Source organism: Phyllobates terribilis, unplaced genomic scaffold (genome assembly GCF_046119375.1).
Source record: "Phyllobates terribilis strain yellow unplaced genomic scaffold, ASM4611937v1 Scaffold_471__1_contigs__length_1415940, whole genome shotgun sequence".
Lineage (NCBI taxonomy): Eukaryota > Metazoa > Chordata > Amphibia > Anura > Dendrobatidae > Phyllobates > Phyllobates terribilis.
The window spans coordinates 239062-311150 of record NW_027363231.1 but is presented as its reverse complement, the minus strand read 5'-3'; the positions used below and the strand labels follow the sequence as shown (position 1 = coordinate 311150).

The following is a 72089-nucleotide window of genomic DNA, read 5'->3' as shown; positions in this document are numbered from 1 at the left end:
GAGTGTATTTCTCCATATCTTCTCTTGATTCAGAAAGGTCCCGGAGGTTGGGACAGCATTGGTTATATTTTTCCTGTATAAGGGGACTATGCAGCACAGGACCACCAGGCCCAATACTAGTAGACCTCCCATTACTAGACAAACTTGTTGGAGGAATCCCTTGAGCCCTCCCAACCAACCTGAGAAAAAGGAGGTATCTACCCCTGTGTGGTAGCTGTCCACCCTGGGACAGACAGTAAGCATATGGAAAGGATATAGAAGAAGGTAGTCATCTTTTATAGACTCGTTCTGTCTCTCTTGCAGTGGGAGGCGTGAATCCAGGTGCTCTTGCCCTCAAGCTTCAGAGCCGTCGGGGTGGTGAGAAGCACAGTGTACGGTCCCTCGAACCGCGGCTGGAGGCAGTCTTTCCGGACAAACTTCTTCACATACACTAGATCGCCTGGGATGAAATCATGTACTGCATCACCTATAGATTCTGGGAGAGAGGCAGATACTGGAGAGCGGGTGTTAGTCAATTCTCTAGACAAGGCAATCACAAATTTTACCACTCTATCATGTGTTTCAGACAACTCTTGGGGCCTAATCTCTCCTATCTTGTGTGGGGTCCCAAACAAAATTTTATAGGGAGTCAGCCCATGTTTGGCCTGAGGAGTGTGTGTGATATGATACAATACTATGGGGAGTAGGTCGGGCCAGGGGAGGGGATGATCTTAGGTCATTTTCAAGAGCTGGATCTTGAGTGTGGAATTCATCCTTTCCACTTTGCCTGAACTGGCAGGATGGTATGGAGTGTGGAGGCCCAAATCTGTTCCCAACATGTTCCAGAGTTCTTCGTAGATATTTGCTGTGAAAGCTGGTCCTTGATCCGATTCTATGACTTGGGGAACTCCAAATCTGCAGGCAATTTCGGTGATCAGTTTCTTGGCTGTGACTTTAGCAGTCATGTTGACAACCGGGTAGGCCTCGGGCCAGGCTGAGAACATATCCACGGCTACCAAAACGTACTCCTATTTTCCTGCTTTAGGCATTTGGATATGGTCGACTTGTATTCTCTGCCAAGGGTAGTCTGGTTTAGCCAGGTGTTGGAGAGGGACCCGTGCCGTACACGTTGGGTTGCAGGTAGCGCAGACAGAGCAGGATTTTGAGTATGCAGTCACAGTGGAAGAGATTCCGGGTGCAAAGTACAGTTTCTTGATACATGCCAAGGCTTGATTCTTTCCTCTGTGTGTAGGCCCGTGAGCCCATGCTGCCACAGCTGAGTACATGCGTCTAGGCAAGCAAGGCTTCCCATCCACTTGGTAAAGAGTCGAGTTGACCTTTGAATCTTTGCGACCTGCCAGCACAGCTCCTGCCGCTTTCCATTGCTTGACTTCTTCAGTGGGGGTCTTCCTTTGTTCCTCACACAATTTTTCTTCAGGCATCCTGACCCCCCTGGATTCCACTCGTGTCTCCGCTGGACTTGTATGATCTTCCGCCGGCTGTTCTTTGGCTCTTGCTCTAGTGAGCGCCACAGCTATGGTTTGCAGGGTCTCCCCCATCTCTTCTTCCTTTTCCTGCCACTTTGATGACACATTCTCCACTGCTGCAGTCTTGGCTGCTTGGTCAGCTAGGTGGTTGCCCCTGGCTTCCCTGGAATCTAGTCTTCCATGGGCCTTGACCTTGATAACAGCAACCTGAATGGGTAGCTCCAGGGCCTTCATTAGGGCCTTAATCCATGAGACATGTTTCACTGGTGTACCTGCAGCTGTGATGAATCCTCTAGACTTCCACAAGAGTCCAGAATCATTGCAAATTCCATGTCCATACCTGGAATCGGTATATATATATTCGCCTTTGTTCCTGCTGCCAGGTGGCAGACCTCTGTGAGAGCCACAAGTTCAGCTTCTTGTGCAGACATGTATGGTGGTAGAGCTTCAGCCTTGAGGACTGTTAGGTCTGTTGTGACAGCATATCCCGTGTGGAACTTCCCTTGAGGGTCTGCGAAACGGGATCCATCAGTCCATAGGTGCAAGGCAGGGTCTGCGAGCGGATGTGCCACCATATTCTCTGGAGCAGAAGTCTCTTCCTGCAAAATTTTTATACAATCATGAGGTTCCACCAATGGACCTTCACCCTCTTCACCTTCCCCCCTAGAAGGTGGAAGCAAAGTGGCAGGATTGATAGTCAGACATCTGGTAAATGTTATATTGGAGGGCAACAATAGGGAACACTGCAGCCGCAGGTGTCTTTGGTTGGTTAGATGTTTCGGAGATGTTTGTTGCAGAACAGCTGAGAGATCATGACCGGCCTGTATAACTAGATCATGTCCAAGGACGATATCAGCTGATTTGTCAAGGAGGATGTGAGCAGCGTGGACCGCCTTAAGGCACGTGGGGGCAGTTCGGGCGACAGGGTCCAGGCGGGCTGAGTAGTAGCCCAAAGGCCAATACTTATGATCATAGCGTTGTGCTAGAACTCCAGAGGCATGACCTTCCGATTCCGAGACAAAAAGGTGAAATGGCTGAGTATAGTCTGGTAAGCCCAAGGCCGGGGCAGAGAAAACAGCCTGTTTAAGGCTGTCAAAATATAGTCTGTGTTGAAGAGAAACACGTGGATCTTCAGCATGAAGCCAAACTGAGCCTTCATCCTTGAGACAGTCTGACATCTCTGGCAAATTTGCTTCAGTGCCACAGAGTAAAAGATCATCCACATACTGTAGAAGGGTGACCTGAGGGTTCTCTTGAACCCATGGCTCCAGAATAGACTTCATAGAATGAGTGAATTGGTTAGGAGAGTTCTGGGCTCTGCGGAGTCCTGGTCCATGTAAGCTGTGCTCCTTGAAAGGTGAAGGCAGAAAGAAACCACGAATCTTCATGTAAGGGTATACTGAAGAAGGCGTTGGCCAGATCTAACTCCGTAAACAAGGTGGCCGTTGGAGGCAGCTGAGACAAGAGGGTGTTTGGGTTGGGTACCACTGGAGTTTCTAAAATGGTAGCTGCATTGACGGCTCTGAGATCCTGAACCAACCGGTATCTTGGAGGCTTTCCCGGAGCGGTTTTCTTTTTTACAGGAAAGAGGGGTGTATTGCATGGAGATACACATCTGACAAGGACTCCTGATTCCAGGAGGGAAACAATTTGGGTACCCAAGCTTTGTTCTTGTGCAGCCTTGAGGGGGTATTGTGGCAACCGTGGGTACCTGTGTCCAGGCTTGAGGTGTACTCGGACCGGGGGAACCTGCAGGAGGCCGACGTCCTCCGGCCCACTGGACCACAGAGAGTGAGGGAACTGTGAGGTATCAAGAAAAGTGTGAGGTTGTATGGTCATCATCATGAGAGGGAAGGCTTTAAGAACACAGCGGTCTTCAGTCCCTTGTTCGGAATGAGGGTCCCGCAAAAGAAGCTCCATACCATGGTTTCCGAAGGTAATTGTTGCCTTCATCCGCTCTAAGAGATTGGCTCCCAACAGGTTGACAGGGCAAGTTTCAGAGACCAAGAATCTTGTGAGTACTCCGGTGAACGGTCCTGCAGACACAGGGACTGTGAGTGGAGAGGAAATATGTTGGCCTTCCACCCCAACACAGGTGAGGGTATCCGGCGATAGGGATACAGAAGGAGGGAGCTGTGCAGAGGAAATGACAGATGTGGCCGCCCCAGTGTCCACCAGGAACTCCAGTGGTTGATGGTCCACCTGTAAAGTGACAGTCCCACAGGCGGCCGTGAGATGCGTAGCCGGGAAAGTGGACACTGGTTGACCGAGCTGTCATTGGCGTGGATGAGATGGTTCACGGGAAGGTCCCTGGTTGTGTGGACCGTCACGGAACGACCGGTCATGGTACTGTCTGCGGGTTGGACAGTCTCTGAGGATGTGGTCAAGGCTACCACACTCCCAACACAACATTCGTCCTCCAGAATCACGAGATTGTCTTCTGTTTCTAGATGGTCCCTTGTCATCTCTTCTGTCTTGTTTTCTATATGTGGGAGGAGTATCATCACCTGTGCCTTTAACCATTACCCACTTGATTCCATGTTGGTTGCCAGGAGGTGGGTAGCTTTCTTGAGCTTGATATACCATGGCAGGAGCGGTTTTCTTCTTTGGCTTAGTATCCTTTTCCATTTTTAGCATTGATTTTTGGAAAGCTTTAACGATGTCCACCGAGTCGTTGAAAGAAGAAGAACGAATCTCGGGCCGTACTCTCAGGACTTCATCTCTGAGAGCGTCTTGTAGGCCATCTACTAGGGCCTGAACCAACAGGGCGGCCTGCGTCTTGACGTGAGGACTGTATCCGAGATCCTCAAAATGCATGCTGAGTCTTGCAGCATATCTTTCCACAGATTCATCAGGGTCTTGTTGAACATCTTGTACAGACCCAGCTTGATCTGACAAGCGATCCTGAGCCCAGGTTTTTAACTGTTTCATGTATTCTAGGCCGGATTCATACGTACTAAGAGATCCTGCTTTTGTGGAATCCATGGCCTTTTGAAAGCTCTCCGTTTTCGGCTAAGTGAGCCTGGCATTCTGCAGCCAGAGTAGAACCAGCAGCAAGGGCAATTTTACGAGCCAATCCTCCAACATGGCTCATACGGGTGTTTGCAGGGTTGATTATGGCCCCCACCCGATGTGTAAGGATGTCACCATAGCCTATTGACAGAGTGACGGGGCGTCCTGATGGGTCTACTAGGTTTCGGGAGCGGCAGGGGTCCCAGACTTCTGAGGGGCTGGGGGGGTGGTGCTCTTTCAGCAGTTGCTTGGAGCAAGGGTCGGAGTATGGGCAATGAATGTGGGGTGGAGGATGCCATAGGAGACGTATGGGGTAAAGGAGGGGGGGCTGGAGTATCTTGAGCCCATGCCTCATTTGGCTCCGTATCGTCTTGAGTAACAGTATGTTGGCGGAGGGAGAGCAGTCTGGCCTGAAATTCTGGGGAGTTGAGGAGGATATCCCCAGGGTTGTGGGTGACTCCCATAGGAAACAGGGGAAGCGTCTCAGCATCGTGGACTGGAGCAGAGGGTGTCACATTAACTTCAGATGGGTGCTCTGGGACTGCGGGCTTTTCCACCTGTGCTGGTGGCTGGTAATATGCACCGGACGGATCTAGTAGTGGATATAGGCCGGATTGGGGCTTTCCGGGCCTCCCACAACAAGTAAGAGGTGTAGCAAGATGGCCGTGGGAGGGAGGAGTTAGAGTGGAAGTGGGATTGTTCTTGGGGGCAGGGAAAGGTGTAGTAAGATGGCCGTTGGAGGAAGGAGGGGGGAGTGGGGGTGGGATTGTTCTTGGGGGCAGGGAAAGGTGTAGTGACAGGCATCAACGGGGTTACGGCCAATTTAGGGTCACATAACAAATCACATTCTGCAGCTTTCATGTATCCGAACAAAGGCTCGGCATTCTCTGTTCCCCCCTGCACCATCTACTCTAAGATGTGTCTGAGCCTGGTGCAGAAGTCCTCACCCAGCTTTCCCAATTTCTGTGTAACACATTCTTTCTACACTGAAAACTAAAGCCTGCCTGTACTGGATAAGCTTATCATGTTATACAAATTCCTAACATTCTTCTTGCCTTCTTGCCTTCCCGTAACTCCACTAATTGGCTTAACTCCCACAGCAGCATTCCGCAACTTACGAGATCTTTCAAATTTGAATATACGCAACATTTTCTTATAGAATGCAATGATCTGTCGCGACTCAGATCACTGGTGCAGCCGACAGGTCGCCACCCGTCAGTGTAGAGTACTCCTCAATACACTGATAAGACAGAGAGACCCCTCATCTATCCCTTTTTCCTAACCTTGAATGGCGACTTTACAGTACGACTCACCACGGCACCCTGACTGACAGCAGAACCCCTCCTTATGAGGTTTCTCTGTATAAGACGAAGAGTACACCTCAATTCGTCACAGATCCTGACAGCAGAACCCCTCCTTATGAGGTTTCTCTGTATAAGACGAAGAGTACACCTCAATTCGTCACAGATCCTGACAGCAGAACACCTCCTTATGAGGTTTCTCTGTATAAGACGAAGAGTACACCTCAATTCGTCACAGATCCTGACAGCAGAACACCTCCTTATGAGGTTTCTCTGTATAAGACGAAGAGTACACCTCAATCCGTCATGGACCCTGACAGCAGAACACCTCCTTATGAGGTTTCTCTGTATAAGACGAAGAGTACACCTCAATTCGTCACAGATTCTGACAGCAGAACACCTCCTTATGAGGTTTCTCTGTATAAGACGAAGAGTACACCTCAATTCGTCACAGATTCTTTCTCCCTTACACTACAATTCAGGAATGCTTTGAAACCTCGATTATCAGTCACGGGAGGCAGCTATCTAAGAAAAGTACAGTGACCGGGGGAGGAGGAGGTGGTGTTCACACGAGCACGCGCAGGCATGCGACGTCACTCGTTTTAACACTTGCTGGTTCAGGACGTGGTGCGGGACGCCTGAGGTCTCACCACTCGACCGGTCACCCACCCAGATCCAACCTGACAGCCCCACAGAAACCGCTGCGGCTGACACACAGGCAAGTGAAACACATATATTATATATATCTCAACTTACCATGTTCGATGGAGGTTGATCAGGCCTCAAATTCAGCCACCGCGGTCACCACCAGGGAAGTCAGCAATATGGGTCCGGGAGGGCGGCGTACCGCTAGCCACGCCGCACGTTGAGCGCCATTTGTGGGGGTCATGATGACATTCCACTCGTCCTCCAGTCACTCCAAATTAAGGCTATGAGCATGGGTCAACCATTCAAAGAATGAGTCAGACAACAAGCTGGTTCAAACTCAGAGCACGCTCAAAAGACTACTACAGACAACGCTCTCAGCAATGTTCTGTGTTTATTCCTACATACACAAACCTAAATACACTACATAATGGGGAGGGAAAAGGGGTTGTCCGGGGCGGGGTAAGCCATGAAAGTCCAGTGTCTGGCCACTCCTGATTGGTCCACATCTCCTTATCTCATTCTCTGGGCAGATATTGCAGCCGTCAGCTTATAATCTTGTTTCGTTTCTCTGAAATAAGTCTTGGCAACACTGGAACTGTCTTAGTTTAAGTTTCGATTTAAGTAATACGTAGCAAGGAAAGCTTATTGTTATAAGACACAAAATGGTGGTTAGTACATTAGCAAAAAAGCGTATAAAAGTTACAAAAGTATAAAAGTTACAAAAATATATATTCTCTTTTACCCCGACACAGCAATTACATCTTCAATGCTCTTACTGAGGGAAGGACGTTGTTGGCCAAAATCTCGCAATAATGACCCCATCCATCCTCCCTTCAATACAGTGCAGTTATCCTGTCCTCTTTGCAGAAAAGCACCCTCAAAGTAGGATGTTTCCCCCACCATGCTTCACGGTTGGGCCGGTGTTCCTGGGATTCTACTCATCCTTCTTCTTCCCCAAACACGGCGAATGGAGTTGATACTAAAAAGTTCTATTTTGGTCTCATCTGACCACATGACCTTCTCCAATGCCTCCTCTGGATCATCCACAAGGTCATTAGCGAACTTCAAACGGGCTTGGACATGTGCCTGTGTGAGCAGGGGGACCTTTCATGCCCTGCAGGATTTTAATCTATGATGGCGTAGTGTGTTACTAACGGTAATGTTGGAGACTTTGGTCCAAGCTCTCTTCAGTTCATTGACCAGGTCCTCCCGTGTAGTTCTGGGCTGATTCCTAACCTTTTTCAGTATCATCCTTACCCATGAGGTGAGATCTTGCATGGAGCCCCAGACTGAGGAAGATTGACAGCCATCTTATGTTTCTGACATTTTCTAATAATTGAGCCAACAATTGTTGCCTTCTCAACAAGCTGCTTGCTTATTGTCCTGTAGCCCATCCCAGCCTTTTGTAGGTCTACAATTTTGTCCCTGGTGTCCTTAGACAGCTCTTTGGTCTTTGCCATGGTGGAGAGATTGGAGTGTAATTGATTGAGTGTGTGGATAGGTGTCTTTTATACAGGTAATGAGTTCAAACACATGCAATTAATACAGGTAATGAGTGCAGAGTAGGAGGGCTTCTTAAATAAAAACTAACCGGTCTGTGAGAGCCAGAATTCTTGTTGGTTGGTAGGTAATCAAATACTTATTTCATGCAATAAAATCCAATTTATTTATGTAAAAATCATACAATGTGATTTTCTGGATTTTTTTTAGATTCTTTGTCTCACAGGTGAAGTGTACCTGCGATAAAAATTACAGGCCTCTCCATTTTTTGTAGGTGGGAAAACTTGCAAAATTGACAGTGTATCAAATACTCATTTCCCCCACTGTATATCTAGTAACATACAAAATAGAGGATCAAAACCACCATTAGGATATGTGCATATGATGTCTTTTCGAGGCGGGCGACATTATCAAGTTTGTCAGAAGGAAGATGCTCAAGGGCACGCTGACTTTTTTTCCCTGAACTGTATTTAGAGTCTTTTGGTCACTTCCTGATTGCTTATGAGATGTTTTTGGCCACTAACATTTTTTTTACTGAGATTTTCTGGCTATTTCTTTTTAACTTCATTCAATAACTGAAAATGCCTGAAGAATGGTGAGCCCACTTCTGTTAACCGCTTGAAGTCTTTGGAAAATTGAAGCTGTATAAAGCACTTAAATACCTGAATATACAGTTAGGTCCATATATATTTGGACAGAGACAACATTTTTCTAATTTTGGTTCTAGACATTACCACAATGAATTTTAATCAAAGCAATTCAGATACAGTTGAAGTTCAGACTTTCAGCTTTCATTTGAGGGTATCCACATTAAAATTGGATGAAAAGTTTAGGCGTTTCAGCTCCTTAACATGTGCCACCCTGTTTTTAAAGGGACCAAAAGTAATTGGACAATTGACTCCAAGGCTATTTCATGGACAGGTGTGGGCAATCCCTTCGTTATGTCATTCTCAATTAAGCAGATAAAAGGCCTGGAGTTGATTTGAGGTGTGGTGCTTGCATTTGGAAGGTTTTGCTGTGACGTAAACATGTGGTCAAAGGAGCTCTCCATGCAGGTGAAACAAGCCATCCTTAAGCTGCAAAAACAGAAAAAACCCATCCGAGAAATTGCTACAATATTAGGAGTGGCAAAATCTACAGTTTGGTACATCCTGAGAAAGAAAGAAAGCACTGGTGAACTCATCAATGCAAAAAGACCTGGGCGCCCACGGAAGACAACAGTGGTGGATGATCGCAGAATAATCTCCATGGTGAAGAGAAACCCCTTCACAATAGCCAACCAAGTGAACAACACTCTCCAGGAGGTAGGCGTATCAATATCCAAATCTACCATAAAGAGAAGACTGCGTGAAAGTAAATACAGAGGGTTCACTGCACGGTGCAAGCCACTCATAAGCATCAAGAATAAAAAGGAGTAACAGGGGAAAATATGGGGAAATAGCAGATATTAGTCTGTAACTGACAGTTTACAGTTTAACTAGATGTAGCAGAGTCAAACCAGTAACAAACGACAGTTTTTTCATTTAGCTGACTTGTATCCTCTACAAGGCAGTTGCCAGCTGGTGCTGGTGACGCTGTCTTCAGGCGTCCCCGCCCAAACAATGCTCCGTCTTCTAGCGGCAGCGGGCGGTCTCCGGTTTTACCCGCTGAGCCCATAGTCCATAACACGGCACCTCACGTGCTCAGCTCCACGGACCCTGCGTCTCTTCTCCCTACAGTTAGATTGACTCCTCCGGTCCACTGCACTCGGATCCCTTGCTCCAAGTCCTGTAGTCAGGAGCCTGGACCCTCTCACACTGCTCTGCTCCACAGGACTCAGCTCTGCTTTCCCACGCAAACGTCCTCGTCTCTCCCTCTCTCTCGTCACACCAGGAGTCCCTCTGTCACCAGACCTCCCAGCTCTCTTTCTCGACACACCCCCAGCTTCCCTGTCACATGACTCCTCTGCTTGCAGTCTGTCTTCCCCCTGCAACACGAGGTACGGCCCCGGCAGTTCCGGATCCCTTGCTCTGAAAGTACTTACACCCCAGTCTTCCCCCTTACACATACACTATATAAAAAGACACATATGCATGTTTTTCTCAATATCTGACATGAAATCAGAATAAACCTTTCCCATTTTAGGTCCATTAGGATTACCATAATTTTTAATATTTGCCAAATGACAGAATAATGAGAGAGAGAGAATGTTTTAAGGCATTTTTACTACTTGCTGCAAAATCAAAAGTTTACATACATTTCATTAAAATTTGGTACCATTACCCTTAAACTGAATGACTTGGGTCAAACATTTGGGATATCTTTCCACAAGCTCCTCACAATAGTTGGTCGGAATTTGGGCCCATTCCTCCTGACTAGTGATGGGCGAGCACTAAAATGCTCGGGTGCTCGTTGCTCGGGTCGAGCACATTGGAATACTCGGGTGCTCGACCACAGCAACGAGCCCAATGTAAGTCTATGGGAAACTCGAGCATTTTTCAGGCGCCTCCCCCCGGCAGTCTGCAGAGGGCCTAAAAATTGCCCAAATCGATGGGAACAGTGCTCAAATGACATGGGAACAGCATGCGGAAGACCCCTGGAAGCATTTCTGACTCCCAGGTCACTGCTGTCACCAACGTTATCAGAGGTATTACACCACTTTTACAGACTCACAATAAAACATACAAAAACGAAACCAAAATGGATTTTCCTGGGAAATATGTTAAGGAACATGCTTTCCATTGTAATGACTTGTATTGTATATAAAGAAAAATGAATAGCCAAAAACAAAAATACTCCTCCACACCTTGGGCTATGTTCACACTTAGCGTTTTTGATGCGTTTTTGCACTTTTGCATTGCTTTCAACCGTGGCAAATGCATTCACCAGGAAATGTCATTTTAACATTTTACAACCTTATCTGGCCATGTGGTGTGTGAGACATGATCAGACACATCGTGTTTCATTTATGAAGTAGGGACTCTGAAAGTCACAAAGCCTATTTTATAGGGCCATCAGGCGGCCTTTACTATTCTTAAAGGGCCAGCAGTCGGCCCTCATTATTCTTAGAGAGCCATCAGCCGGCTATGTTTTATTGTTCCCATTACTAAAGAGTGGGTCTCTTATACTGTTATTGCGTATGCAGTGAGTGGCAGGGCTGCCCAAAATTTGGACGCACCCCAATACCCCCTTGAAGAGACTTAGAGGAGGACCTCCTGAAAACAATGTTCCCATTATTAGGAAGTAGGTCTCCCATTGTGTTTGCCTATGCAGTGAAAGCAAGGGTTGCCAAAAATTTGGAGGCACTCCAATGCCCCTTGGAAGAGACGTGGAGGTCAGAGGGCCTCCTGAAAACAATGTTCCCATTATTAGGAAGTAGGTCTCCCATTATGTTTGCCTATGTAGTGAATGCAAGGGTTACCAAAAATTTGGAGGCACTCCAATGCCCCTTGGAAGAGACGTAGAGGTGGGCCTCTTGAAAAAAAATGTTCCTATTATTAGAAAGTGGGCCTCCCATTGTGTTTGCCTATGCAGTGAATGCAAGGGCTGCTAAAAACTAGGAGGCACTCCAATACCCCTTGGAAGACACATGGAGGAGGGCCTCATAAAAAATGTCCTCATTAGAAAGGAGCGGGCCTCCTATACTTGTAATGCCCATGCCCTAAGTGTATGGGCTGACAAACATTTACCCCTAGGGGGTATACATGAACATACTGTATAAAAACTACATGCATCATAAACACCCTTTAAAAAAATTACCTGGTGATATGGTGGTGGAGGATGAGGATGAGGAGAAGGAGGAGGACAAGAGCAAATAGACAAAATCAGGAAGCGTATACCCATGTGTGGGTGTGAAGAGGTGCATGGGAATACACCTCCCAAAAAAAGACACTGGATTTGAGTTTATGTTACGCTGCTATCATTGAGAAGTCTTGCCCAATCCAACCCTTGTTCATTTTTATAAGAGTCAGCCTGTCAGCATTTTCAGTTGACAGGCGGATGCACTTATCAGTTATAATTCCACCAGCGGCACTAAAAACCCGCTCTGATAAAACGCTGGCAGCAGGGCAGGCCAGGACCTCCAAGGCATAGAGAGCCAGTTCATTCCACGTATCCAGCTTGGATACCCAATAATTATAAGGCACAGAGGAATCACGGAGGAAGTTGGTACGGTCGGCAAGGTACTCCCTCAGCATCTTCCCAAACTTTGCACTCCTTGTGAGAGTACCCCGCGCCTCAGGGCCTGTGCGATGGGAGGGGCTGAGAAAATTCTCCCAGAACTTTGACAGTGTTCCCCTGCCTCTGCTGGATTGAAGTTGTGTTTCTCTTGCCTGTACTCCTTGGTTGTCCAACGAACTGTGACCTCTGCCACCAGCGTTTTCAGATGGGAATTTTTTTAATAGTTCCGCAGCAAGGGCCTTCTGGTACTGCCCCATTTTTGTAGACCAGTCAGCCTCAGAAATAAGAGATATAAAGTTCTCCTTGTAGCGTGGGTCTAGAAGTGTCACCAACAAGTAATGACTGTCGCCCAAAATTTTGAAAACGCGAGGGTCATGGGAAAGGCAGCGTAACATAAACTTAGCCATACGTGCCAGACTGCTAACAGGCAAGAGGATGACTGACCATGCTCTCCTCTTCCTCCTCCTCTCTGTCCTCTGGCCATCCACACTGAACAGATGGGATGACAGTTATGCAGGTAGTACCGTCTATAGCTCATGAAACTAGCTCCTGTTGTTCCTCCTCCTCTTCCTCATTGTCACCCAATCCACATTGGGATGAGTTGAGGCTTGGCTGTGTGTAATCACCCTGTATGGTTCCTTGCTTCATCTCATCGTGCTCCACCTGCAATGCATCCTCTTTGATTGTGAGAAAAGAGCGTTTCAGAAGACAGAGAAGCGGGATGGTGATGCTAATTGTTATGCACACGCCCGGGCTGACTGGCGTGTGCGTGATTTAGTGATTCCACTGTGCCATGAACCGGAGAGTGCCTGGAGGGGCGTAACTAAGTATCAACCCGATCCGACCAAGGTCGCACGACGGCTACGATGCCATGCGCCAGAGAGGAACCGAGAAGAGGGACCAGGCGTGACTCCAGGTCAGACCCCTGACACGGCTGTTTACGCCCACACCGGGGAATACAGGAACAGGCAGGTTAGGCTGGCATACAGACAGGTGGGTATTGGCAGGCACTGCTGGAGTGCAGACAGGAGGATACTGGCAGGCACGGCTGGTATGCAGACAGGAGGGTACTGACAAGTACAGCTGGCGTACAGACGGGGAGGTACTAGCAGGTTGGAGCACAGGCTGGATAGGGTCCAGTACAGACTGGGATTCAGGAACAGAACTGAAGATGCGGTAGACAAGCAGAGCAGAGAGGAACCGCCGGAGAGGTGGGCAAGGCGGAGCAGAGAGGTACCGCCGAAGCAGTGAGCAAGGCGGAGCAGACAGGAGCCGCCTGAGTGGTGAGCAAGGCAGAGCAGGCAGGAACCGCCGGAGCGGTGAGCAAGACAGAGCAAGGAGAAACTGCCAGAGTGGTGAGCAAGACAGAGCAGGGAGAAACCGCCGGAGCGGTGAGCAAGACAGAGCGGGCAGAAACCGCTGGAGCGGGGAGCAAGACAGAGCGGGCAGAAACCGCCAGAGCGGTGAGCAAGGCAGAGCAGGCAGGAACCGCCGGAGCGGTGAGCAAGGCAGAGCAGGCAGGAACCGCTGGAGCAGTGAGCAAGGCAGAGCAGGCAGGAACCGCCGGAGCGGTAAACAAGACGGAGCAGGCAGGAACCGCCGGAGCGGTGAGCAAGGCAGAGCAGGCAGGAACCGCCGGAGCGGTGAGCAAGGCAGAGTGGGCAGAAACCGCCGGAGCGGTGAGCAAGACAGAGCGGGCAGAAACCGCTGGAGCGGGGAGCAAGACAGAGCGGGCAGAAACCGCCAGAGCGGTGAGCAAGGCAGAGCAGGCAGGAACCGCCGGAGCGGTGAGCAAGGCAGAGCAGGCAGGAACCGCTGGAGCAGTGAGCAAGGCAGAGCAGGCAGGAACCGCCGGAGCGGTAAACAAGACGGAGCAGGCAGGAATCACCGGAGCGGTGAGCAAGGCAGAGCAGGCAGGAACCGCCGGAGCGGTGAGCAAGGCAGAGTGGGCAGAAACCGCCGGAGCGGTGAGCAAGGCAGAGCGGGCAGGAACCACCGGAGCGGTGAACAAGGCACAGCAGAGATAAACCGCTGGAGCGGTGAGCAAAGGCAGAGCAGAGCAGACAGGGCACTGTTCACACGGAACAGACTGGAAGAGAAAGGCAGAACCAGATACACACAAGATACTTGCAATGAAGTAGCGAGTGTACTCTAAACTCACAAACGGAAGTACAGCGACAATGAGTAAGAGTTAGGTGCAGGTTCAGACTCTGCAGAAAAAGGGAAGGTATGAACATAAAGACAGGTAACAGGCTAGGAGAGTGTTTAGACAGGAACTGAGTGTTCAGACAGGAACTGACACTGCAGCGAGATACAGGAGCGAGTCTGGGTATGCGGCCCCCAGAAAAGGCGGAACGAACAGGATAGGAGCGAGTTCAGACTGGCCTGGAAATACAGCCTCCAGGAAGGCGGACAGACAGGCAAGAAAACACAGATAACAGATCTAGGTATGCGGCCCCTAGAAGGCGGGACGAACAGGCTAGGAGCGTGTTCAGACAGGCCTGGAAATACAGCCTCCAGGAAGGCAGACAGACAGGCAAGAGAAACAGAACAGGACCTGGCACATTCAGAGTCAAGGAGCACACTGAATGATAGAGTTGCTCAGGCACCAGCTTCCAGGTGAAGCTGGTTTAAATATCCAGTGACAGACAGCAATAGGCTGAGGACGCATTAGGGGTGTGCCCACAGCAGCTACAAGAAACAGGAAGTAACCGGGCCGCCGCCCTAAGCAGTCAGAACAGAGACAAACAGACAGCATGAATAGAAGCCAGGCTAGCAGACTGGACTGAAGATTGAGTTTGCGATCTTGCACAGTGAGAGATGGTGCAGCATGCAAGCCCACCACCAGGTATGTTACACTAATTATGGCGTCATCGCCGCTCACCATCTTGGTGAAGTTCTCAAAGTTTTGGAGGATGGTACATATGTCTGACATCCATGTCCACTCCTGAGGTCTTATGTGTGGAGTCTGAACTGAATACCGATGGCCTTGTTGATGCTGGTACTCAATATCTGCCCTCTTCTGCTCACAAATCCTTCCCAACATCTGCAGTGTTGAGTTCCAATGCGTGGGGACATCACACAGCAGTCTGTGAGCCGGAAGCTGCAAACGCTGCTGAAGCACGTCAAGTGCAGCGGAAGCTGTAGCTGACTTTCTAAAATGGGCACACAGGTGGCGTATTTTGACAAGCAGATCCGGCAGCTCCGGGTAGGATTTGAGAAATCGCTGAACCACGAGATTAAGCACATGGGCCAGGCATGGTACGTGTGTGAGCTCGCCTCGCCTCAGAGCGCCATCAGGTTCCGGCCATTGTCACAAGACCATGCTTGGCTGTAGGTTCAGTGGTGTGAGCCACAGATCTGCCTGCTCTTTCAGAGCTGTCCACAACTCTTCAGCATTGTGGGGTTTGTCACCTACGCATATTAGCTTTGGCACAGCCTGTTGCCGCTTGGCCGAGGCAGTGCTGCAGTGCTTCCAGCTTGTGACTGATGTAGTCATTTCAGAGATGGAGGCTGAAGAGGAGGAGGTGCAGGAGCTGTAGACTGTTGGGGCAACCCTGATTGATCTAGGGCCCGCGATCCTTGACGTCGGGAGGACGTGTTAAATTCCAAGATCCGACTGCGTCCCGGCTTCCACTATGTTTACCCAGTGTGCCATCAGCGAGATATACCGTCCCTGCCCACAAGCACTTGTCCACGTGTCTGTGGTTAGGTGGACTTTCCCAGTAACTGCGTTGTTGAAGGCACGGCTAATGTTTTGGGACACGTGCTTGTGTAATGCGGGGACAGCACACCGGGAGAAATAGTGGCGATTGGGCACCGAGTACCGAGGAATGGCTGCCGCCATCAGGTTGCGGAATGCTTCCATCTCCACGAGCCTAAAAGGCAACATTTCAAGCGCAAGCAGTCGTGAAATGTTGGAATTTACTAGTGTGGCCTGTGGGGCATTGGCTGCATATTTGCGCTTACGTTCCAAGCACTGGGGTATGGACTACTGAATGCTGTGCTTGAACAAGGACGTCGACGTGCTTCCTGATGCTGCTACTTGAGAGTGTGCAACGACAGGTGCAGGGCAGGAGGCATCTTGGCATGCGCCATGGAGAGGGGATTGGGGTGCATGCACAACAGCGGAAGAAGCAGTGGTGTCACCTGCAGACACTGTTTCTAGACCCTGGTGTTCAGCTCACTTAGTGGGGTGCTTTGCTGCCATGTGCCTGAACATGCTGGTGATGGTCAGGCTTCTAGTTATGCTACAAAACCAAAAAGATCTATTTTGGAGAGAGAAATTTGAATGTTAAGGAGAAAAGATTTTTTTCCCCCCTATACAGAGATATTAATATGCCCCCCCCTACCATTCAGGGCTGCTCATGACTGTTGCTTTAGCGCTGATGGACGCCCAGCACTTTGCGACGCAGTGAGGTGGCCACTCTGTGTGTTTGCGTGGTGCTGAGCCTCCCACAGCCTGTTGCCTGCTCATTCAGGCTTTCTGATGCGCCCTCTGAACCTTAACACACCTGTCTCTGTGTGCATATGCCTCCGTCCCGGCGGCGTCTCCGACGGGCCGCGTTGCTGTGTAATGTGGGAGGTACTCCAGCCCCTTCCTGGCCGCGTGTGACGCGCGGGCGTCCGCGTCATCGCCAGGGGCGGGACATTACAACGTACCGAATTCCGATTGGTACATTCTGGTACATAAGGTGTCCCCTCTCCTCATGATAACCACGCCTCCTGACGAAGCCACTTCCGGGAAAAACGCGCGTCGAGGCTGCTTTACACCCCCAGCATTCTCTCCCACGCTGCCTTAGATCCCATTGACATGACTCAAGGTAATGGAAGCTTAATGCCTGTATTCATGATTTACTGACACGTACATTTCATAGCGTAACTATTATGATTTATTGCTCATTTGATTGCATGTAACCGCTCTGGTATCTACCTGTATGTATTTTATATACAGGGCTATCAGTCTTATGCTAGATATTTTCTCAGCTTCCCTCATAGGATTTGTAACCATTATCACCAGATATGGTCAGTGTTAGGATTTTCATCCATTGGCAGCATATTTACATTTTGGGGTGTTAGTCTCTTTGCTACATTATCCACCCTACTCCACTACTCTCTAGCTGTCTTCTCCCACCTTCCCTTGTTGCCCTCATTTTGTCCTTCACTATTGTAATTTTTATGATATTAATATTTTTTCAATAAAGTACAGTATATATTTATCATTTAAATCCCTCATGTGTGTCTGTTTGGAGAGTACTTATAAGTAGACTAAAATCATTACCTGTATAGGGGGGAAAAAAATCTTTTCTCTTTCACATTCGAATTTCTCTCTCCAAAATAGATCTTTTTGGTTTTACTTCTACTATAGGGATTTGCTGACCATGTATTATATGTTAGGCAGATAGGCTTACTAGTTTTGCTACCCCTGCTGATGCTGGCCTGGCAGGTGGTGCAAATGGCCTTTTTGGAGTTATCGGCAGAGTGTTTAAAAAACAACCAGACTCAGGAAGACCTAACAGTTGTACTGGCAACTTCCTTCGTGTTGGTGTTACGGGGCACGGTTGCCTGCCTCTGTCTGTGGCCACCACACTGCTTCTTCCTGCCTGTTGGGGTGCTCTGCCTCCCTCCCCCTGTGTGCTGCTGTCCTCGCTCTGCATGTCCTCCTACCAGCTAGGGTCAGTTACTATATCATCCACCACCTCGTGTTCCACTTCTGCACCCTGGTCTTCTTCTTAACTTTCTGTCAGTTGTGTCTCATCATCATCCACCTCTTGCGACACTTTCCCACCATCCCCATGGCTGCTCAAACATTTGGGCATCGCTACATCCGATCTCCTCTTGCCCTGCTTCAAGTGGACCGGGCGAGAGGCCCGAATCTTTAAATGGAAAAGTGAACAGCTCTTCGGAGTCTCCAAGTGTGGGATCAGTTGTCTCTGGGCACTCGGCATGGTGGGAGGAAGGAGGATTAGGGTGAGGAATATGCAGTCCAGACTCACGGCTACTGAGAGTTGGCCGTGTGGAAGACAGGGTGGTGGTGGTGGTGGCAAAGTGACTGGAAGCATTATCCGCTATCCAACAAACAACCTTTTGACACTGCTCTTGGTTCAATAGTGGTGTGCTGCGGTCCCCTAAGAATTGGGACGAGAAGGTCAGGCGAGAAGATGTGGGTGTTTGTTGTGGCACAATTTCAGTTTGCCCACGGCCTCGGCTTCAGCGTCTGCATGCATCATCACCATCATGTCCAGTTCCCTGTCCCTTGCCAAGTGCCTTGTCCATTTTAAATGGAGGACAATATCTTCTGACTCACCCAGGGGGATATGGGGGACTCGGTACCCGGGCCTTTACCTTCTTGGGATGTCACGGCAGTCGACACACAGGCCCGTACACTGGAGTCACTCTTTAAAAAGGGGGTTGTTGCTTGAAGGGATGAATAATAGTTTGGTCTCGTGACGTCACTTGTGGTTCCTGGTAATGAGTACCAGCGCTGCTGCAGACCTCTGGAGCAGATGTTAGGGCAGCTGGGTTGGTGCGGCTCTCCACAGGCAGAGCTCAGCTCCACGGCAGTGTAGGTGCAGATGGTAATGCTGGGCGTTGTAGTGCAGGAGTGATAACATAGCAGCAATAACTGATTGAGACAGTGGGGTGCAGTCGTCCGAGTTTACTCACAGTTATCAAGTTCCTCAGGTTGCCTGTACAGGTGACAGCCTCCCACGTCGCGCTGCGTTCACCAGGCAGGGGTCCAGCACTCCCTCAAGTATCTCAAGGGCACTTAATGGGACCCCTTTCTGTATGTTCCTTTCTTAGCCGACTTCCCGTGCTGGGTCTCTCCCTCCTGCCCTGTTCCCCGCCACACAAAGTACCGATCAGGTACCTTGGGATCCCTCTGGCAACTTGAAGTTCCCGGACCTTACTTGATGCCCTTTTCGGTGGCTTAGGTGCGGATGTGGCAACTGCACCTTGAAAGTGCAGAAGCCTCCGGTTTTCTAGCTGAGACTTAAAGTAACTTGGCTAGCCCAGGGACCGGTTTCCTTCTTGTGGCCTGATCCCTCTACCGCCTGGCAGATTCGGGCATACGGGTGACGGTCCGGCACTCACCGTACCCAGTGGGACCCCTTTTGCTCCTGGAGCCTTTCTCTCTTGCTCCCACTCCTCTCTCAGTCTTGGCCATGACAGGCCAGACCTGCCTCCCGAGTGGAGCTCCTGAAAAGCCTCCGCTCCCGACGTCCTCACACTCCCTCTCTCTTCGTTCAACTCTCTAAAAATATGGCTTCCCTATATATATATGCCTCTTCTTCAAGTGCTCCCCTGATCTGCGTCCTCCACCCACACCCACTACATGGTTCCCCATCAGTTTGGTCCCCCCCACTCCAGCCAGGGGCAGCAGAAAGCAGTGCATATTGCCCTTCCAGATGGTCTGGAGTAGTGTAGTGTTGGGTGCAGGTGTTAGGGTCCCGGGCAGCACTCCATCCTTACCTGAGAGAAGGAGATGCCATACCTCTGGGTGAAGTGCAGTACCGCTGTGGCGACTGAACCCTCAGGGGCGCCACACTTCCACACTCACTACAAATGGCTGAATTTGGAGCGAAGTTTTATGTAATCCGTGTGACGGAGAAACCACAGTTTTAAATACCTGGCCTGTAGGTAACTATTTTTAACAGCAAACTGTTGTAAATTGCTTCACTGACAGACTGAAACAAATTTTTAATGGAGGCCAGAAATGGCAGTATTGTCTGAAAACGTATATGTGATCCGTGTGACGGAGAAAACACAGTTTTAAATACCTGGCATGTAGTTAACTATTTTGAACAGCAAACTGTTGTCAATTTCTTCCCTGACACACTGAAACAAAATTTTAATGGAGGCCAGAAATGGCAGTATTGTCAGCACAATTATATGTGATCCGTGTGACGGACAAACCACAGTTTTAAATAGCTGGATTTTTAGCGCTGTAATATGGAAAGGAACTGGCTGTATTCTGCAGTGCCAACACGCAAATGGCGCAGAACAACGGTGTTCTCTGGATTGCTTTTTAAGCAAATAATGAGGATTAAGATGCCCCAAAAAATTATTCCTGGCCCCTGAGACCTGGGCCTATTTCTAGAAATATCTAACAGCAACAGCAGACAAAACTGCCGAGATGCTCGGGCGAGCACCGAGCAGTAGCGAGCATGCTCACTCATCACTGCTCCTGACAAAACTGGTGTAACTGATCAAGGTTTGTAGGTCGCTTTGCCTGCACCTGCCTTTTCAGCTTTGCCCATAAATTTTCCATAGTATTGAGATCAGGGCTTGGGAAGCCTTAAAGCCACAGCTGTGGCAGAACAAATCTGATGGAATCTGCTAGACCCGGCAAAAGGTAAAAGCGGTGCGTTATATGGACATTAATATAGTTACTTTGCTGAAGGCTGTAACTGGAGCCAAGTGGACCTGGCTGCCACTTGAAAGGCTCTTGGTTGTTATGTGTGTAAACATGCCGGTGAGCCACTGAGATGGACTGTGTGATAAGCAGTTATGAAGTGTAATAAACTGCTGGATTTCATGTTACTGGAAAACGTTGCATATGTGCTTTAATTGACCCGCTGAAGCGAGTGTCCCCCAGCGTGATGACTAGCGCTGCCTTACATGTGGTTGGAGAATGCGGCAACTGCAGCCCGGTTGCTAGGGGCAACTGCAGCCCGGTTGCTAGGGGTAACGGCACAGGACGACGAGTGTGGATACAAGCATCTTGTTGTGGCTCGGCTGGGTCACGAAGATTAAAGCATCTTGTTGTAATTCAGCGGGGTTACAAAAATTGTCCTCGCACTCAAACCTGGTTTGCTGTGGCTGGGCGGGGTCACGAAGATTAAAGCATCTGGCTGTAACTCGGCAGGGTTACAAAAATTGTCCTCGCACTCAAACCTGGTTTGCTGTGGCTCAGCAGGACCATGAAAATTTTCCGGGGAGAGCAGTGTGAAGTGTCTAGTGTGAACAGTGTACCGTGATGACCATGAATGGTTCAGTACCTCTAGACGGAATGGAGAAGGGGTTAGATGACCGTCTGCAAATGGTTTGGAGCGAAATGGAGTGTCCTGAAGCAATGCAGGAACAGATAAAGATGGCTGTGAAGGGAGCAGCAAATGAGACTGAAGCTATTGAGCAATTAAAGTGCCTGTTAAAATCGCAGCCGCAGGCATTTGAGAAACGACAGCAGGTCATGGTGCAGGAAGGGCAGGAGCTGTTGGCCCTTTACAGAAAGGCGACAACGGACCATTATGTGAGTTCTTCTGGGGCGCCATTATTGTCCCAGAGTGCCCGGGGAGGTGGTAAGAGATGTTGTGAATTGGGTCCTAAGACTATTGCTGATTTTTTTTGTAAAAATCCCCCTACAGGTGTGGGTGTCCAAAAAGGGGGGGAGTTTCAAAAAGGGGCGGATTTTCAAAAGAGCATGGAGTATAGAAAACTAAAATTTGTTACTGGTTGTGGGTTGGTACCGCCTAAAAATGACAATTTAACCATTGATAACGGGGTAGCTTCAGTAGAAGGGGTTGACGTCAAGGTGGGAGGTGACTTGTTGGCCCACAACTCCATGGGGAGTGACACAGACCCCACAACTGACGGTGACACTATGAAAGTAGAAAGAGAGTTCAGTCAGGAGGGGCTAGATGAGGGGAGAGAGTCCCACTCTCGTCGTCGATGGCACAAAGGCCACAAAAAAGTTGCTCCTGTAGATTTTGCTGAAAGGGCAAATAAAGAAAATGCAAGGCTGTGTGCCTTTATTCCGAGTTTGGATCCTCTTTTAGAAGAAGAGGAGGTGACGTTGCCAGTAGCAACCTCCGATACAGTACTGAGACAGAAGGATCAGGATCCGACAGCCCTGAAAGAGGAGGCGGCCAGTCATGACCAAGAGCTGGAGCCTATCAGGCAGCAGTGTCAGCGTGACATGCTGCAACGAAGGGAAAACCTGGAGAACGTGTCCTCAGACCAGCTGAGCCTGGAGTCTGAACAGCAGAAAATAAACAAGGTTGTAAGGAACTTGCAGCGAGAACTGGAAGAAAGCCGCGAGGAAATCAACAAATGGAAAGAAAGGTTTCAGAGAAATAAAGAGGAGGTTTCTCAATTGGAGCTTGACAAAGCGGAGTGTGAAGATGAGTTGTGAGAGGTGAAAGATCGCTTCTCCCTGGTATGGTTAGAGCTGAGGCAAGTGAAGCAAAAGCTGGATTAGGGTCTACACCAGAAGGATAGGGAGCTGTCTGCCCTAAAAGAGGCGCTGCAGGATGAAGTTTCTGGACGTGATCAAAACCTAGAACGACTGCGCGAACAGTTCAACCAGAAGCTGTGTGAATCCAAGAAGGAGTGTAGTGAACTCAGTAAGGAACTGCAACAAATTAAGAGAGACTATGAGGATCTCCTCAAGGTTAAGAAAAAACTAGAGGAGGATAAGGCTGATGCAGAGCACATGCGCCAAGTGGTTGAGACCACTCTACAGGACACCCGTGATGAAAATGATGATCTCCGCAGAAAGACCCTAGGTCTGGTAGCTCAGGTGAAGGAGCTGCAGACGTTCTCTGATAATCTCCAGAGGGCAGAGACGTGCCTTAAGGAAAGAATCAGCAAGATGGAAGCTGAGCGGAAAAAGATGGAGGAGTCCATCGAAGAAGGGAGGTATGAAGCAAATGCCTCTTCAGATAATGCGAGCTTGGGTGATTCGGTGGATGTGAGAGCCAAGATCAAGGAACTCAAGGAGTTGCTACAAGCCCATTGGAAGCAAGAGAAGCTTGAGAGACTGGCTGTCGAGAGCCGAGTGGGCGCATTGGAGACAGAGAGCTCTGAGAAAATTCTGCTGATAAAGGAGCAGTTGAAGCCGGAAGAGCTTCAGAGATTGGTTGCAGAGAGGCGAGTGGCTGAGCTAGAGGAAGAAGAGGTCAAGACGAAAATTCTTGAATTTGTAGCTGTGAGTCAGCTCAGGGGAAGCATACAGGGTGAAGAAGCTGAAAGTCAGTTCCCCCTGAAACCTGAGCCGGTTGATCGACTGAAAACCACTGGTGAAACAGAAATGTCTCGGTACAAGTGCCTCATAGATGTACCCGAGGATTTGAGAGAAGAATGCACCAGTGAGTCCGTGCATGAAGAGTTTAAGAAGGCCATGGGAGCCTGTAAGGTATACTCGACCTCAGAAGCTAAACAGCTGTTGGTCCTGTCCACAACCGAAGTCACAATGAAGAGGGTGGCTATCCTAAGTAACATGCACTGGCGATGTATTCGCACAAAGCGGTTTGTCCGGTTGAAGACGAAACAAGCCATTAGACAACTGGAGCTTATGAGTAAAGCTCAAAGTCTGCATGAAGAGGTCATCCGGGTGCCTCATGCTCTGGTAAGAAAGCTCATTGTGGGAAATGGCCGAGCCATGCAGATGATGGTAAAGAAGTCCGGTGTGATGAAAGTAAGCAGTCCACGTGATCGACAGGACTCGGTACCAGATGAAGACGGCATGGTGTCATTCTCCGCTGTAGGAACAGAAGAAAGTCTTTTATATATTCGCATACTGTTGGAGTACCGAGTGACCTACCTGCGAGAGGTAGAACAGTTGAATCTCGCTAGACTGCGAGTGGAAAGACAGAATCGCCTGAGCAGCAGAAGATGGCAGCCGTCTAGAAATTGTGAGACCAGACAGAGAAAGGACCCTTCAAATAATAGAACGGCTACAGTAGAAGTTAGAGACTTTCCAAGATGTCCTGAGGATAGTGGGCGTGGGTTTAGAGGTAGTGAGACTTCCAGTAACTCAGGTCTGAGTGGCCCATACAAACGACCCAATAGAGTACGGGACAGTAGGGAGTCGAACCGGACCTTAGATACCAGGGTATGTGAGTCACACTGCTGTATTGACCGCTGGGAGCGGGGGAGGTCTGACAAGGTTACGACCGACCGCTGGGAGTGGGGAAGGTCTGACAAGGTTACGACTGACCGCTGGGAGCGGGGGGAGGTCTGACAAGGTTACGACTGACCATTGGGAGCGGGGGAGGTCTGACAAGGTTACGACCCAGAAATTTGACTTGACGAAGGCAGTGACAATGACAGAAGGTAGGTCCCTAAGGAATGGGCTAATGTTGATGATTAGTGTTCCAGGGGCTGAGCAGCGCAATTGTCAAGTACTTGGTCTCTGTGTGAACTGTGGGTTATAATGTGATTGTGTATATTATGTGTTCAACCCCACAAGTTTGAACAGAGGGGGGATATGTAATGCAGCGGCTTGCGGCATTACTGTAATGGTCCAGGGTGTGTTCTGGCTGACCATGTACCTCTCCCTCAGGTGACTGATCACATGACTGTGACATCATCACAGGTCCTGTGCACACAGAAGGACTGATCACATGATTGTGACATCAGCACAGGACCTGTGTGCACTGGAGGATATATAAATCTTGGTGCTTTTGAAACAGGGTGTGAAAGGCATGAGGCCTGTTCCCCGTGTGTGGGACACCATTAGAGTGTGAGGCCTAGTGAAGCCGGGTGAAGCCTGAAAGGCAAAGGCAGGATCCTTGTGTATAAGAGATGCCAGTAGCCTTGGAGGGCAAGAGGCTTGGAAGACAAGAGTCCTGAAAGGCAGAGGCTGGTTTCCTTGTGTGTGCAAAGAGATGCCAGTAGCCTTGGAAGGTAAGAGGGCTGGAGACCCCCATCTGGGAAGCCGTAAAGCCACAGCTGTGGCAGAACAAATCTGATGGAAACCGCTAGACCCGGCAAAAGGTAAAAGTGGTGCGTTATATGGACATTGATATAGTTACTTGGCTGAAGGCTGTAACTGGAGCCAAGTGGGCCTGTCTGCCACTTGAAAGGCTCTTGGATGTTATGTGTGTAAACATGCCAGTGAGCCACTGAGATGGACTGTGTGATAAGCAGTTATGAAGTGTAATAAACTGCTGGATTTCATGTTACTGGAAAACGTTGCATGTGTGCTTTAATTGACCCGGTGAAGCGAGGGTCCCCCAGCGTGATGACTAGCACTGCCTTACAATATATATATGTAAGTATGTGTAGACACTGGTTAGGCTACTACTGTAACGGCTTGAGTATATATGACACTGATCAATTATCATTATGGCCTCTGTCAGGTAATTACATAGATGATGCTCAGTGACAATAGTAAATGGCCCAGTAATACAATATGGGAGAAGAAAGATGACACTCACCATAAGGGTCTTGGTATTTTTGTTGGCTAAAAAATAGCAGCTGACCTGTTACAGGAGAGCGTGGGTGCATGCAGGTGCCGACCATTTCCTGTTATTGTGCTGCTTCGTTTGGTGTGACTAATAAGACAAATAAATATACCAAGATACTTCTTACTTCTGGTGAGCTCTGATTGTCTTCTCCCATATTGTATGAGCTCAGTCTAACCCCACCTGCACCCAGAGCTGTGGAGTCGGAGTCGTGATAAAATGGACCGACTCCGACTCCTAAAATATATAACAAATTGGGTGTAGTAGTTCAATGCAGTTTGTGGAGAATATTATTTCATAAGGATTTGGGAAAGTTATGAAATGTCCTATAAATGTCTGTCCTATTCTTGATCTAAGGGTCTAGACTTTTAGCTGAGATGAATCTGTGCTACAGTAAATTTATCTCTTAAACATGAGCCATGTATGAGGGTGTTGGAGTCAGAGTTGGAGTCGGTGTCATGGAAATTGAGGAGTCGGAGGTTTGGCTTACCGACTCCACAGCCCTGCCTGCACCACTGATTTACAGCTTTCTGTCTACACTGTGCATATGTAGCACCCTGAGGATCCGGCTGCTACAGGAGTATTGCACCTCAGCCAGAGGTGTGATATTCCACTCCCGGGTAAGGATGGAGTGTGGGACTGAGCTCAGTTAGACTGCATGCACTACATACATCCCATTTCCGGGGGGCAGGCCGACGGTACTCCCACTTAGAAATGTGCAGGTACGACCGTGTCTGTCCCTGGCTGGAGTGGGAGGGGGTTGGTATATCCCTGTAGTGTAGGGGCAGATAGGGGGAGCAGTCTGGGTAGAGCTAGGAGCTCATTGGGTGCTGGTCACCTGAGCTCACACATAGAGGGCTATATAAGGAGGGCACCAACTAGAATCAGGGTCAGTTGTAGAGGAGCCTGTCAGTGAGTGACAGAGAACAAGTCGGCAGAGAGGAACAGCTGAAGGAAGAGCAGCCCTGAAGAAAGAAAGAGAGAGAGGAGCAGTGAAGAAGGACCCAGAGGGGGAAAACAGAAGGGACCCAAGAACCCAAATTAGAGCACCGGGTGAGGAGTCAGCACAAGGGTACCGGAACCCAAACTGGTGGGGGCAGAAAACACATCCCTAGCCAGAGACCGGAGGCTGTGGGCAGCATCTGCCACGGCCACCCACTACATCCACCCTGAAGGCATACCACATGGAGGGTCAGGGAACCTAAGGCCAAGGGTTGCACAACAGAAGGCCCGAGGGAGCTGGACCTAGGTGGATCACTAGTGGGGACGGCGGAAGAAAGGACAGAGGGAGAGCTCAGGGCCACGCTCCGGACTTGCTTGGGGGTTGGCTGGATCCAGGACCTGGTGGACGCAGCACGGCTCGGGTGGTCACTTGAAGCTGGAGTGACCAGGAACAGCAGCAGTGAGTAAAATACCCTAAACTGCATAACCCGACTCTGTCTTCAATTGCCGTCTGCACTGCACCACCACAACCCCCATCCTCTACACCTGTCCCCCTGAGGCTATACCCCTCCCGTTGGGGGTTATCCTACCAAGCTGCACCACACAATCAGCCTCAGCGGACCCTGCTGCAGCGGCGGCCACAGTGACCGCAACACAACGGGTGGCGTAGTCGACATGAAGAACATTACAACATCTGTAGGACTGTCACATAACCCTGAGTTTGACACCCTGGGCACGGGCCGGGTCACAGCCGCTCGGAGACTACAACCCCCATCTGATCCGGTGCCGGGTATTCCCCTCACAAGGAATATGTCCCAGGGGGCGCGTCAACTTTGGCGTAGTCGGCAGGATTACGTGCCCGCAACAACCGGGTACTGCGTGCCTGAGGGAAAGAACACCGTTACCTCAAAGAGAAGTTTCCTGCCGGTTCCGGAGGGTCCACGCCATCGGACTCCATCACCAGTCGTTTCCCGCCGGTTGTCCGCCATTTCCAACTTGTTCCCGCCATCTGCCGAGTTTCCCGCCACTGGGAGACAGTTCCCGCCAATTCCAGCTTTTTCCCGCCTTGGAAGAGCAGCGGACGCCATTATGGGCGTGCCAAAGGAGGGCAGGAGGACACTTCCCATCGTGGGCCGGGACCGAAAATGGCGCCAAAGGTGGAAACCGCCCCCACCAACAGAGACTGTGATGCTAGAGGTGTCTGTCAGCGTGAAAGAACTGCCCCTGGAGCTGACAGTCACCGAGTTGCCCCGGGACCGCCCTCGAAGTAGGAGGAGACCAAACAAAAGAGCAACGATGGGTGTCGCCTGGAGCAGTCTGGAGCAAGCACACCCGGAGTTAAGGAGTATGGAGAGAGAGCACCCGGAGTCGAGTAGAGGAAGAGTTGACCCAGGAATGGAGCGGCGGCAGAGCAGCACCGGCCCGATGGCCAGGAGCCTGCAAAAGGAAGAAGGAGGAGAGCAGAGCAGCACCGGCCCGCTGGCCAGGAGCCTGCCAGGAGAAGAACAGTGCAGCACCGACCCGATGGTCAGGAGCCTGTTAGAGTCCACCACCCCGCTAGGCTTAGCGGAGATCCTGGCGCAGCTCCCCCGAGACCGGGAGTGCGCACAAAATGCCCTGGAGAGTCTCGCAAGGAGGATGGCCCGGGTGCAGCGTGAAATCCTGGCGGAGTGGAGCCGGGAGATGGCCCAGCCAACTAAGACCCGTCCGCAGAGCACGCTGCCCTGGAAGAAGAAGCCGACCGCCTCCAAGGATGGCGCGGGAGGACCCAAGGCCGGAGACGGCGCAGAGGAGGGAGCAAGACGCATGGCAGCAGGTAAGGGGGACGCCTATACCCCATACCGGAAGACCGCTTACCTGCCCCAGCTCCCCGTCGCAGAGCCCGAAGGTCCCCCTGCCGTGCCCGAGACCGCCATGACACCGCCACCGACTAGGCCCCGACCGGAAGCCGCCGTCGCGACCCCTGTGACGTCACGCGTCGTGACCCGGAGCGTGACGAAGCAGGAAGAGCCCCCGGCCTGGTCGCAAGGCCTAGCGTTTCAGGGCGCCGCGTCACCAACAGCGCCATCTACCTCCGCGGAGTCCCCGGCCTGGTCGCAAGGCCTAGCGTTTCAGGGCGCCGCGTCACAAACAGCGCCATCTACATCCGCGGAGCCTCCGGCCTGGTCGCAAGGCCAGGTAGCCCAGGGCGCCGCCGTGCTAACAGTGCCCATAACCTTCCAGATGCCCCCGGCCTGGCCGCAAGGCCTGGGTAACCTGGGCGCTCCCACCATCGCGCCTGCACCCGTGAAACCAAGGGTGCCACATCTGGGAGAGGACCCCTTCAGCCAGCACACATGGCCGGACGGGCGGCCTTTCATCTGGCCCGAAGAATTCTTGGAGCTGGAGCGGCAAAAGAAACTAGGTCCCTTGTGTGAGCCCCTGATTCCGGCTCCACAGCCCGTGACTCGGGTCTCGCCTCCCCTGGAAGAGGCTCAATTTGCGTGGGACCCCAAGGGAGATGATTTAATGGGGTTCACCGAAAAGAGCCGGGCGGCCGCAGAAGAGCGCAACGAAATCTGCCGTCAGCAGCTCGCTCAATTCGCCAAGGAGCGGGAGGAGAGGCGGGTCAGAGAGCAATGGGCCCAGACCCGAAGCGCGGAGCAAAAGAGCCGGACCAGGAGGGACCCCCGTGCAGCGGATCGTCCCCGTACCATCGGGACGGTCATAAAGTTCAACGCGCAGCATGGGTGGGGCTTCATAAAGGACCGCAACACCATGGGGGACGTCTTCGTTACCCGACGGGACGTCGAGTCCCACTTGCCGGAGGGTCACAAAGGCCGTGACCTTTACGTCGGTGACGAGGTCACGTTCACCCGGCACAAGTGTGCCAAGGGACCGTACGCCCTCCACGTACACCGCCTGACGGAGGAGGAGTTGCGGTGTAGGGAGGAAGAGCCAGAAGACCCGGATGGGTTCAAGGCTAGGAGGTACTACGATTGAGAGCGGTAGTACGAAAGACTGTAAATAGTTACCCGTCGGGGTACCCAAGTAACCGTGGCTGCTGTGTAGTTTAGTCCCCGTTGGGACCAGTGAACAGTTTAACCCGTGTGCCCCCTATCCAAACCAGGCTGAGGACTGTGAGCAGCCACCCCTTTCCCTTTACCTGGCCGGGGACTGAGAACGGCCAAATTCCCTGTAAATAGTTGCGCTTCCTAAGGCGCCCCCTACTGGTTTTATGAGAAACCATCTTAAACAAAGAACTGTCGCACTTTACCTGGTCATGAGTTGCACGGTGGCCAGAGGAAGAAGAAGGAAAGAGACGACGAGAATGTTATAACGTTGTTTATATGAAAAAATTTATATATATATATTTATATAGTATTTTATATGGTTATATTGAAAAAAAAAAAAATGTATGTTTTGGTGTTTTGTGTCTTACAGCCCGAGGACGTGCTGTGATTTACCAGGGGGGAATGTAGCACCCTGAGGATCCGGCTGCTACAGGAGTATTGCACCTCAGCCAGAGGTGTGATATTCCACTCCCGGGTAAGGATGGAGTGTGGGACTGAGCTCAGTTAGACTGCATGCACTACATACATCCCATTTCCGGGGGGCAGGCCGACGGTACTCCCACTTAGAAATGTGCAGGTACGACCGTGTCTGTCCCTGGCTGGAGTGGGAGGGGGTTGGTATATCCCTGTAGTGTAGGGGCAGATAGGGGGAGCAGTCTGGGTAGAGCTAGGAGCTCATTGGGTGCTGGTCACCTGAGCTCACACATAGAGGGCTATATAAGGAGGGCACCAACTAGAATCAGGGTCAGTTGTAGAGGAGCCTGTCAGTGAGTGACAGAGAACAAGTCGGCAGAGAGGAACAGCTGAAGGAAGAGCAGCCCTGAAGAAAGAAAGAGAGAGAGGAGCAGTGAAGAAGGACCCAGAGGGGGAAAACAGAAGGGACCCAAGAACCCAAATTAGAGCACCGGGTGAGGAGTCAGCACAAGGGTACCGGAACCCAAACTGGTGGGGGCAGAAAACACATCCCTAGCCAGAGACCGGAGGCTGTGGGCAGCATCTGCCACGGCCACCCACTACATCCACCCTGAAGGCATACCACATGGAGGGTCAGGGAACCTAAGGCCAAGGGTTGCCCAACAGAAGGCCCGAGGGAGCTGGACCTAGGTGGATCACTAGTGGGGACGGCGGAAGAAAGGACAGAGGGAGAGCTCAGGGCCACGCTCCGGACTTGCTTGGGGGTTGGCTGGATCCAGGACCTGGTGGACGCAGCACGGCTCGGGTGGTCACTTGAAGCTGGAGTGACCAGGAACAGCAGCAGTGAGTAAAATACCCTAAACTGCATAACCCGACTCTGTCTTCAATTGCCGTCTGCACTGCACCACCACAACCCCCATCCTCTACACCTGTCCCCCTGAGGCTATACCCCTCCCGTTGGGGGTTATCCTACCAAGCTGCACCACACAATCAGCCTCAGCGGACCCTGCTGCAGCGGCGGCCACAGTGACCGCAACACAACGGGTGGCGTAGTCGACATGAAGAACATTACAACATCTGTAGGACTGTCACATAACCCTGAGTTTGACACCCTGGGCACGGGCCGGGTCACAGCCGCTCGGAGACTACAACCCCCATCTGATCCGGTGCCGGGTATTCCCCTCACAAGGAATATGTCCCAGGGGGCGCGTCACATAGACAACGCTGACAGTGGAGAGGGACATGGTTAGCCTGAGCTCATGAATATTAAGGACTGCATAGCAGGAGCTGATCATTGAGAGGACTAGCAGAGCTGCAGCAGATAACACAATTGTAGCACCCCGAGGACTCGGCTGCTACAGGGGTATTGCACCTCGATCCAGAGGTGTGGTATTCCACTCCCGGGTAAGGATGGAGTGTGGAACTGGGCTCAGTTAGCTGCATGCACCACACTCACCCCATTTCCGGGGGACAGACCAACGGTACTCCCACCAGATAGATGTGCAGGTACGACAGCTTCTGTCCCCGGCTGGAGTGGGGAGGGGGGAGGAACATCCTAGTGGTGTAGGAGCAGATAGGGGAGGGACTCTGGGCATAGGTAGGAGCCCATTGGGTGCTTGTCACCTGGGCTCAGGTGTCAGAGGGAGTATATAAGGTGGGCACCATCTTAGGACAAGGTCTTTTTGGTCTGCTCTGTGCAGAGAGGAGCTCAGCCAGAGAGGGCTGACAGGGAGCTGTGGCTCAGTCTGGGCCCAGCTCCAGAGCCAGGCCTGGAGAGGAGGCCTGAAGCAGAGAGAGAGAGAAAGGAGAAGAAGGAGGAACAGAAACACCAGGAGAGGCCCAGAGATGCAAGAGAAGAGGGAACCCTGAGATCCCACGAGTTAACGGGTGAAGGGTTGGCAGAACAGGGTACCGGATCCCAAACTGGTGGAGGCCAATTATCCTCAGCCAGGAACCGGAGGTCGTGGACAAGTTTTGGCGCGACCCCTCGCCATATCCACCAGGAAGGCATACCACGTATAGGGTCAGGGAAGCCGGGAAAGGTTTCACCACCAGAAGGCTCGAGGGAGCTGGACAAAGGTGGATCCCTGGTGGGGACGGCCAGTAGGAAGGAAGAGAGGGGAGCTCAGGACCACGCTCTGGAACTGCCTGGGAGTTGGCCGAGTCCCGCACCTGGTGGACGCAGCACGGCTCGGGTGGTCACTCTTGGCCGAAGTGATCTGAATACCAACTGTGAGTAAAGCTGTGAAAACTGCAATGCACGTCTCTGAGCTTCCTTGTCACACCACTACCACTATCATCATTCCCTGCTTCACCAGCTGCCCTGAGGCTATACCTCTCCCGTTGGGGGTTATACCATCCACGCTGCACAACCACACCACCGGCCTCAGCGGTCTGCCCTGCAGCGGCGGCTTCATAGCTGCAATCAACGGGTGGCGTAGTCGAACTCTATAACATCTTAATGCCGAGCACTGCCTCTTAGTTTGACCACCCTGGGCACGGACCGGGTCACCGCCACGAGGACTACTACCCCTGTCAGATCCGGCTCCGGGTATCCCCCGCATGCGCAACGCAGCACAACATGGCCCAGGGGGCGCGTCACAATGATTTATCAAAACTACAGCAAGGAGCCCAGTAACATCACTGGATTCGGGGTCTCGGCCCCCACATCATGCTGCTCTCAGATGAGGTAGCATAAACCTGGTGACAGATTCCCTTTAGTAACATCAGACACGATCTTCCATCCAACAAGTCAATGGACCCGAATAATTCAGACTCAGGATTTCTGACTATGATGTTGGCCAGGAGAGTGTGTGAAAAGAGTCTCCTTCCTGCAGACGATCATGCCTTTCAGCTTTGGAAGATGAGCTGCTGCAGCAGAGAGTACAGATTGCTGCCATTGTTGCCCTACAACCGTCACAAGCCGCACAGTCTCGTAAGCCATTGTTTTTGTAATCCTTATAAATCACTTAATGGGTTAAACAGGTCAAGCTTTTGCTATGTATTTGGTATGATTTGATCTCGTTTTTGTTTCTCAGATACAGAATCAATGTGCTCATTTAGCTGCCCAGGTAATGCCCTCTCACCCCCATCTTCAGCTTCTCCACCACTTTCCGCACAGTTTTTGCAATTTACAACCCCAGTAGCTCCGCTGCCCCCTCCTCCTCCTCCTCCTCCTCCTCCACCACCCCCAGTCCCATCTTCCCAACTAAAATCTGCACTTGATATTATAAGAGAACGTAAAGCTTCTCACAAATGCAGCCCGACGGAAAGTGAGGCTTCAGAGAAAGGCAGTGTGGATCAGCTCCCCAGTATGATGGATGTGTTAAAAGGCATGAATTCCATCAAGCTTCGGGCGGTCGAAAGGTCATTTTATAGATTTTCTTTAAATATATATTTTTTATTACAGACATGCGTGAAATAGAATGAAGGAGAAAACTGTAAAAAAAAAAAAAATCTGTCACTGAGCCTGCATCTTTCCCTGCACATGACTGCTGATCTCATGAGCTGTCATGTGCCTTTAACAGCCGCAGTCGGATCCGAGATCCACCCGCAGCTGTTAACCAGTTAAATACCGCTGTCAATCACTAGCAGTGGCATTTAATACACACCTGCCAGAAGCTCGTCACAAGACACACCCATAGGCGTCCCTGTCATGTGATTGCGGGGTGCCAATGTGTTGTCATGACAGCCGGGGGTCTGCAGAAGACCCCTGGCTGTCATTGTAGATCCCCTGTGGCCGGCATTCATAGGAGATTGTGATTTCTGCTATACATAGCAGTGCTGAAGCCCTGCTATGTGTAGCACAGGTAATCAGATGATTGCAGCTTCAAGTCTCCTAAGAGGACTATTGCTGCCAGTAAAAAGTAAAAAAAGTTTTAAAAAACATAAAGGTTTAAATCACGCCCTTTTGCCCTATTGAAAATAAAACCATTAAAAAAATATACGCATATTTGGTATCGCTGTATTCAGAAATCTCCGATCTATCAAAATATAAAGTAAATTAATCAGATCGGTAAACGGCGTAACGACAAAAAAAATCTAAACTCCAGAATTATGTTTTTCTTTTTTTGCCTCCGCAAACATAACAGGCGATCAAAACATTGTATCTACCTCAAAATTATATAAATAAAAACGTCCGCTGAGGGCGCAAAAAATAAGCCCTAACCTGGCCCTAGACCCGAAAAATGGAGATGCTACGGGTCTCGGAAAATGGCGACATAAGCGATTTTTTTTAATTTTTTTTTTACAAACTTCTGATTTTTTTTTTCACCACTCACATATAAAAGAACCAATACATGTTTGGTATCTATGAACTCGTACTGACCTGGGAATCATAATGGCTGGTCAGCTTTAGCATTTAGTGAACATGGTAAATAAAAAAAAAAAATTACAATTGTGGAAATGCACTTTTTTGCAATTTCACCGCACTTGGAATTTTTTTCCCGTTTTCCAGTACACGATATGGTAAAATAAATGATGTCAATCAAAAGAACAACTTGTCCCGCAAAAAAAAAAGGTACCGTACAGACCAAAAGTTTGGACACACCTTCTCATTTAAAGATTTTTCTGTATTTTCATGACTATGAAAATTGTACATTCACACTGAAGACATCAAAACTATGAATTAACACATGTGGAATTATATACTTAACAAAAAAGTGTGAAACAACTGAAAATATGTCTTATATTCTAGGTTTTTCAAAGTAGCCACCTTTTGCTTTGATAACTGCTTTGCACACTCTTGGCATTCTCTTGATGAGCTTCAAGAGGTAGTCACCGGAAATGGTCTTCCAACAATCTTGAAGGAATTCCCAGAGATGATTAGCACTTGTTGGCCCTTTTGCCTTCACTCTGCGGTCCAGCTCACCCCAAACCATCTTGATTGGGTTCAAGTCTGGTGACTGTGGAGGCCAGGTCATCTGGTGTAGCACCCCATCACTCTCCTTCTTGGTCAAATAGCCCTTACACAGCCTGGAGGTGTGTTTGGGTTCATCGTCATGTTGAAAAATAAATGATGGTCCAACTAAACGCAAACCAGATGGAATAGCATGCCGCTGTAAGATGCTGTGATAGCCATGCTTGTTCAGTATGCCTTCAATTTTGAATAAATCCCCAACAGTGTCACCAGCAAAGCACCCCCACACCATCACACCTCCTCATCCATGCTTCACGGTGGGAACCAGGCATGTAGAGTCCATTCTTTCACCTTTTCTGCGTCGCACAAAAACACGGTGGTTGGAACCAAAGATCTCAAATTTGGACTCATCAGACCAAAGCTCAGATTTCCACTGGTCTAATGTCCATTCCTTGTGTTCTTTAGCCCAAACAAGTCTCTTCTGCTTGTTGCCTGTCCTTAGCAGTGATTTCCTAGCAGCTATTTTACCATGAAGGCCTGCTGCCCAAAGTCTCCTCTTAACAGTTGTTGAAGAGAAGTGTCTGCTGCTAGAACTCTGTGTGGCATTGACCGGGTCTCTAATCTGAGCTGCTGTTAACCTGTGATTTCTGAGGCTGGTGACTCGGATAAACTTATCCTCAGAAGCAGAGGTGACTCTTGGTCTTCCTTTCCTGGGGAAGTCCTCATGCGAGCCAGTTTCTTTAAACCAGACAATGTGAACTGAGGTCTAAGATGGCAGACATACAAGAAACAGAGGCATGTTCACACTAGCAAAAAAGAAGCAAGACAAAAATATATCTCATACCCTACCATAATTATATATAAATGTAAAGCAAAATTGCATAATAAATATAGGGTACTTAGTGAACTATTTTTGATCAAAAAAAGTATACAAGCCGTCCCACCAGCGGCAAGGTGACCCTAAATTGGGACGGTACCTATACTGCCTATATTAAAAACCTTACTGTATATCAAAGTTGAAGTAATGCATATAAAAGGGTAGACAAATAGGACCGGGTCCCAACTCCAGACCACCTAGGCCCGTGGTAAGCTACATATATACCAATCAGCTCAACAAAGGGCATGCCACACCCTTAAATTGCACAGAATGCAAACAAGTCAAAAAACCAGACAATCTGAACTGAGGTCTAAGATGGCAGACATACAAGAAACAGAGGCATGTTCACACTAGCAAAAAAGAAGCAAGACAAAAATATATCTCATACCCTACCATAATTATATATAAATGTAAAGCAAAATTGCATAATAAATATAGGGTACTTAGTGAACTATTTTTGATCAAAAAAAGTATACAAGCCGTCCCACCAGCGGCAAGGTGACCCTAAATTGGGACGGTACCTATACTGCCTATATTAAAAACCTTACTGTATATCAAAGTTGAAGTAATGCATATAAAAGGGTAGACAAATAGGACCGGGTCCCAACTCCAGACCACCTAGGCCCGTGGTAAGCTACATATATACCAATCAGCTCAACAAAGGGCATGCCACACCCTTAAATTGCACAGAATGCAAACAAGTCAAAAAACCAGACAATGTGAACTGAGGTCTAAGATGGCAGACATACAAGAAACAGAGGCATGTTCACACTAGCAAAAAAGAAGCAAGACAAAAATATATCTCATACCCTACCATAATTATATATAAATGTAAAGCAAAATTGCATAATAAATATAGGGTACTTAGTGAACTATTTTTGATCAAAAAAAGTATACAAGCCGTCCCACCAGCGGCAAGGTGACCCTAAATTGGGACGGTACCTATACTGCCTATATTAAAAACCTTACTGTATATCAAAGTTGAAGTAATGCATATAAAAGGGTAGACAAATAGGACCGGGTCCCAACTCCAGACCACCTAGGCCCGTGGTAAGCTACATATATACCAATCAGCTCAACAAAGGGCATGCCACACCCTTAAATTGCACAGAATGCAAACAAGTCAAAAAACCAGACAATGTGAACTGAGGTCTAAGATGGCAGACATACAAGAAACAGAGGCATGTTCACACTAGCAAAAAAGAAGCAAGACAAAAATATATCTCATACCCTACCATAATTATATATAAATGTAAAGCAAAATTGCATAATAAATATAGGGTACTTAGTGAACTATTTTTGATCAAAAAAAGTATACAAGCCGTCCCACCAGCGGCAAGGTGACCCTAAATTGGGACGGTACCTATACTGCCTATATTAAAAACCTTACTGTATATCAAAGTTGAAGTAATGCATATAAAAGGGTAGACAAATAGGACCGGGTCCCAACTCCAGACCACCTAGGCCCGTGGTAAGCTACATATATACCAATCAGCTCAACAAAGGGCATGCCACACCCTTAAATTGCACAGAATGCAAACAAGTCAAAAAACCAGACAATGTGAACTGAGGTCTAAGATGGCAGACATACAAGAAACAGAGGCATGTTCACACTAGCAAAAAAGAAGCAAGACAAAAATATATCTCATACCCTACCATAATTATATATAAATGTAAAGCAAAATTGCATAATAAATATAGGGTACTTAGTGAACTATTTTTGATCAAAAAAAGTATACAAGCCGTCCCACCAGCGGCAAGGTGACCCTAAATTGGGACGGTACCTATACTGCCTATATTAAAAACCTTACTGTATATCAAAGTTGAAGTAATGCATATAAAAGGGTAGACAAATAGGACCGGGTCCCAACTCCAGACCACCTAGGCCCGTGGTAAGCTACATATATACCAATCAGCTCAACAAAGGGCATGCCACACCCTTAAATTGCACAGAATGCAAACAAGTCAAAAAACCAGACAATGTGAACTGAGGTCTAAGATGGCAGACATACAAGAAACAGAGGCATGTTCACATTAGCAAAAAAGAACCTTGCGGCAAGGTTTTTAATATAGGCAGTATAGGTACCGTCCCAATTTAGGGTCACCTTGCCGCTGGTGGGACGGCTTGTATACTTTTTTTGATCAAAAATAGTTCACTAAGTACCCTATATTTATTATGCAATTTTGCTTTACATTTATATATAATTATGGTAGGGTATGAGATATATTTTTGTCTTGCTTCTTTTTTGCTAGTGTGAACATGCCTCTGTTTCTTGTATGTCTGCCATCTTAGACCTCAGTTCACATTGTCTGGTTTTTTGACTTGTTTGCATTCTGTGCAATTTAAGGGTGTGGCATGCCCTTTGTTGAGCTGATTGGTATATATGTAGCTTACCACGGGCCTAGGTGGTCTGGAGTTGGGACCCGGTCCTATTTGTCTACCCTTTTATATGCATTACTTCAACTTTGATATACAGTAAAGTTTTTAATATAGGCAGTATAGGTACCGTCCCAATTTAGGGTCACCTTGCCGCTGGTGGGACGGCTTGTATACTTTTTTTGATCAAAAATAGTTCACTAAGTACCCTATATTTATTATGCAATTTTGCTTTACATTTATATATAATTATGGTAGGGTATGAGATATATTTTTGTCTTGCTTCTTTTTTGCTAGTGTGAACATGCCTCTGTTTCTTGTATGTCTGCCATCTTAGACCTCAGTTCACATTGTCTGGTTTTTTGACTTGTTTGCATTCTGTGCAATTTAAGGGTGTGGCATGCCCTTTGTTGAGCTGATTGGTATATATGTAGCTTACCACGGGCCTAGGTGGTCTGGAGTTGGGACCCGGTCCTATTTGTCTACCCTTTTATATGCATTACTTCAACTTTGATATACAGTAAGGTTTTTAATATAGGCAGTATAGGTACCGTCCCAATTTAGGGTCACCTTGCCGCTGGTGGGACGGCTTGTATACTTTTTTTGATCAAAAATAGTTCACTAAGTACCCTATATTTATTATGCAATTTTGCTTTACATTTATATATAATTATGGTAGGGTATGAGATATATTTTTGTCTTGCTTCTTTTTTGCTAGTGTGAACATGCCTCTGTTTCTTGTATGTCTGCCATCTTAGACCTCAGTTCACATTGTCTGGTTTTTTGACTTGTTTGCATTCTGTGCAATTTAAGGGTGTGGCATGCCCTTTGTTGAGCTGATTGGTATATATGTAGCTTACCACGGGCCTAGGTGGTCTGGAGTTGGGACCCGGTCCTATTTGTCTACCCTTTTATATGCATTACTTCAACTTTGATATACAGTAAGGTTTTTAATATAGGCAGTATAGGTACCGTCCCAATTTAGGGTCACCTTGCCGCTGGTGGGACGGCTTGTATACTTTTTTTGATCAAAAATAGTTCACTAAGTACCCTATATTTATTATGCAATTTTGCTTTACATTTATATATAATTATGGTAGGGTATGAGATATATTTTTGTCTTGCTTCTTTTTTGCTAGTGTGAACATGCCTCTGTTTCTTGTATGTCTGCCATCTTAGACCTCAGTTCACATTGTCTGGTTTTTTGACTTGTTTGCATTCTGTGCAATTTAAGGGTGTGGCATGCCCTTTGTTGAGCTGATTGGTATATATGTAGCTTACCGCGGGCCTAGGTGGTCTGGAGTTGGGACCCGGTCCTATTTGTCTACCCTTTTAGATGCATTACTTCAACTTTGATATACAGTAAGGTTTTTAATATAGGCAGTATAGGTACCGTCCCAATTTAGGGTCACCTTGCCGCTGGTGGGACGGCTTGTATACTTTTTTTGATCAAAAATAGTTCACTAAGTACCCTATATTTATTATGCAATTTTGCTTTACATTTATATATAATTATGGTAGGGTATGAGATATATTTTTGTCTTGCTTCTTTTTTGCTAGTGTGAACATGCCTCTGTTTCTTGTATGTCTGCCATCTTAGACCTCAGTTCACATTGTCTGGTTTTTTGACTTGTTTGCATTCTGTGCAATTTAAGGGTGTGGCATGCCCTTTGTTGAGCTGATTGGTATATATGTAGCTTACCACGGGCCTAGGTGGTCTGGAGTTGGGACCCGGTCCTATTTGTCTACCCTTTTATATGCATTACTTCAACTTTGATATACAGTAAGGTTTTTAATATAGGCAGTATAGGTACCGTCCCAATTTAGGGTCACCTTGCCGCTGGTGGGACGGCTTGTATACTTTTTTTGATCAAAAATAGTTCACTAAGTACCCTATATTTATTATGCAATTTTGCTTTACATTTATATATAATTATGGTAGGGTATGAGATATATTTTTGTCTTGCTTCTTTTTTGCTAGTGTGAACATGCCTCTGTTTCTTGTATGTCTGCCATCTTAGACCTCAGTTCACATTGTCTGGTTTTTTGACTTGTTTGCATTCTGTGCAATTTAAGGGTGTGGCATGCCCTTTGTTGAGCTGATTGGTATATATGTAGCTTACCACGGGCCTAGGTGGTCTGGAGTTGGGACCCGGTCCTATTTGTCTACCCTTTTATATGCATTACTTCAACTTTGATATACAGTAAGGTTTTTAATATAGGCAGTATAGGTACCGTCCCAATTTAGGGTCACCTTGCCGCTGGTGGGACGGCTTGTATACTTTTTTTGATCAAAAATAGTTCACTAAGTACCCTATATTTATTATGCAATTTTGCTTTACATTTATATATAATTATGGTAGGGTATGAGATATATTTTTGTCTTGCTTCTTTTTTGCGAGCCAGTTTCTTTGTAGCGATTGATGGTTTTTGCAACTGCACTTGGGGACACTTTCAAAGTTTGCCCAATTTTTCGGACTGACTGACCTTCATTTCTTAAAGTAATGATGGCCACTCGTTTTTCTTTACTTAGCTGCTTTTTTCTTGCCATAATAAAAATTCTAACAGTCTATTCAGTAGGACTATCAGCTATGTATCCACCAGACTTCTTCACAACACAACTGATGGTCCCAACCCCATTTATAAGGCAAGAAATCCCACTGATTAAACCTGACAGGGCACACCTGTGAAGTGAAAACCATTGACGGTGACTACCTCTTGAAGCTCATCAAGAGAATGCCAAGAGTTTGCAGAGCAGTCATCAAAGCAAAAGGTGGCTACTTTGAAGAACCTAGAATATAAGACATATTTTCAGTTGGTTCACACTTTTTTGTTAGGTATATAATTTCACATGTGTTAATTCATAGTTTTGATGCCTTCAGTGTGAATGTACAATTTTCATAGTCATGAAAAAACAGAAAAATCTTTAAATGAGAAGGTGTGTCAATCTTTTGGTCTGTACTGTATATTGACAAAAAATAAAAAACTTGGCTCTGGGAATAAGAGTAGAAAAAAATGAAAGGGCAAAAACAGAAAATTGCAAGGTCATGAATGGGGTTAACAATGCTGTACCCTTCTCTGGAAGTCCCACATATAATGAATGTAGCAGTGGCGTGAATGCTTGAGAAGGCTCAAATATAATGTGTCTCTTCCAAGCCCCATTCATGGTGGGGGTCTTCCATGCGGACCTCCTGCGATCAGCAGGCTTATCCTGTGGATATGACTAGCCCAGGGGAATGGGGATGACTCGGTACCCGGGCCTTTAGCCTGGCCTTTAGGGATGTCACGGTGGTCGGCTCCCGGGCCCGTACTCTGGGCCTCTCTTTTAAAAGGGTTGGTGTTGTAAAAGAAAGAGTTTGTGACGCCACCTGTGGCTTCTGGTGAGGATCACCAGTGCTGCGCAGTCCACTGAGGCAGGTGATAAGGCAGCTTGATGGTATAGCTCCCCACAGGTAGAGCTGGGCCTCAGGGCAGTATAGGAACGGGGATGCAGGACAAAGAGACTCCGCCGGGCCAGATCAAGAACAGGGATGGACACAATAGTCACTTCAGTACCTTTTACTGGTGGAATTTCAGGCACTCCCAGGAGCACTGTAGGGTGAAGGTTGTATGTCCAGATCCTCCCCAATGAGCAGGTTTTGGGCCTCCTGGTTCTGGCTTCTGCGTAGTAAGTTTCTGACCTGCCTGGAGCTAGGCCTAACTTTGTCTCTGTCCTGCGCTGGCTGACCTTGTGGTAGGGCCTTCTCTTGGAGAGCACGCTCACGACCTACGGGGCCTATGTGTCTCCTGGCTCTGGTACGTATCAGCACTTTAGCGATCCTGGGACCTGTAGTTCTCCAGGGATTCCAGTTTATCTTACTGGGTCGTGGAGATCCCGGCAAGCTTCGGTAACTACTTCTTCTTCGGGGTGAGCTAGTTAAGCTCCTCTGCCCCCTATGAACTAACTCTCTACTCTTCGCCTTCGGCCTACTCGGACCCTCAATAGGCTACTCACACTAACGGCAGCGTGCCGCGTTTCACCGATCTTATGGCGCCGACACACCTACAGCTCACCTCACTGAGCTACACGTGAGTCTAGAACGTGCTCCACTGCAGACTGACCTCTCTCAGGCTTTTGCACTGCAGGAACTCTCACAACAGGTTTGCTTTCTGTCGTCTCCAGTCTAGACTAACTGCTGCCTGGCTCCACCTTCCCTTATATATCTCCCTAAGGAGCTCCCTCTGGTGGTCTGAGGTGGAAGTTGGAGATGTGTGAATGGTTATGGGGGCCTCTTGTGGAGGAATCCTTCAGTACACCCTCCTGGGTCTGTGATACCAAGCACAGCTGGGCTTCACATTCCCCCCTAGTTAAACTCAGCACTCCCGGGCTGAAGTACATTTTATAACAACAGTAACAATAGGAAACATAAGCAATACTAGAACACTCTTCCCTTTATGGGAGGCACGGATCTTAAACGTTGCAGAAACAATACAAATACAGAGTGTCCTCAGAATCCAAGTCTCCTATGGTGAGGTTCCCATACAGGATGTCCATCTCACAAGGTAGAGTACTTTGGTAGTTTTGAGGGACCTGTCCTAAACCCTCTACGCAGGCCCTGGGGTGGCTGCAGGGCATGAAGATCCGAGTTGGACCTCCAAAAGAGCCACTCCAGATAGGTTTTCCTTCTGAGGTCACCTGAAAGGGGCACTCCAGGGAGCGCAATTATATACAATAAGAGTTTTTGGGCTGCACACAGTCCTCAGCCATGCAGTTCATTATGCAAATAAAGAATTAATAGGAAAAAGCACAAATTGATAAGCATGCATGAAAACAAACAGTTACGCAATACATTACAATTTAATACTCAATACCCCAGGGGTAACTATCTACATTCTCTGAAATTTTGCTACTTTACTCAGTGTACCTAGCAGGAGGTTTACCTCTTGTGCTGCGTACTGATCTGCATAGTGCTGTGGTTAGTGGAGTGTCAGTATCTGTATCCTCAGTTACCCTACCAGTTTTACATGTAACCATGTTGTAAAATTGCCTTAACCTCTCTCTTGGACTGGCAAGTCTACCATTGGCTGGGCCCTCTTGCTCCGCTCCTGCCGGGGATCCTTCATCCGGGGATACTTCTTGAGCTGGCTCTTCTGCAGCACTTACAGGTTCAACTTGCTGTGGAGGGTTTTCTGGCTGTTCATAGAATTGGAGTACTGGAATGATTACTGCACCTCCTATTTGAGGCCAATCCGCTGGGAAGTCTCCAAGGTCAGTGTGTATCACTGTTTCTTTAGGTTCTTCCTGGGTTGTGAAAGACACTTCTTCCTGAGTCTTTAGTAGATGTAGACACAACTTCAGGTGGTCCCTAGATATTGTCGCAGTTGTTCTTCCTCCATCTTTGCTGATCAAACACGTCTTCCTGTTGTCAAACCTTGAATTCAACACAGTGTAGGGTTCTCTCTCCCACTGGTCATCAAGCTTGTGTTTCCTCCGCTTCCTTTTCAATACCACTTCTCCTGGTGTGAAGGGTTCTGCTGGTGCACTTCTGTTGTATTGTGCCTCTTGTTTATCCCTCACCCGAGTGAGACTGTCTTCGACACAGGCTTGGACTCTCCTGTACTGCTCCTGTCTGGTCGTGTCCCAGTCCTCAGTGGTCACATCAGCTTCAGGTTCTACCACACCAAGCTTCAGGTCCATGGGCAACTTCCCTGGTCTTGCACGCATGAGATATGCCGGAGTGCAATTGGTGGAACTTACTGGTATGTGATTATACAGATCCACTAGGTCAGGTAGTAGGTCTGGCCACTGGCTTCTCTCTTCTAGTGGTATGGTCTTCAGTAGATCGATGATGATGTTATTCATCTTTTCACAGAGACCGTTAGTTTGGGGGTGGTACGGTGTAGTCCTGATCTTTTTATACCCGTACAGATGGCAGAACTCTTTGAACAATTCAGCCTCAAAGGCCGTGCCTTGGTCAGTCAGTACCTGTCCAGGCTATCCATGGGACCTGCAGAAGTACGCTTGGAACGTCTTAGCTGCTGTCTCTGCTGTCAGGTCTTTGATAGGGGAGACCACCAGGACCCTGGAGTAGTGATCCACCATGGTCAGGGCATAGGAGTATCCTGACCGACTGGGTGACAACTTGACATGGTCCAGGGCCACGATCTCCAGAGGGCGAGTCGTCTTGATGGGTTGCAGGGGTGCCTTCTGGCTGCTGTAGTCTTTTCTTCTGAGGCTACAGGGTCCACAGTCTCTGCACCACCTCTCAATGAAGCTGCGCATCCCCACCCAGTAGAATCGACACTTCAACAGGGTCTCTAGCTTTTTCTAGCCAAAGTGCCCCGCCTGATCGTGGTAGGTCTCCAACACCATCTGGATGTCCGTCTTGGGGACCACTATCTGCCACACCATCTCGAGGGTTTTGGGATTGACGTACCTCCGGCACAACTTCTCACGGTAGATAAACAGCCGGCTTCTCTCATTCCACAGCTGCTTTGCTTGGAGAGCCGCATCCTTCTCCAGGGAGGAACCTTCTTGGGTTATCAGCTCCTTGATACGGCTGACAACCGGGTCGCTGTCCTGGGTCTCTTTCCAGCTGTGGTGAGGCAAAGGGTTTAACGTCTTACCGCGTTGCTTCCTGGAGGCTCGTAGCTCGTGGGCCATCCCATTCCGGTGGAAGGCAGGTAGTTCAACCTCTTCCAGGTCATCCACTTCTTCTTCTGTGTCTGACTGGTGAGGCATCCTGGACAGGGCATCGGCGTTGGCGTTCTTGCGGCCCGCCCGGTACTTTATGGTGAATTGGTAGTTTGACAGCCGAGCCATCCATCGCTATTCCATGGCTCCCAGCTTGGCTGTTTGAAGATGAGTTAAGGGGGTATTGTCAGTGTAGGCAGTAAACTTGCTGGAGGCTAGGTAGTGCTTGAACTTTTCTGTGATGGCCCAGACCAAGGCCAGGAACTCCAACTTGAAGCTGCTATAGTTCTCTGGGTTCCTCTCGGTCGGGCGGAGCTTCCTGCTTGCATACGCGATGACTTTCTCCTGGCCATTCTGCTTCTGACTTAAGACAGTGCCCAGGCCTTCATTGCTGGCATCTGTATACAGCAGGAATGTTTGGCTGTAGTCAGCGTAGGCTAGGATCTCATCACCTGTCAGGATCTCCTTCATCTCTTGAAATGATTCAGCCTGTTCTTTACCCCAGTGGAATGGAGGGTTTTTGCTTTTGGGGGACTGCCCTACCAGGAGGTCTTGCAGAGGAGCTGCCTTCTTAGTGTAGTCCTTTACAAACCTCCGGTAGTATCCGACTAGTCCCAAGAACTGACGCACCTCCTTGAGGTTCTTCGGCTCCGGCCACTTCTGGATGGCAGTAACTTTCTCCGGGTCTGGTGCTACCCCTTCCGGACTGACAATGTGCCCCAGGTACTGTACCTTTCTCTTGAGCAGGTGGCACTTTGAGGGCTTCAACTTCATCCCGTACCGGGACAGTGACTCAAATACCTCTGCCAGGTGTTTCAGGTGGTCCTCGTACGTTCTGGAGTACACAATTACGTCATCCAGGTAAAGTAACACAGTCTCGAAGATGCGGTGTCCCAGGCAGCACTCCATCAGTCTCTGGAACGTTCCGGGGGCATTTTAGAGTCAAAACGGCATGCTGTTGAACTCGCAGAGTCCCATCGGGGTGGTGAAGGCCGTCTTCTCCCGATTCTCCTCAGCCACAGCGACCTGCCAGTAACCACTAGTGAGGTCAAGGGTAGAAAAGTAATTTGCAGACTTTAAGGCAGCTAGGGACTCTTCTATGCGTGGTAAAGGGTATGCATCTTTATGTGTAATGCGATTTACTTGACGGTAATCTACACACATTCTCATGCTCCCATCCTTTTTCCTAACCAGCACTAGGGGAGCCGCCCAGGGACTACAACTATCCCTAATTACTCCCGCCTTCCTCATGTCATGCAGCATTTCTTTTGCCTTCTGGTAGTGAGCTGGGGGTATAGGCCTATAACGTTCTTTAATTGGGGAATGGTTGCCTGTGGAGATATGATGTTGAACCCCCTTAACCCTCCCAAAGTCAAGTGGATGTTTACTGAACACCTGCGAGTATTCTTGAACCACCCGGTGTACACCCTGTTTTTGATGGGCAGGAGTGGTGTCTGTCCCAACATGGAGCTGTTGACACCAATCCTCCACCTGGGTTGCAGGGTCATTATCTTCCACTTCTTCTGGTGAAGTTAAGGACTCCGCCACATGGATACAGTTGTTGTTGACAGCATGTAGTTTAGCAACAGTGGCATAACGTGGCAGTTTGACCTCATCTTCCCCTAGGTTAAGAAGACGGACAGGCACCCTCCCATTACGTACATCTACCACCCCCCTGGCGGTTAAGAGCGTGGGTCTGTGCTCAGAGCAAAGGGGTTCTACTACCGCCTGGTAGCTCTGTCCTCTAAGACCTATGGCAGCTCTACACCAGATGAGCATTTCACTCATTGGGGGAACAACAATGGGTATAGGGTCTGTTACCCTCACGTTACCGATTTCACCATCTGTTAATTGTACTTGCTGTTGATACATCAAGACGCGGATTTCTCTCTGCAGCGCCCTCCTCTGTCTCGGTCTGGCAGTGTCAGCGATCTCTTGGAGCAAGAACACAACCTCTCCCAAACAGTTACCAACAACATTAGTGCCTAGTACCATATATGGGTTGCTGTCATCAGGGTTAGTCTCCACTACAATAAGTCCCTGGTCCTTCAGCTCCACTCTCCCCACCTTACAGTCACATTCTTAACCCCGAGTAGGTTAAGGGGGAGTCCATTTGATGCATATACAGACAAATTTGGAGCTGGCGGACGCAGATCGTCCATGGACCAGTACCTCTTGTAGAGGACTTCAGGTATGATGGTTACCTGAGATCCTGTGTCCAGCAGGGCATGCATCGGGATCCCGTCCAATACAATGGACAGGAAAGGTCTTCCTCCGACGAACCTGTTGTACCAGTCTGATGGACCTGGTGAGTCTACTCCTGGGTGGCGGCCTTCGGACCCAGGGTTTTCTCGTTTAAGGGACAATTCAGGGCGATGTGTCCTGTCTTATGGCATCGGTAACAGATCGGTTCCCTTGGTGGACGGCGTTGGTCACTGGTCCTCGGCGAGGGTGGTGTTGGCCTCCTCCTCCTCCGCATCCAGGGGACATCCTCAGGGCTATCAGCTAGCAGGATCTTCCCTCCTCCCTCAGGCTCCGTCCGCAGCTGCAGGGCACTCAGCACGGTGGTCAGGGTTTTACTCAACTGACGCACCTCTGAGCGCAGACTGTCCAGGTCTTTAGGGGACGTTGTTGGAACCTTAGCTTCAGCAGTCACTGGAGAAAAGGTGGGCGTTGCAGGCTCTGGGGTTGCCCCACCCTGGTAACATTGGATGGCATTTGTCTCCAGGGGCTGTAGTCCTTTTATAGCCATGTCCTTTAGATTGTCAAAGGTGGCATCTGGATGATCCAGGGACCACCAACGCACAGTCCTGCTCTCCTCTGGAGACTTCAGTCCCCGGACAAACTGTTCCTTCAGCATTTTGTTCTCATTCTCAAAGCTGGTCGGACTAACCTGGTTCAGAGCCCGCAGGGCCCCTTGAAGATGCCAGGCGTAGTCACGAACATAGTCCTCTGGTTGTTGGGAGCAGCTGTAGAACCTCATCCGGAGGTCCGCCTCAGTAAGGTCCTCAAAGACAGTATGTAGTTTTTGGAATATTGCGGACACTATCCCCGGTCTGCGGCCGACCATGTTTCCACTTCCCGCTCCGCAGCACCGGTCAGCTGTCCTAATACAACGGCAGCTCTTTGTTTGCCGGTCATAGAGTACATGTCCAAAATACCACATATCTTCCGCTTAAATCCAGACAGGGTATCTGGTTTGCCGTTGTACTGGCGGAGCCACTTTTCTCCAGGAATGTACGGTAAAGTCATAGGAATAACAGGTGTTACAGGCGCTGCTGGTGGAGCGGCGGCTTCGGCCTGCCCATTATCGGGGACGTTGACCGGTAGGTCGGCGTTCTGCTGTTCGACGGACATCTTAGCGCCCCCCTAGTTAACCGTGGCCTACCTTCTGGTTTTTCTTCCGGTAGGCCGCAGCTCCGCAGGTGACGGTTGTCTTCAGGACCTTGCGTCGCTTGCATCCTACGTCAGAGCGTTCAGCGACGCTCCGTACAGGACCTGGCGCTTCCTGATTTGACATCAAGGCGTGGGGTGTGTCCGGGACTTCATGCTCTTTTGCAGGTACGCCCCTTATTTTCCCGCGGTTACGCCCTTCTTCTCGCTCAACGGCCCAACAATGGCGGCTATCTTCACCACAACTTTTCGTACACAGTTCAAAATAAAGGCGCACAGTACCCGGTGGCAACGGGCAAAACACGGTGTCGTTGCAGTGGGCACGTGATCCTGTTTGCGACGCCAGGAAAGAGATGACTAGCCCAGGGGAATGGGGATGACTCGGTACCCGGGCCTTTAGGGATGTCGCGGTGGTCGGCTCCCGGGCCCGTACTCTGAGCCTCTCTTTTAAAAGGGTTGGTCTTGTAAAAGAAAGAGTTCGTGACGCCACCTGTGGCTTCTGGTGAGGATCACCAGCGCTGCGCAGTCCACTGAGGCTGGTGATAAGGCAGCTTGATGGTATAGCTCCCCACAGGTAGAGCTGGGCCTCAGGGCAGTATAGGAACGGGGATGCAGGACAAAGAGACTCCGCCGGGCCAGATCAAGAACAGGGACGGACACAATAGTCACTTCAGTACCTTTTACTGGTGGAATTTCAGGCACTCCCCGGAGCACTGTAGGGTGAAGGGTGTATGTCCGGATCCTCCCCAATGAGCAGGTTTTGGGCCTCCTGGTTCTGGCTTCTGCGTAGTAAGTTTCTGACCTGCCTGGAGCTAGGCCTAACTTTGTCTCTGTCCTGCGCTGGCTGACCTTGTGGTAGGGCCTTCTCTTGGAGTGCACGCTCCCAACCTACGGGGCCTATGTGTCTCCTGGCTCTGGTACATATCAGCACTTTAGCGCTCCTGGGACCTGTAGTTCTCCAGGGATTCCAGTTTATCTTACTGGGTCGTGGAGATCCTGGCAAGCTTCGGACCCGGTGTCCGGTAACTACTTCTTCTTCGGGGTGAGCTAGTTAAGCTCCTCTGCCCCCTATGAACTAACTCTCTACTCTTCGCCTTCGGCCTACTCGGACCCTCAATAGGCTACTCACACTAACGGCAGCGTGCCGCGTTTCACCGATCTTATGGCGCCGGCACACCTAAAGCTCACCTCACTGAGCTACACGTGAGTCTAGAACGTGCTCCACTGCAGACTGACCTCTCTCAGGCTTTTGCACTGCAGGAACTCTCACAACAGGTTTGCTTTCTGTCGTCTCCAGTCTAGACTAACTGCTGCCTGGCTCCACCTTCCCTTATATATCTCCCTAAGGAGCTCCCTCTGGTGGTCTGAGGTGGAAGGTGGAGATGTGTGAATGGTTATGGGGGCCTCTTGTGGAGGAATCCTTCAATACACCCTCCTGGGTCTGTGATACCAAGCACAGCTGGGCTTCACAGATAGGTGATAACTTGCAAAGTTAAAATTAACTTATGCAAACATGATTTCAATAATTATATTAGGTTTAACATTTCAGAGTAGTCTGTCCCTAATCATAAATATGCTGTATTAGCCCCACTAATAGGATCTTAGACAAGTCTTTTCAGAAAATGGATAGCAGGTGATTGATTCATTTTTTTAGAAAAAGTCTGTAAAAAAAAATCTTATTAGACATAGCAGCAATGAACGAAAAGTGGTTTGTATGAAGAGCTAAGTTATAGCCTGTCAGCCCGTCTGTTACAGAATGGCAGTGATGTTTATTTTCACTGCTTTTTCACTTTAGATCCCCTGGTGGGAAACCCTCAACCAGGAAAGACAAGAAGAGATGTTCACTTAATGATCCCACAGACCCTGCAGCCATTATAGCCAAAGCCTTGAAGCAGAAGTTTGCGCACAGAAATGGTGATGACGCTGTCAATAAAGAAAATAGATCTCATGAGGAGTCTCCGTTCTCCAGTCCTGAAGCCCCAATGGTACTGTTTGTAAATCTTACATGACTGACCAACCAAAAATCAGGCTTATGAAAGATCGTGAATGGAAGGTTTGTTGCTGGATCTTTAAACGGTTTATCCAGGACTATTTTATCTTTTTACTATAAGCCTAAAAACTAACAGGCAGGTTGTTACTAACAGTGGCAACTACCTGCCTGTTGTATCCGGTGCCGGCTCGGAGAGGTCACCGACCACTGTCGCCGGCGATTCAGCTGCTCCAAGTCAACAGAGCAGCTCTTCTTCTTCCAGGCTGCTCTGTTGATGGGGCGTGGCTACCGACGTTAGGCAACTTGTGAGTCGGCTGCCAATCAGCATGACGTCAGCAGTCACGATCCATCAAGAGACCAGAGCAGAAGAGAAGCCGCTGCTCTGTAGACATGATATTAGCAGAAGCCGCTGAATTGCTGTGACCGCTCTGTGTCAGCAGAGATCTGTGCAGGGCACAACAGACTGGTAGTTAGCAACTACCTACCTGTTAGTTCTTAGGTCAATAGTTAAAAAAATGTAATAGTCCTAGATAACCCCTTTTAACATTATATACTTGGCAGCAATTATCTATCGTGTGACGTGGCCATAAGACTAAGTCAACTGTATAACATGGTCCTTGACTGTATAACATGGTCTATTACTGACCAGTGATAAGAAAGTATAAAAGCACGGACAACCCCATTTATTTGAAATATGGTTCCTAATGTTGGCGGCACTAGCTACAGATATAGACCCTAATTGCTCTATAGGGGTTGTCCATCAATAAAGACAATTTTTTTAAATACTTAAATGCATGCATTTTTAGCTAAAAATAATTTTTTGGAATTGGATTTGATTAAAAATTTTGCACCGTTTGCCTTTTGTAGTCTCTATCTTGCACTGTCTAAGAATCCATCAGTGAGCTTATTATAACAGTTCAATAGGAGAGAACTGTTATAACAAGAGAAGGAGAGTACCTTTTTTTATGTCTTTTTCTGACATCATCTCAGCTGGTTTAAGACCACTGACCACATCAAAGTTGAATGTGCAGGGAAACAAATAGTCTGTAAAAGCCAAATGGTGCAATATATTTAATGAAACCAAAATGCACAAAATATATCTTTAAGTCCACAAAGATGCAACATGCACCAATTGGCAGAACGGGGAATTTTTATCCCCAATGGAGAACTTTTATCCCTGTTACAAAATATGTGCCGCAGGTCAGATGCATGACCGCTGGGAGTCTACCGGAAAAAGCCGAGCAGCTACCTAGGGAATGAATGGAGCAGCTGTCAAGCATGTGCCTTTGCTGAAGCATTCGTCATCGAAACCAATTTTTTACACTGTTGATACTACATAGTAAAAAAAACATAGTTCTTATAGATGCTATATAACCCTTTTAAGGCAACCCACATACTCTAAAATCTAGACCTTTCGGCTGCGTGCCCACGATGCGTTTTTCATGCGTTTCCACTGCGGAATTTCCGCAGTGGAAACTCATTAAAAACGCTTGGTAATCTGCACCACATGGTCCTCAATGGCATTCCGCAATGTCAATGCACATGCTGCGGATTATTCCGCAGCGTTTCTGCGGCGCTCAAAAATCCGCAGCATGTTCATTAATTTTGCGGAAGCGCAGCGGAATTGCCGCCATTGACTTGCATTGAGACGCATATAATCCGTGTCTATACGTTTGTACATGTGGATTATATGCGTTTCTATGTGCGGATGGTACCCAGTTCTGGAGGAGAGAAGACTCTCATCCAGACCTGGGTACCATTGTACCTGTGAAAAAAAGAATAAAATAATAAATAAAGTTTATATTTACCTTCTCGCGGGCCGGCCGGCAGCGCTTATCTTCCAGGACCTGAGATGACGTCGCGATCATGTGACCGCAGGCTGTCTCGCGATATGCCGGCAACCCGGAAGGACCGCGACAACACACGCGGCAGCACATGCGGCAGGGGATCGGTAAGTATAGCTTTATTTTTTACAGTCACACTATATAAATCCATGCTGTTTGCATGGATTTATATAGTGTGACCTAGTTGTCAAGCACTTTCCAAGTGATGCTATCGGGGCTCGGTTAGCTGCATGCATCACACACACCCCATTTCCGAGGGACAGCTCAACGGTGCTCCCATTAGTACAGTAATGCAGGCACGACAAATCATGTCCCTGGCTGGAGTGGGGAGGGGGAAGCACACCCAGTGATGTAGGAGCAGGGGGGGATGGTTTCTGGGCATAGGTAGGAGCCCATTGGTTGGAAGTCACCTGGGCTCATACACAGAGAGGGAGGTATATAAGGTGTCTTCATCTTAGTCGAGTAGAGTCAGTTCAGTCAGGAGGAGAAGAGAAAAGGAGTTCAACCAGGAGGGCTGACAGGGAGCTGTGGCTCAGTCTGGGCCCAGCTCCACGAGGCAGGCCTAGAGTGAAGGCCAGAGCCAGAAGAAAGGACAGAAACAGAAAGGAACAGAAAGGAAAGTAAGAAGGAACAGAACACCAAGAGAGGCCCAGAGACACGAAGGCAGAAGGAAACCTAAGGACCCAGGAGATTACAGGTGACGGGTTGGCAGAACAGGGTACCGGATCCCAAGTTGGTGGAGGCGACTAATCCTTAACCAAGAACCGGTGGTCGCAATCATTTAGTGGTGCGACCCCTTACTACACCTACTAGAAAGGCACACCACATAGGGTCAGGGAAGTGGGTACCCAGCCCTCCCAGGAGAAGATCAGAGGCAGCTGGACAAAAGTAGTGTCATTGGTGGGGCACGGCTGACGAAAGGATAGAAGGGAGTCCTGTGCCACACTCTGGAATTACCTGGGGGTTGACCGAGCCCCCTGCCTGGTGGAAGCAGCACGGCTCGGGCGGTCCTACCTGTGCACAAGTGAACTGGATGAGAACTGTGAGTAAAAAGCTTGAACTGCAACGCCTTGTCTCTGTGCTTTCTCACCGTATGCAGCACTACTGGTACTGGGACGCCCGTGCACCATAACCCCCACCGTCTACTACACTGCCCTGGGGCTTCACTCTTCCCGTCGGGAGTCACACTACCTCAGCTGCATACACCATCAGCCCCAGCGGTCTGCCTTGCAGCGGCGGTTCGCACTGACCGCAATCCACGGGTGGCGTAGTCGGACATTATCCCATAAAAGCCCCCACAAAAGACCGCCATTGGCCTGACCACACTGAGCCACGGGCCCGGGTCACCGCCACGGAGACTACAACCCCCAGAAGCCCGGTTCCGGGTGTCCCTCGGCCCAGGGGGCGAGTCAAATGCACGATCTGCATGCATTTTTTCTGGCAAGGGAGATGCAGAAACGCTGCAGAAATTTTCTGCTTCATTTCTGCATCGTGGGCACATACCCTTATTGGGTAGAAGTGTTTTAACTAATTGAATCGTTGACTGATCCTTCACGATTTTCCCAGTGTATATATGAATGTATATCTGGTTCTAACTTTTCCTATGTTCTTCACTTGTAGTTTGGGCGCCACCTGCTTAAGCCTATTGGGAAAAGAACACAGAAGGAAATTACAAGAAAGCAAGTTCATGTCTGAGTTGATGTTCATACCCCTGATGAAGCCATAATCACTTGGCGTAACGCGTAGGTTATTTATATCCTTCCTTTTTCTTTGAGCAGCTTTATTCTTGGCTAGTGTTGAGCGATACCTTCCGATATCGGGAAATATCGGATCGGATTGGATCGGACCGATACCGAAAAAGTATCGGATATCGCCGATTCCGATACCGGAAACCAATGCAAGTCAATGGGACAGAAATATCGGAATGAAAATAAACCCTTTCTTTCCTTGTAGGTTAATTCTACATGAAGGAAAACAACTAAGAATAATGTAGAATGTATTGGGGGAGGTGGGGGAGACAATAAAGGCATAGAGGTTTAGCCCTATCAAATGGAATAGCAGGAATTAATTTTTTTTTTTAAGACGTTCTGAGTTACGGAAATATTGACTATGTTAAGTATTTTTATATTTTGTCAGATATTTATGTTTCACTACTTCCATGCTCTTCACCTTCTTTTTTACTTCTCCCACACTTTCTCCTTCATCATCCTCAGCATCTTTTTCATCCACTTCTTCTTCACCTTCTTCATCTTCTTCTTCTTCACCTTCTTCGTATTATTCTTTTTTTTTACATTCATCATATTCTACTTTTTCATCTTCTTCATCTTCTTCTTCTTCATCATATTCTTATTTGTGGCAGGCATTCCTCTAGTTGTTATCTATAAAAGGTTGGACATTACACCTTTCGTTCTGCCCGTCACAAAAGATTTACAACAGGATTTGTCCGCGTTCAGTTTGGCCTGCAGCAGCAGGTCTTTTCCAGGGGCATCACGAGGAGGAACGGACTCACCCCCATACACTGCTTAGTCATCTTCTGCTTATAATTTAGATATTATCTTTTGCTCTGATTTTTAGTCTTATGCTTAATGTTCTTCCGCTTTTTGTTCTGCAGCTTCTTGTATTTCTGCTTCTTGGTTTTCTGTCTCTTGTTCTTCTGTATCTTGGTGCTTGTCTTCTCTTCTTTGTCCTCTTGGTCAACTTCTTCAGGGTCATCTTCTTGGTCTTCTTCGGGGTGGTCTTCAGGGTCGTCGTCTTCGGGGGTCCTCGTCTTCGGGGTCCTCGTCTTCTTCGGGTTGGTCTTCTGGGTCCTCATCTTCGGGGTCCTCGTCTTCTTCGGGGTGGTCTTCAGGGACCTCGTCTTCTTCGGGGTGGTCTTCAGGGCCCTCGTCTTCTTCGGGGTGGTCTTCAGGGTCCTCGTCTTCAGGGTCGTCGTCTTCGGGGTCCTCGTCTTCTTAGGGTTGGTCTTCAGGGTCCTCGTCTTCAGGGTCCTCGTCAGGGAGATCTAGAGTGATTACCAAGAACCATTTCAAAAAGCTTGAACTTGGAAATGTAGCAGAAGGTACAAGAAAGCTGAGGAACTACCGAGGACCAGCTGACGGTACTGGAACCCGGATGGGTAGCAGAAGGTACAAGAGCCAATGAAACTGCCGAAGACCAGCTGACGGTACTGGAACTCGGTTACTAAGCAGGAGGTACCTGTGCCAGAAAGCACTACCAAGGACCAGCAGACGTTGGTGGAACTTGGATACCGAGAAGGAGGCACCTAATCCAAAGGCACTGTCGAGAACCAGTTGACGGTACTGGAACCCGGATGGGTAGTAGAAGGTACAAGAGCAAATGGAACTACCGAGGACCAGCTGACGGTACTGGAACCCGGATGGGTAGCAGAAGGTACAAGAGCCAATGGAACTGCCGAAGACCAGCTGACGGTACTGGAACTCGGTTACTAAGCAGGAGGTACCTGTGCCAGAAAGCACTACCAAGGACCAGCAGACATTGGTGGAACTTGGATACCGAGAAGGAGGCACCTAATCCAAAGGCACTGCCGAGAACCAGCTGACGGTACTGGAACCCGGATGGGTAGCAGAAGGTACCCATGTAAAAAAAAATTCAAGGCCGCGAACCGGCCGCAGTTACCACAACCCACAGTCCTACAGGGGGTGCTTGTCCTATTGGCACTATGGAACCAGCCTTCATTGCCAGATCCCGCAGCCCACATAGGAGTCACCTAAACTGCAGGCACCATAGAGTCGGCTAACCCGACCGCAACACGACAGGACAACGCATTGGAGGCAAAGTGACGTTGACACTACCCGGAAACAGCTGGCGTGCTGGAACCAGGCTGGGCAGGAGGGAGTACCCATGCCAAAGTCACTGCCGATAACCAGCTGACGGTACTGGAACCCGGATGGGTAGCAGAAGGTACAAGAGCCAATGGAACTGCCGAAGACCAGCTGACGGTACTGGAACTCGGTTACTAAGCAGGAGGTACCTGTGCCAGAAAGCACTACCAAGGACCAGCAGACGTTGATGGAACTTGGATACCGAGAAGGAGGCACCTAATCCAAAGGCACTGCCGAGAACCAGCTGACGGTACTGGAACCCGGATGGGTAGCAGAAGGTACCCATGTAAAAAAAAGTTCAAGGCCGCGAGCCGGCCGCAGTTACCAAAACCCACAGTCCTACAGGGGGTGCTTGTCCTATTGGCACTATGGAACCAGCCTTCATTGCCAGATCCCGCAGCCCACATAGGAGTCACCTAAACTGCAGGCACCATAGAGTCGGCTAACCCGACCGCAATACGACAGGACAACGCATTGGAGGCAAAGTGACGTTGACACTACCCGGAAACAGCTGGCGTGCTGGAACCAGGCTGGGCAGGAGGGAGTACCCATGCCAAAGTCACTGCCGAGAACCAGCTGACGGTACTGGAACCCGGATGGGTAGTAGAAGGTACAAGAGCAAATGGAACTACCGAGGACCAGCTGACGGTACTGGAACCCGGATGGGTAGCAGAAGGTACAAGAGCCAATGGAACTGCCGAAGACCAGCTGACGGTACTGGAACTCGGTTACTAAGCAGGAGGTACCTGTGCCAGAAAGCACTACCAAGGACCAGCAGACGTTGGTGGAACTTGGATACAGAGAAGGAGGCACCTAATCCAAAGGCACTGTCGAGAACCAGTTGACGGTACTGGAACCCGGATGGGTAGTAGAAGGTACAAGAGCAAATGGAACTACCGAGGACCAGCTGACGGTACTGGAACCCGGATGGGTAGCAGAAGGTACAAGAGCCAATGGAACTGCCGAAGACCAGCTGACGGTACTGGAACTCGGTTACTAAGCAGGAGGTACCTGTGCCAGAAAGCACTACCAAGGACCAGCAGACATTGGTGGAACTTGGATACCGAGAAGGAGGCACCTAATCCAAAGGCACTGCCGAGAACCAGCTGACGGTACTGGAACCCTGATGGGTAGCAGAAGGTACCCATGTAAAAAAAAATTCAAAGCCGCGAACCGGCCGCAGTTACCACAACCCACAGTCCTACAGGGGGTGCTTGTCCTATTGGCACTATGGAACCAGCCTTCATTGCCAGATCCCGCAGCCCACATAGGAGTTACCTAAACTGCAGGCACCATAGAGTCGGCTAACCCGACCGCAACACGACAGGACAACGCATTGGAGGCAAAGTGACGTTGACACTACCCGGAAACAGCTGGCGTGCTGGAACCAGGCTGGGCAGGAGGGAGTACCCATGCCAAAGTCACTGCCGATAACCAGCTGACGGTACTGGAACCCGGATGGGTAGCAGAAGGTACAAGAGCCAATGGAACTGCCGAAGACCAGCTGACGGTACTGGAACTCGGTTACTAAGCAGGAGGTACCTGTGCCAGAAAGCACTACCAAGGACCAGCAGACGTTGATGGAACTTGGATACCGAGAAGGAGGCACCTAATCCAAAGGCACTGCCGAGAACCAGCTGACGGTACTGGAACCCGGATGGGTAGCAGAAGGTACCCATGTAAAAAAAAGTTCAAGGCCGCGAGCCGGCCGCAGTTACCAAAACCCACAGTCCTACAGGGGGTGCTTGTCCTATTGGCACTATGGAACCAGCCTTCATTGCCAGATCCCGCAGCCCACATAGGAGTCACCTAAACTGCAGGCACCATAGAGTCGGCTAACCCGACCGCAATACGACAGGACAACGCATTGGAGGCAAAGTGACGTTGACACTACCCGGAAACAGCTGGCGTGCTGGAACCAGGCTGGGCAGGAGGGAGTACCCATGCCAAAGTCACTGCCGAGAACCAGCTGACGGTACTGGAACCCGGATGGGTAGTAGAAGGTACAAGAGCAAATGGAACTACCGAGGACCAGCTGACGGTACTGGAACCCGGATGGGTAGCAGAAGGTACAAGAGCCAATGGAACTGCCGAAGACCAGCTGACGGTACTGGAACTCGGTTACTAAGCAGGAGGTACCTGTGCCAGAAAGCACTACCAAGGACCAGCAGACGTTGGTGGAACTTGGATACCGAGAAGGAGGCACCTAATCCAAAGGCACTGCCGAGAACCAGCTGACGGTACTGGAACCCGGATGGGTAGTAGAAGGTACAAGAGCAAATGGAACTACCGAGGACCAGCTGACGGTACTGGAACCCGGATGGGTAGCAGAAGGTACAAGAGCCAATGGAACTGCCGAAGACCAGCTGACGGTACTGGAACTCGGTTACTAAGCAGGAGGTACCTGTGCCAGAAAGCACTACCAAGGACCAGCAGACGTTGGTGGAACTTGGATACCGAGAAGGAGGCACCTAATCCAAAGGCACTGCCGAGAACCAGCTGACGGTACTGGAACCCGGATGGGTAGTAGAAGGTACAAGAGCAAATGGAACTACCGAGGACCAGCTGACGGTACTGGAACCCGGATGGGTAGCAGAAGGTACAAGAGCCAATGGAACTGCCGAAGACCAGCTGACGGTACTGGAACTCGGTTACTAAGCAGGAGGTACCTGTGCCAGAAAGCACTACCAAGGACCAGCAGACGTTGGTGGAACTTGGATACCGAGAAGGAGGCACCTAATCCAAAGGCACTGCCGAGAACCAGCTGGCGGTGCTGGAACCCAGGGTAAATACTAAAAACAGAGTGGAGCCAGAGGTGTAATTGGAGCAAGTTTTAAATCAGTAGTAAAGTGGATGTGGACAAAGCAGGAGAATTTGCCGGACACACAGCAGGGGAACAGCTGACGTTACTGAACCCCAATAACACTGGAGCAAGCGTTGACTGTGCAGACGGCACTTCTGAGCAGCAACTAGCGGTATTGGAGCCCAGGGTAAATACTAAAAACAGAGGAGCCAGAGGTGTAATTGGAGCAACTTTAAAATCTGTAGTAGTGAGAATGTGGACAGAGCAGGAGAAATTGCCGTCCGCACAGCAGGGGAACAGCTGACGTTACTGAACCTCAATAACACGGCAGCAAGTGTTGACTGTGCAGACGGCACTTCCGAGCGCCAACTGGCGGTGTTGGAGCTCAGGGATAATACTGAAAACAGAGGAGCCAGAGGTGTAATTGGAGCAACTTTAAAATCTGTAGTAGTGAGAATGTGGACAGAGCAGGAGAAATTGCCGTCCGCACAGCAGGGGAACAGCTGACGTTACTGAACCCCAATGACACGGCAGCAAGTGTTGACTGTGCAGACGGCACTTCCGAGCGCCAACTGGCGGTGTTGGAGCTCAGGGATAATACTGAAAACAGAGGAGCCAGAGGTGTAATTGGAGCAACTTTAAAATCTGTAGTAGTGAGAATGTGGACAGAGCAGGAGAAATTGCCGTCCGCACAGCAGGGGAACAGCTGACGTTACTGAACCCCAATAACACGGCAGCAAGTGTTGACTGTGCAGACGGCACTTCCGAGCGCCAACTGGCGGTGTTGGAGCTCAGGGATAATACTGAAAACAGAGGAGCCAGAGGTGTAATTGGAGCAACTTTAAAATCTGTAGTAGTGAGAATGTGGACAGAGCAGGAGAAATTGCCGTCCGCACAGCAGGGGAACAGCTGACGTTACTGAACCCCTATAACATGGCAGCAAGTGTTGACTGTGCAGACGGCACTTCCAAGCGCCAACTGGCGGTGTTGGAGCTCAGGGATAATACTGAAAACAGAGGAGCCAGAGGTGTAATTGGAGCAACTTTAAAATTTGTAGTAGTGAGAATGTGGACAGAGCAGGAGAAATTGCCGTCCGCACAGCAGGGGAACAGCTGACGTTACTGAACCCCTATAACATGGCAGCAAGTGTTGACTGTTCAGACGGCACTTCCGAGCGCCAACTGGCGGTGTTGGAGCTCAGGGATAATACTGAAAACAGAGGAGCCAGAGGTGTATTTGGAGGAGGTTTTAAATCAGTAGTACAGTGGATGTGGACAGAGCAGGAGAAATTGCCGTCCGCACAGCAGGGGAACAGCTGACGTTACTGAACCCCAATAACACGGCAGCAAGTGTTGACTGTGCAGACGGCACTTCCAAGCGCCAACTGGCGGTGTTGGAGCTCAGGGATTACAGTTCAGGTGGTAGAAACATGAACAGAACAGGAGACCTGGATACTGTTGCCAACTAATTATTTATTCTGGAAGAGGACTGGCAAATTCATGAGAGATCCAGGCCTTGTTCATTTTGAGAAAAGTAAGCCGGTCAACGTTATCGGAGGATAGTCGCATGCGACGGTCTGTTAGTACACCACCTGCGGCACTAAAGACGCGTTCCGATAATACACTAGCAGCAGGGCAAGCTAGTACCTCCAATGCATACTGACTAAGCTCTGGCCATGTATCCAGCTTACAGACCCAAAACTTGAAGGGAGAAGAGCCGTCTGGGAGTACACAAAGAGGGCAAGACATGTAGTCTGTCACCATCTGACGGAAACGTTGCCTCCTGCTGACTGGAGCCGTCTGTGATGGTGTAGACATTTGTGGCGGCGGGGACACAAAACTTTGCCACATTTCGGCCTTACTGGTCTTGCCTTGTGCTGAGGCGCTGCTTCTGCTCCCTCTTTGTGCAGAGCTTCCTCCACTGCCTCGACGCACTGAGCTGCTTTGTAAAGCACTAGCAGCACTGCTCTCGGTTGGAATGGAGAACATGATGGAATGCACCAGTGCGACTTGGTACTCCCGCATTTTACGCTCCTGGTTCAACGGTGTTATGAGGCTTTGTAAGTTGTCCCGGTAGCGAGGATCTAGGAGGGTGGACACCCAATAATCAGCCGTGTTGAGAATGTGGGCGATGCGGCGGTCGTTTCTCAGGCACTGCAGCATGAAATCAACCATGTGCTTGTCACGGGTGTGTCGCCACGAAGATCGTCACGATTACACAGCCTGACTTCTCGCAGCTGACTTTTTGGTGCTTTGTGTTTTTCGGCAGTGAGGGAGTTAATTCTCTCTCTCTCTGTGCTAGACGAGGTCCAGCCTCGCCCAGCTGCAATCAATGCTGCTGTAGTGAGACTCCTTCAAATGCCTGCTGGTCTGTTAGGGAAGTGTCGGTGAAAGCATTTCATGCAGACTAACTGAGCGGATCGTGGTTTTTGGAGTTTCAGAGATAAGTGTATTTGGAGTGTTTTTTCCCTTCCTCGCTTTATCATTTATCTCCTTTCCCGTTGGTGTTCCCTCTGTTGTAGTTGTGTAGTTTTTGTATGCAAGGTGGTTTTGGTTTTTCCCTTGTACTGTCTCGTTCGTCTAAGTACTGTGTGTGGGCATATTATTACTTGTCCCCTTTTGTTGTGATCGGGGTCCTTCTCAGGACTAGATTACTTAGGTGCAGGGATCCTCAGGAGGTAGGGGTTACGTTGGCGGCCTGGACCTCTGTACCTTTAACAGTACCTCCAGGTTGAGGGATTAGTCAGGGCCCCAGCTTAGGGTCAGCTTAGGCCCCCTACCTCCAGTATACAGAGACAGCGTGACATTTTCACCGACCCCTTAGTTTTTCTCCAGCTACCATGGATCCAGTAGCCGGTCTAGCTCGGCAGTTGCAGAGTTTGTCCATGGAGCTGGCGGACGTTAGGTCCAAGGTTTTGTATCCTCAGGAGCAAGCCGGACCAGAACCTAAAGTAGCTCTCCCTGACAGGTTCACTGGGGGGCGGGACAAGTTTTATGTTTTCCGGGAGGCATGCAAGTTGTACTTTCGGCTGCGGCCTCGGTCATTGGGGAGTGAAGAACAAAGGGTGGGAATTGTCATCTCGCTCCTACAAGGGGACCCACAATCTTGGGCGTTCTCTCTTCCCCCGGGCTCCCCGACTCTCCAGTCAGTGGATAGGTTTTTCGCTGCTCTGGGACTCGTATATGATGACCCAGATCGGATCTCCCTTGCTGAGTCTAAGTTACGTAGGATCCAGCAGGGAGATCGTCCGGCGGAGGAATTCTGTTCGGAGTTCCGTAGGTGGGCCACGGACACCCAGTGGAATGACCCGGCTCTTAGGAGCCAGTTTTGTCAAGGTTTATCTGACAAATTACAGGATGTGTTGGCACAGTATGACTCTCCCGCGTCACTGGAAGCCGTTATGGCCCTTGCTATTCGCGTTGACAGACGGCTTCGGGAGAGGTGCGGGATAACTCTACCCCCTGTGATGACTCCACCTCCTACAAGGTCCCCTCATATGGTGGTTCCCCTGGTCAGTCCAGAGGAGCCTATGCAATTAGGAGGGACATCATTTCGGGGGAGGGGACCGGTGGTGCGCCATAAGACAGGAAGGTGTTTCTTCTGCGGGAGAAAGGGACATTTTATTGGTGGGTGTCCATCCCGTCCCTTGCAGAGTGAAGAGTCGTCGGAAAACTGTTGATCCCAGGTTGTGTGGTGGACGGCAATCTGGGAGTAGGTATTTCGTCCCTAGGTTCGTCTCAGTTTCTCGTACCGGCGGAGGTGGTGGTGGGTACGAGAACTGAGAGGATATCTGTTCTTCTGGATAGTGGGGCCGGGGCTAATCTGGTTGATGCTCGGTTTGCCCGGGTTCAAGGTATGCGATTGAGTGAGTTGGCTAAACCCATCCCCATATTCTCGATCGATGCCAAGCCTCTCGGTCAGGGAAGTTTTTTGCAAGCTGTGCATGACATAAAACTTCAAGTGGGGGCGATACATAAAGAACTGTTGTCTTGCTACGTGTTGGAGGGTCTTCCCACTCCTATAGTGTTGGGCCTTCCTTGGTTAACTAAGCATAACCCGGTTATTAATTGGCAAACCAGAGAGATAAGCCAATGGAGTAAATTCTGTAATAAAAACTGCATGAACACGGTCATCGGTGCGGTTACTCCTTGGGTCTTACCTCCATTTCTGGCGGACTTTGAGGATGTATTCTCTGAGAAAGGGTGTCAGGAACTACCTCCTCATCGCGAGTATGACTGTTCTGTAAAACTGCTCCCTGAGGCCAAGTTACCTAAAGCTAGGTTGTATAACCTTTCTGGTCCTGAGAGGCAGGCCATGAAGGATTATATTTCAGAAAGTCTGGCTAAGGGGCATATTAGACCTTCATCTTCACCGGTGGCTGCGGGGTTCTTCTTTGTTAAGAAGAAAGATGGAGGCCTACGCCCTTGCCTGGATTTCCGTGAACTTAATCGGATTGCGGTCCGAGATCCGTATCCGCTCCCACTTATTCCCGATCTCTTTAATCAGATCGTGGGCGCCAAATGGTTCTCTAAGTTGGATCTCAGGGGGGCGTACAATCTGATTAGGATGAAGGAGGGGGATGAGTGGAAGACGGCGTTTAACACTCCGGAGGGGCATTATGAGAACCTTGTCATGCCATTCGGTCTGACTAATGCCCCGGCGGTGTTCCAACACTTTGTTAATGACATTTTTCGCCGCCTGGTGGGACAGTTTGTTGTCATATATCTGGATGATATCTTAATTTACTCGCCGGATCTGGTGTCTCATCAGGAGCACGTTAGGCAGGTGTTACAGATCTTGCGGGATAATAAATTGTATGCCAAATGGGAAAAGTGTGTGTTCGCCGTACAGGAACTCCAGTTTTTAGGCTTCCTGGTTTCAGCGTCCGGTTTTCGTATGGACCCTGGGAAAGTGCGGGCAGTTCTTGAGTGGGATCGGCCAGAGAATCTTAAGGCACTACAACGTTTCTTGGGGTTTGCTAATTATTACCGGAAGTTCATTCGTAATTTCTCGTCCATAGTTAAGCCTCTCACAGACATGACTAAAAAGGGGACGGATTTTTCTAGGTGGTCTGACAAGACTTGTCAAGCATTCTCCTCCTTGAAAAAATGTTTTGCCTCGGCACCCATACTCATTCAACCTGATGCGTCACAGCCATTCATTGTAGAGGTAGACGCTTCCGAGGTAGGGGTGGGAGCAGTATTGTCACAAGGTTCGTCCCCTGGTAAGTGGCATCCATGCGCCTTTTTCTCTAAAAAATTGTCGTCCGCTGAGAGGAATTACGATGTCGGCAATAGGGAACTCTTGGCCATTAAGTTAGCTTTTGAGGAGTGGCGCCATTTTTTGGAGGGGGCAGTCCATCCGGTCACCGTCATCACCGATCACAAGAACCTGCTATATCTGGAGTCCGCGAAACGTCTGAATCCCAGACAAGCTAGGTGGTCATTGTTTTTTACCAGGTTTAATTTTGTCGTTACATATCGTCCTGGGTCAAAAAATGTAAAGGCGGATGCCTTATCTCGTAGTTTCCCTGGGGCCGGGAATACGGACGACCCGGTTCCTATCCTTCAGGAGGGGGTGGTGGTTTCGGCAGTATGCTCTGAGCTGGAGGAGGAGGTATTGGAGGCTCAGGGGGACGCCCCTGTTGGACCTCCGGGGAGACTGTTTGTTCCAGATCAGTTGCGACAAAAGGTGATCGAGGCACACCATAACTCAGTTTTTGCAGGACACTCGGGGAGTAGAGCAACTGTGGATCTCCTCTCGCGTCGGTTTTGGTGGCCTAACTTACATAAGGAGGTGGTAACTTTTGTCGCGTCCTGTGGGGTTTGTGCGCGCTCTAAGACCTCACATACCCGTCCGTCTGGGGCCCTCTTACCTTTGAAGATCCCGGAGCGTCCTTGGACTCATCTGTCTATGGACTTTATTACGGACCTCCCTCCATCTTCGGGTAAAACGGTCATACTCGTTGTAGTGGACAGGTTCAGCAAGATGGCACATTTTATCGCTCTTCCGGCTCTCCCTAATGCTAAAACTCTTGCGCAGGTGTTCATTGGGGAGATTGTGAGGCTTCACGGGGTACCCTCTGATGTGGTGTCTGATCGGGGGTCTCAGTTTGTGTCCAAGTTCTGGAAGGCGTTTTGTGCACGGCGGGGGATGCATTTGTCGTTCTCAGCGGCTTTTCATCCTCAGACCAATGGTCAGACGGAACGTATGAACCAGAGCTTGGAGACATATCTCCGGTGTTTTGTGTCAGAGAACCAGGAGGACTGGGCTTCTTTCTTACCTCTGGCAGAGTTTGCTCTTAATAATAGGCGGAGCGAGTCCACTGGTAAGTCCCCGTTTTTTGGGGCATATGGTTTTCACCCCCAGTTTTGTTCTTTCAGTAGGGGGGGCTCTTCGGGGGTTCCTGAGGAGGAACGATTTTCCTCATCACTCGCTTCAGTATGGAGAGGGGTGCTGAAGAATCTGAATACTATGGGGAACCGATACAAACGTATGGCTGATAGGAGGAGAGTGTCTGGTCCGGACCTAAGTGTGAACGATCGGGTATGGTTGTCTACCAGGAATATAAAACTTAAGGTTCCCTCCTGGAAACTGGGTCCCAGGTCCATCGGGCTGTACAGAATCAGTTCTATTATTAATCCGGTGGCATTCCGTCTTGACCTCCCCCCTACGTTTAAAATTCACAACGTGTTCCACAGATCGTTGCTTAAGAGGTATGTGGCGCCGGTGGTACCGTCACCTTTACCTCCCCCTCCAGTGGTGGTCAAGGGTAACTTGGAGTTCCAGGTATCGAGGGTCATCGATTCACGCTTTAATCGCCGGTCCCTTCAGTACCTGGTTCATTGGAAAGGGTATGGTCCTGAGGAGAGGATGTGGGTTCCTGCATCGGATATTAACGCAGACCGATTAGTTCGGGCCTTCCACACGACTCACCCGGATAAACCTGGCCCTGAGGGTCCGGAGGCCCCTCGTAGAAGGGGGGGTACTGTCACGGGTGTGTCGTCACGAAGATCGTCACGATTACACAGCCTGACTTCTCGCAGCTGACTTTTTGGTGCTTTGTGTTTTTCGGCAGTGAGGGAGTTAATTCTCTATCTCTCTGTGCTAGACGAGGTCCAGCCTCGCCCAGCTGCAATCAATGCTGCTGTAGTGAGACTCCTTCAAATGCCTGCTGGTCTGTTAGGGAAGTGTCGGTGAAAGCATTTCATGCAGACTAACAGAGCGGATCGTGGTTTTTGGAGTTTCAGAGATAAGTGTATTTGGAGTGTTTTTTCCCTTCCTCGCTTTATCATTTATCTCCTTTCCCGTTGGTGTTCCCTCTGTTGTAGTTGTGTAGTTTTTGTATGCAAGGTGGTTTTGGTTTTTCCCTTGTACTGTCTCGTTCGTCTAAGTACTGTGTGTGGGCATATTATTACTTGTCCCCTTTTGTTGTGATCGGGGTCCTTCTCAGGACTAGATTACTTAGGTGCAGGGATCCTCAGGAGGTAGGGGTTACGTTGGCGGTCTGGACCTCTGTACCTTTAACAGTACCTCCAGGTTGAGGGATTAGTCAGGGCCCCAGCTTAGGGTCAGCTTAGGCCCCCTACCTCCAGTATACAGAGACAGCGTGACAGTGCTGCAGACTGCCAACTGGCCAAGAAACGCTGTCCCCTGCTTGAGGCGTGATCTCTGCCTGCTCTGCATCACCCCACCCTCGCTCTAGATACTGACTACTAGAGCATTGTGTACCTCCCTCCTCTGGACAGATGTCTTCCTCATCCATTGACTCCTCCTCATCCTCCTCACAGAGTGTCCCCTGCCTAGGCCTTTGTGAGGAACCACGTTGCGCAAACTGTAGAGAAGCAGATGGCATTTGTGACTCCTCATCCTCCACCTCTTCCAAAACCTCGTCCCTTAGTGCTTGCAGTGTTTTTTCAAGCAGGCAGATATGGGGGATAGTCATGCTGACTAGTGCATCATCTGCACTCACCATCCGCGTGGAATAATCGAAGGCATGCAAAACGTGGCAAATGTCCTTCATAGAGGCCCACTCAGTGGTGGTGAAGTGTGAACGGCGCGCACTGCGACTTGTTTGCGCCTGCTGCAGCTGGTACTCCATTACTGCTGCCTGCTGCTCACACAACCTCTCCAACATATGTAACGTTGAATTCCACCTGGTGGGTAGGTCACATATGATGCGATGTTCCGGAAGACGTAATCGGCGCTGCAGAGCTGCAATGCGTGATCTTGCATTGCTGGAACGCCGCAAGTGAGCGCACTCTATGCGGACCTTGTGAAGCAGTGCATCAAGATCCGGATAGTCCCTCAAAAAACTCTGCACGACCAAGTTGAGCATATGTGCCAGACATGGGATGTGAGTGAGGTTGCCTAGGCCCAGAGCTGCCACCAGATTTCGGCCATTGTCACACACTACCATGCCTGGCTGGAGATTCGCTGGCACAAACCACACGTCGCTCTGCTGCTTGATGGCATTCCAGAGCTCCTGCGCTGTGTGGCTTCGATTCCCCAAAGAAATTAATTTTAATACGGCCTGTTGACGTTTGGCCACGGCTGTGCTCATATTGGTCACCATAACAGATAACCGTTCACGGGTCGATGTGGAGGTAGACCGTGACGGCTCCTGCAGCGCTGATTCAGAGGAACTGGAGTATGAGGAGGAGTCAATGTGTACAGACTGGATTCCTGTAATCCTTGGAGTTGGCAGAACACGTACAGCGCCACACTCAAGATCTGTACCTGGCTCCACAACATTTACCCAATGGGCAGTGAGGGAAAGGTATCGTCTCTGTCCATGCTTACTGGTCCACGCATCGGTGGTCAGGTGGACCTTGCTACTGACGGCGTTTTGTAGCGCATGTTTAATTTTTCCCTCCACATGATGTTGCAAGGCAGGGACTGCTTGCCTGCTGAAATAAAATCGGCTGGGCACGTTGTATTGTGGGACTGCCAATGCCATAAAGTTACGGAATGTGTCAGTCTCCACCAGCCTGAATGATAGCATTTCAAGGGCCAGTAGTTTAGCAATGCCAGCATTCAGAGCCTGTGCTCGGGGGTGGTTTGCCGAGTATGGGCGCCTTTTCTCCCATGCCTGTGCTAACGATGGCTGCAGACTGGCCTGGGAGTGTGAGGATGACTGGGAAAGTGGTGCTGTGGGTGGAATTACACTGTGTCTCTGTACAACAGTGCCAGAGATTCTTCCATGGCGATCCTGTGAGGAAGCCGAACCAGCTGTGTGTGAGCTGGAGGAAGAGGCTACAACACGAGTTGAAGAGGTGGTAGGTGGCGCTGTAGGTTGGCCTAGGTCTTCAGTGTGTTTTTGTAACTCCACCATGTGCTTGGTCCGCACATGTTTCCACATATTTGTGGTATTGAGGTTGCTGACACTTTTCCCTCTTTTCACCTTCAGATTACACAGCTTGCATTTGACAAAGCAAATGTCATCTGCAACTGTGTCAAAAAAGGACCAGGCACTGCAAGTCTTGGGAGCGCCCGCTTTGGATTTTGGAAGAGCCATGCTCCTAATGGGTGCCGAAGTGGAGGCTACAGGCAACCAAGTCTGCCCCCTCCCTCTCCCTCCTTTTTGGGCTGTTCGGGGAATCTCTTCCTCAGAGCTGCTCCCACCACCTTCCTGTCCCTCACGCCATGATGGGTCAAGGACCTCATCATCTACACCACCCTCTTCAAACAACTGCTTCTCCTGAGTAGTCTCGACAGCACAGTACACACCAGAAAGTGGCACCTGAGTCTCATCATCAGATGCGTACTGAGGTGTGCTGCTGACCATAGGCACTGGCCCACCCGCCTCTTCAGATTCAGAGAGACAAAACGGTTGCGCATCACTGCATACTACCTCTTCTTCAAATTCTCGAATTCTGCTTGGCTGGCCCCCTCTTTCCAAGCCAAGAGATTCAGAGAACAGAAGTAGAGATGGCTCCTGTCCAGGGCTCTCTGACTGCCTGGGCAATTTGGCAGGTGGTGAAGAGACAGATGGGTGCTCTTCAGTGCTCAGGACCTGAGAGGATCTGGAACTAATCCGACAACGGCTTCAATTTGGTCCTCGCGCAGCAGTGGGGTACGGCTAGCTCCCACAAAGCTGCACATAAAGGACTGTTCCCTGGTAAAACTGGGGGATGCTGAGTCACTGGTGCCGGCAGCAGGCACAGAATCCCCACGTCCTCTCCCTGCAGGCACAGAATCCTCACGTCCTCTCCCTGCAGAAACTCCACGCCCACGCCCACGCCCACGACCACATGCCTTACTCCCTGCCTTCTTCATCTTGGTAGACTGATAAAGATAGGCAGAAAAGTACTAAGGGCTTAGTGTGCTTATTCCTGAACAGCTGCTAACAGGTATAAGAAACACTAATTTTATAAAGTGTGGACTAGACTTTAATATGAGCTAATGTGGCCTACACAACTGTAAAGTGGAGTGTTTGGTGAACTTTATTTAGGTTTTTTTGTCACAAAAAGACACTGTATGTGCCTAAAGATGTAATAACGATAGTATCACAAACTTTTTGTAGCTATTACAATGTAGGAAGGTAACCTACAATGCAATAGATGAGGCTGCAAAAAATAGGCTAATACTAATCTGGCTGGGGCTGCAGGGCCCAATGCTGCAGAGAGGCTCCTCTAACTACTCCTATAAAGTGTGTTTGGAACCAATTTAGCTGAATACGGATGGAACCACCACACTAATAGGAGAAATGAGGAAAAATTATGAATTGGCAAAAAAGGACAATGTATGAGGCAGTGACACACACTGAGTGCACTACAACCAGACGTGGTTGAAGCACACACTACAGGGTGAGCTGCACTCACACACCAGACCTTGCAGACAGCGGTGAACAGTACAGATGCAGAGCACTATGCACTAGCGCTGCAAGACCAAAAAAATTTCTCTATCTACTCCTATATAGTGTGTTTGGAACCAATTTAGCTGAATACGGATGGAACCACCACACTAATAGGAGATATCAGGAAAAATTATGAATTGGCAAAAAAGGACAATGTATGAGGCAGTGACACACACTGAGTGCACTACAACCAGACGTGGTTGAAGCACACACTACAGGGTGAGCTGCACTCACACACAGAGACCTTGCAGAAAGCAGTGAACAGCACAGAGAACTGTGCACTAGCACTGCAAGGCACAGCGATTTATAAAGTAGCTTGGGTAAAGCAGAATAGACCAAATAGGTAGCTAAAACTGTCCCTCAGAACAACAGCGTCCTATCCCTAACTGAATTCACAGCAGAGTGAGCTCAAAATGGCGGCGGCGGCTTTTATAGTGCATCATGACATCATTTCAGCAGCCAATCACAGCCATGCCATTAGTTAAGATGCCTACATGCCTAGCAGGATGTGCCCACACTTCTTAGGATCCTCATTGGCTGATTAAAATGAAAATGGCTCATTGCATTATGGGAACTTCCGATTCCGGTATACGATATTGCAAAAGTATCGGAATTAAGTATCGGAATTCCGATACCGCGAATATAGGCCGATACCCGATATTTCAGTATCGGAATGCTCAACACTAGCAACCAGCGATCTATATAGTATGCTCCTTCCCCAAAGCAACCTAGTAATCGAACACTATCCGGGTGTACCGGCAGTAGCCTAAACGCCCCTTCAATATCTGTTTTGGCCATCAGCGTACCCTTCCCTAATTTTTTGACCCACTTGAGCGCTTTGTCAAAGGAGGTATAAACCACCGAACTTAATTCTTCGGCGATACCGTCGTTCACTGAACTACACCTTGGGTACGATAGATGGTGTATTAATTTAAATTTATTGGTTTATTGGGTTCTTTTTTGGGGACAACCCCGAGTGGGGACACCACAACATTTTTTCATGTTAACTCCTTGAATGGCTCTGCCATTCTTCCAAACGAAACCTCCTTTTTTACCTTTTCCGCCATTACCACCGGGTACTGGTAGGCTGATTTTAGGATCCTATTGGTAACAGAGACCTCGACTGTGATGGAGGGGATCTGAAAGCACACCTCAAAACCTGCCGCCAGCAGCTCTGCTATTTTCCTGTCTGGGAACCTATTTCGGAAGGTAAGCATTTCTGTTAGTTTCACTGGCGTCACCCCTTTGGGAATAGCTGGTAGTGGCCCCCTCATCTTCCTTTTTTAAAACATTTATCTGCCCGGTGTGATGACCCATTACAGAAGGAGCAAGCATGCCTGTATTTACAGTTGGCGGCGAATTTGCACTGGCTCTCATTGAACTACCAGCATAATCCTGACCTCTGCCCGCTCGCTTGCCCCCCTTCTCCCCTATCTCTTCCTCTACTTCCGTGGTGGCCGGATGACCCGGCCCTGCTTGGAAAGGGCTGCCCGAACCTCGCTTTCTTTTTCTGCCTTTCTTTGACTAAATTGTTTGTCGTATCTCAGCCATGTTTGCCCACCATTCACTCTATACGCTTCCCCAATAGCGTCTTGGTAGCAAAATAGTGCCGAGCAGTTCTCCCGTGCCCTCTCGCCTATGATACTTGCTAGGATAGAGAAAGCCTGCAACCAATTCAAGAATGTTTGTGGGATTAATCGCCACTTCCATTTCTTTTCATCCTCCTTTCTATTATCGTGGTTCTTATTTTTGTCTAAATTAAATTTCTCAGCAGTAGGGAAAAAATTTCGACGTACTCATCCCTTCAAATTTGCTCTTTTACCTCCTTCTTTAAGTGTGCCCCCAGGGAACCCTCGTAGCAGACGTAAACTTCGCCCCATATCATCCAGGTGAATCTTATCCCCTTTCCCTTTCGTAGTCTGCTCTGCTACCGGTGACATACTTGTCGCCGCTGGCTGCTGATCCCCCTCTCCCTGCCCTACCCCTTCGCTCCGCACCACCTCATCACCCAATGGGACCCAGGCTGACGCTGTAGCTGGTGGCAGGTTGTGCGCCTCCAGAGAGGCTATGCAATTTTTAGGATAGTCAGCATGTTCTGCATACCTGCCCCTTCCGGGTTCCCCCCTACCCTTACTACCTGATCTACCTCTCCTGCCCTCTGACTGTGCTCCGTGCCCTCCGACATTAGTATGGGTGTAAACGGACACGACAAAGAGTCATACTCACGGGGCCGCGTGGGCGTTCCCGCCACACCGGCCGGACATCCCGCGTCCAGTCGTCCTCCCTGGTCGCACGGTGTTGTCCTTCCTGGAGTTCCTGACGCTGAGGAGGCATCCCTGGTGATAAATGCGCTAGGCAGGCCCTGGGTGAGTCTAGGGGGTAGATTGGGGCTAGCGGGGGGGTCATTGTGAGGGCTGCCATGACCTGCATATGACTAGCAGGCAAATTGGCCAGCAAAGGGGCAACAGGATCCTGTGCAAACTGCAGGGTGAGGTGGGGATAGCATGAGGAGTGCTTCACATTGTAGGGGGCTCTGCCGGGGAATGGGGCGGGCTGTGATTGTTAGTGGCCGGGAGGTGGAGGCAGAGACAGGCCCATGGTATGGGTTATGGAGGAGCATAGTGGGGGCTGCGCCTTGCCCCCTGCAGAATCCAGTGCTGGCCGCCGGGTCCCATGTGCAGGCACTGGCTGCGGCGCCCTGCCGCCGATATCCCTCTTCCTGCCCGCGGTCACAAGACCGCAGGTCCTAGACGACTCGCTCATCCGCTTCTGGAAGTAGACTCAGTTTTCTCTGCAGGCTTTATTAAATGGCATAAAGCTCTGCACTCCAGCAAACTAAACACGGCCTTACTGGCAAAACGACAAAACAAAAGAATAAACGATAGCAGAG

The 72089-nt window shown here is 49.4% G+C and overlaps 1 pseudogene; it reads left to right on the top strand.

Annotated features, from left to right (window-relative positions):
- Positions 1-32439: 32439 nt before the first annotated feature.
- Positions 32440-53391, top strand: LOC141229270 (mitochondrial fission regulator 2-like; annotated as a pseudogene).
- Positions 53392-72089: the final 18698 nt, after the last annotated feature.